Source organism: Pseudorasbora parva, chromosome 18 (genome assembly GCF_024679245.1).
Source record: "Pseudorasbora parva isolate DD20220531a chromosome 18, ASM2467924v1, whole genome shotgun sequence".
Classification (NCBI taxonomy): Eukaryota; Metazoa; Chordata; class Actinopteri; order Cypriniformes; family Gobionidae; genus Pseudorasbora; species Pseudorasbora parva.
This window is the reverse complement of record NC_090189.1, coordinates 4350248-4414489: the sequence shown is the minus strand read 5'-3', so window position 1 is coordinate 4414489 and position 64242 is coordinate 4350248. Positions and strand designations below refer to the sequence as shown.

Genomic DNA, 64242 nt, shown 5'->3' with positions numbered 1-64242 from the left:
GCAATGCTGAAACAACAGCTGTATCTATATGGGCTGGACCCAAATATTCGTTTGGTGAGTTGGTATGCGATATTCAATTTTGGGATTCAAATATTCGTTTTTTTCTCGCACATCTACCGGCATGTCCCTTGAAACGCTTCTCATTCGCACTTGATTGTTTACACTATAAAATCTGGTGAAATACAATACTCTTTTTTTACAATTATCTTATAGCCTAGCCGTTTTTAATAGGATGCACAGTTGAAGGAACCCAACCTTGTAAATACGTAATAAATATATTTGCTTTAGCCTAAGTGTTCCCTGCAAGTAATCTCCCAGAGTAATCTCTGTCTAAAGTGCACAACTGCATGAGCTTAAATGCCTGAGCTTACATTTTGGGTCAAGCTGTGTTTGTTTGACATTGTGGAAAATAGAATAATAGAAACAAAATGTATTATCCTTTTAACCCGTTAGGGATGTGATGGTGAGGAAATTTTCATGCCGCTGTGAATGAATGGCAGAGCGGCCGTGCGCATTTTAGTTTCGGTTTAGAATTGGCGCCAATTCAGGGGCCGGTTTCTTGAACGGTGGGTTCATTAACCCATTATTCTTAATGAAAAACACAACAACACAGTACAATGGCAAACTCTCTTAAAGGGATCCCCTGGTGTTAAGACTTGTGTGGCTTAATATAACATAAATTATGTCTCTTACTAAATATGTAGAAAAACCAAGAAAGATCTACGTTATGTAAAAAATCTATTTTATGTTTAAACCATGGGCATCGCCATTTTGTTTGCGTTTTAGGTTGATGGTTGCATGGTTGCACTCCTCAATCAGCCGTAGCTATTTTTACCACAACGCAACTCGAAAATTGTTTCAGAGTTAAACAAAAACGATGAATTGGTTTGTAAATGTACATTAAACACACTCAAACAGTAAAAACCCACTTATTATTATTCATTTAATTAAATTATTATATTTTTATTTTACTTACATATTAAACTAAATTGTTAGCTTTACTGATTTGAATTTTAAAAAAAATATTACATTTTATTTGTCCTTACAATGGTCCAGTGATAAAAAAGCGTGATATACCCAGCACTAGTGTGCATCTTGAGACTGAACTGTGACAGTGACATATTTCAAGATACAGTGTGTCAGTGCAAGTTTCTTTCAGCTCAAGCTCAAGCTCAAGCGTGTATTTTAGTCTGAGACTAGCTTAAGCCTTGACTGTAAAACCGGGTGTGTGTGTTTTAAGGACTATTTCACAGGTGCATGTGCAATAATTGTTTCTGTAAAGCTCATTTGGATTTTACAAAGTTATCTTTAATGTACAATATCCTGAAAAGGGATGTCTCCTTTTTTTGCTGAGTTTATTAGACTGGATTTGTGCTGAATTGAGATTGAATCATATTTATTTTTGTTTCTCATTTGTTCTTCTTTTATTGAATAATGAATTTAATATGTTGATTTTAGACCCGGTGGAAATAAGTGAAGATTTCACAAATGAAGATGGAAACACAGTCGCTTCAAAGACCGAAAAGAATTTCACAATAAAACAAGCTCGAAAAACTGGAGTCAAAGGATCTTTCAGCTGCTCTCAGTGTAGAAAGATTTTTAAACGTAAAGAACACCTCGAGAGACACATGAGGATTCACACTGGAGAGAAACCTTATATATGCTCTCAGTGTGGAAAGAGATTCAGTCAGAAAAGCTCTGTCAATAATCATCTGCTCCGTCACTCTGGAGTGAGATCATTCAGCTGTGATCAGTGTGAGAAAACATTTGTTGCGGCATCAGACTTAATAAGACACCTTAAAATTCATGCTGGTGTGAAGCCTCATGTTTGTTCTGTTTGTGGAAAGAGTTTTTCACACCTGAGCTCTTTAAAAGTGCATGATCGCATTCATACTGGTGTGAAACCTTATCTGTGCTTTGACTGTGGGAAGACCTTCAGTTCATCCAGCAACTTAAAAACACACCAGAGAGTTCACACTGGAGAGAAACTGCACAAGTGCTCGTCAATGTGGGAAGAGTCTGAAGTTGCCTAAATTAACAAATGTTAATGTTCAGATCCCATCCCTCACAAATAACATACAAGTAACTAGACTGCATCAATGTCCAAAAACGCTGACTAAGACATGCATGCATTATTTTTGACGAAAAAGGACAAGACTAAAATGTTTTGCATAAAATAAAAACGATAAAATCTGTCTTAATTTTCGTCTACAATCGTCTCTACTTTTTCATCACGAGACCAGAGCTGTTATGCCTTCAAAATATTCAGAATGAGTTCGCACTGTTGCTCAAGTTCAGGTCTTCTGTCGCTGCCATCCTGTGGAGAAAACACGAAACTACATAGAGCAGAAAACAGTAGCCAACTGTTGCGCATTTTGCATGAGTCACATGCGCCGTTGCTAGTAGAGATCGACCGATATGGGTTTTTCTATAGCCGATGCCGATATTTAGAGGTCAGGGTCAGCCGATGGCCGATATGTGCTGCCGATTTTTTTGGCCAATATTTTGAAGTTTTCCCCTTCATTTGTATGATAAAATGTCACACTAATAATAAGTGGATGCACAAAATTGCACAAGTGGATGCACAAAACGTAAGTATTGAGCAAGTTTTGTTGCATTTTGCCACATTTAGTGTGGCATAACGGTTAAAACCAGAGCAGTTGAATAACAGAGGCTTTCATCTCGCGGCAGCGAGCGTGGTCACGGCGCTCTCAATAGTTCTTAACAAAAACCAGTGCAAACCACTGCGGTGCCGAGCAGGAATGCCGTGTGAAAGGTGCCGGGACGCATTTGCACTGCGGTTCATCTCACATCTGATGATGCACCTTTAATATGGGTTGTAACTTGACAATAATGCTTTATGTATGTTTCTGTCGATGGAAATACGTGCTGGTTCCTCAGTTAAACACTAAAACAACAGCGGTGATAAAAGAAAAACATGGGCAAAATGGTCTCTCTTTGTAAACTTTGTTCAATGCATGCGAGTGCTGCCTTATGTCCGAATATGAGCAGTTATTTAAAGGGGGGGTGAAACACTCAGTTTCAGTCAATCTCATGTCAATCTTGAGTACCTATAGAGTAGTATTGCATCCTTCATATCTCCGAAAAGTCTTTAGTTTTATTATATTTATAAAAGAAATATAGGCTGTACCGAGTCTTTTCGGAAGGTGGATCTCTTAAAGGGGCCACACTAAATTTCAGCTCTTAAAGGAACCCTGGTAGGAGGAAATTTCCATTCTTTTTAACCTTTTAAAATTTCCAACTATTTAACCTGATTCTGCGTTTGTGATTTTGCAATCACAAATGCGATTCCCTGTCTGTGAGTTGTAAGGGAAGATTCATATATAAATATTTAAAGGTACTGTGAACTTACAAATACACTTCCAGATATATACACACACAGATGAGAGAAGACCCTAAGCAAAGAGGAAGAAAGGGAAGGAAGAATGTCCAAATATGGCAAAGAATAAAGAAATCATCGTCCTCTGTCAGTAGAGTAACACAAGTCAGCTGACAGCCAGGCAGCAGTTTTAGTTCCTCTGGAAAAACCTGAAGGAACTACATTAAGATCAATGTAGACTCTATTATTTTTTCTTGAATTGCTTGGATGAGAACAAGTAATTTTTTACATCTATTGCTTTGAACTGCATACAAGGTAATTAGCCTGTGTATTCGTCTACTCATACTGGACTGCCCTGTTGAGATTGGAAAAGCTGAAGTATTATAATCTGTAACTTTTTGATATTTTGCTAATAAATATTAATAATTCCGTAACCAATATTTTTTTATCTTTTGTTTAAATATTTTTTTTATTTTATAAACACAAAATACTGTTCAGTTTTTACTTCAGCTTATAAAGACAGTTCTATAAGAATAGAAAGAGCATTCTAGTTCATCTTACAAGGCCAACCAATCATCCATAAGAGAATCTGCTGGAGGGTAAGCAGTAGTTCATTCAAATGGTTATTGACTGATTATTGATTTTGTATTGTTCATTAAAGGGTAAAAGGTCATACACCTAGAGTACTGGTATAAATTAAACAAGCCAGTGGAGGTTTAGACCTGATTCTGACCTGACAGCACAAGACTACTTAGTTGCAGTTATTATTATTATTGTATTCTAATGGTTGATCAGGACCTGAGGTAAATACCAGATCTCACCAAAGAGTTTAAGCCATTAAACTCAGGGAAAGTGTTTAGTAATCCAGTAATCTATTCAAACAGTGGTAATGTAATGACACATCAGAGAGAATAGAGACTCACAACATGTTTTTAGTGAATTGTTCATTTCGGTGTGTGCTTTGCTTTAAAACACGAACTCTGTTGTATTCTGCGGTTGTTCCTGAAGAGCGCAATTTTGGTGTCGTACAGCGAGTCTGTTATTGATGCACAGAGAATGTGTGTGTGTGCACACTCGATCACTGATCTCACGCAACATTCATGTACACTTCAGAACATTCACGTTGTTTCCCCACACACACACTCAGGACGGATAATGCTTGTCATGTGCGAACGTTTAGCCCAATTTATACTTATGCGTCGAGTGTACGCCGTAGCTACGCCGTAGGCTGTGTGTGGTGTACGTACCCTGACGCGCACCTCTCTAAAAATGTTACGCGTCAATTCTACGCGGACCACAAGCGCCGTGATTGGTCTCCAATCTGACCCATATATAACTCAATATAAATAAATACATCTGCATAGGAGTGCATGTGTCCAGAAATGATAGTTTCATCCTATATCTGCTATATAACAATATTTTGTAGTGCAGAGATTCATGTTAGTGAATAAATACATAGATATTCTGTGTATAGCCTAGTTTATTTATTTTCTCATTAAAACCCAAAGATGTTAATCAATCAAGAAAAGGGACACATCACAATGGGTTGATTTCAACGGAATGAATCTCCGCAACAGCGATATATACGCTGCATATACTGTCAAATAGATATATTTAATATAATATGTTTTTGTCTGTCTATTAAAAGTCTAGACAATCAAAAGTTTCTACTGAAGAGATCAGATAAAACTTAAACTGTGGTCAGCTTTTTTTTACTCAACACTATATAATATCATTATACAGGGCTTGACATTAAGCATGTTCATGTGCTTGTTAAATCGTTCATTCACTTGTCCAAGTAAAAAATTTGCTTGTTCGGGAAAAAGTTTGACATTTGTGTGTGTGTGGTGTAAATATATTTGTATTTATTCTGAAGCAATATTCTCACCAGTGTTCAATTAGCTTTGACATATTTAAATCTGCATATTTGTGATGTATTTTTATTGAATCATTTGAAATTTGCGATATTTTCACCTTTTATAAAAGGGCATTTTCCCCTATTCTTATTAAATATAGGCTATGCTTTAGGTTTCATTTCATATTGTTAATTTTGATCAATACATTAAATTAAGACACTATAAGGGTGTTACAAACTGTGGTGCCAATGTCAAACTCACGAAGGCGCAGGATAACTTGGAGCAGGAATCTTTAATATCAAAACTCAGGACCATACAAAACACCACTTGACATGAAAGTCGACGGACAAACACAGGGGAAACTGAGAACTAAATACACAGGGTAAACGAGGTGATTAACAGGACACAGGTGATGGCAATACTAATTAGGAAGACTGGGCAGAAACTGGGTCACGGGGGCTGAACTCAAAACACAAACAGACAGGTATACATGTAACATTACGCCCCCTCCGAATAGGCGCGTCCTCGCGCCGTAACCATAACACCAGAGGAGGGTGGGAGGGGGCTCTGGAGGAGGGCGTGGGAACAGGGAGGAATCAGAGAGTCCAAAACAAAGAAAACCAGTCCAACAGAAAAGGGAAGTCCATGGGGGCGTGGAAGGAAGGAGGAGCCAGTAGGGAGCCTGGAGCAGGAGCCAGATGGTCCAGAGACCAGCCAAAATGAGGCCCCAGGGCGGAGTCGGAGGAGGGAGGAACCATGGGGTCGACGACACTGTGGGAGACACCCTGGGGAAGACCGACGAGGAAGCAGCCGCTGATGGAGACCCCAGAGGAGCAGCAGGGTCGACGAGCCCACATGAGACCAGAAAACCCAGGAGACCGAGGTGGAGCCATGAATAGACAAATAAGACATGTTGGAAAGTATGTATAAACATCAAACTAAACCTCCAGTAGGTGGCAGCAGGTGGCTGTCTTAATGAGTGAGTCATTGAGTCGTTTATTCAAACGATTCATTCAAACACTGAATCGCTCAGTAACACACTTGTTGCTGTGAGACACATTACGGTTCTGCTGTGAACGATTTTTTGAAATAGAACAAAACACTAAATATTGCATCTAAAATGTAAGTTACTTCAAGTGAATGTTAATGTCAGTGAATGTTAATTAATTGAACTTTCATATGAAACCAGTGTTATTTTCAGTCGTGATTGTATTCAGGAAAACAGCTTAAACGCTCAAGGGTTTTAATTTCTTCTCGAGAGGCTGCACGAGCGTCAACAGCGCGACCTTATTATCGTGAGTTCATTATATATTATCATACATTATCGATCGCCACTTACACTACATTAATGCACAATCAGATTGCATCTTGGGGCCCGTTCTTCGTACCTCGCTTAATACACCCGAGAGGATTTGACAGATCCCAGATCTTTTAATCCTGATAACTGATCTCTGGCTAATTTGGTTCTTCAAACGAATTTGCGGATTGGATTAAAATATCTGGATAAAGTTATCTGCGATCACTTTGTGTGCCTGTGTTCCCTGAAGAGGGCAGATGCATCGATACTCGAAACTTCGATCAGCAATGCAGCGATTGGCTGGCGTCAAGACAACGTAATGTTTGCACGGTTTCTGTTAGTCGAATGTGCCACGTGCACACACAGTTTGTCTGCTGTCCTCTCCAGCACCTGGAATAAGTTTCCGGTTGCCATAGCGACTCAGTTTAAATAAAGCTATTTATTTGTTGTAAAGTGTAAGAATCATCTCGGAAAAATAAATAATTATCTCAGGCGCAGTTGAAGTAAAACATGTCTGGGACAAACGCTGTTAAGATGAAATAGTGTCGCCAGGCTATGTCTGTGTCATTATTCCAACATTATCTTAATAACGTGTTACGAAATAAAGTTTTACACCTCAAAAAATGATGCATAAGTTCATAAAAAAGGGCCTAGTGACGCCCATGGTTATGACAGTATTAGTCTACTTGATCAATTTACACTAAACAGCTATCTCTGATGTAAAAAAAAATGTTATTCAAATGAACTGCTATAATGTTCTGCACCTGAAATGAGCATGGCGTGTGGTCCGTCCAGTACTAATGTTCAGTGTAATGTTTTGCTCAACCTTATGATAGAGCGACCAGCTTAGTAGAGAACAAGTAACCAATAAGTAGGCTAACATGTATATTTCGCTTTCTTTTTTATATTTCCTCTTTTTTCTTTTTACGATACTGAGCACCTGATGGCTTTGAACTTTTAATGATGATGAAACTAAAGCACGCTGTAACGAGTAGAAATATAGTGTGGCCCCTTTAAGAGTTGCGCGCGCTCCCAGCAAACGAAGTCTGCATTTTGTGTGTGTGCGCACTGAGTCTTGAGCTCCCATCATGTGTGGGGATTATTTTCTGTTTTCTGTTGCTAACAGTCAGTTATTTTGTTTTCTTAAGTAATGCTGTGGACGGAAAGGGAGTTTGTGATGAGGGTTCAGCGGGGAATAAAGTGCGATCTGTTTGATGTTAATCGCCTCCGTGTTTGCATCCACTCCAGTTACATTAAGTGAGCTATCCGCATTTTTCACTCGGACACAAGCGTTACAACGCCACGGATGACGACGTTCCCTGCCGCCCTCTACATGATCTCATTTCATTACAGCAGCGCCACGATCACCATGGCGACTTCACTCCAATAATCGCAACTAATCATAATGCCTTGAAATAGCAAAAGTACGAAATATTAATAATAAAATATATAAGAAATAACTAAAAAATCTTGTTGGGGCGGGGGCTCACTGGCGCCCCCCAGCGGTTTGCCCCCTAGGCGACCGCCTAGTTTGCCTATGCCTAGAAACGGCACTGTCCTAATCCTACCATAACCCGATAGCAAGAGAGTACATGTAGTTAATTACTATTACTCAGTACTTAAATATATATTTATTCTGTAACAATGACACTATAAAATAAAGTGTAACCGAATCTCTTTTACTGTGATCTTACTGTGATCTTACCCCATGTTACCCTACTATTAGAGTAAAACATTTGCACCTGAGTAATATTATATTAATAATGATAACAATATATTCCCATCTTCCCACAGGAGAAGAAGAATCATGAGGGAGGACTTGACGTACTGAAATGCTACCTTGAATATGGAGATTGAGGAAGAATCTTGCAGAACGACTGATGAAAAGACAGAGGAACAAACAGGTTGGTGTATAACAATACATCTAGAACTAAATACTAAGCTCAGCAAAAAAAAGAAAGTCCTCCCACTTTCTTCATTACAGACACTTCTGATTATTGCTCTGTTCACATCTGCAGTCCTCATGCCTCCTGCAGCAGGACTATGACATGTTCACACAGGCGATCAGAGACCCTGGGCATCTTTCTCCTGGTGTTCCTCAGAGTCTGTAGAAAGGTCTCTTTAATGTCCAAAGTTATTGCAACTGTGATATTAATTTTCTTCTGCCTGTAAACTGTTAGGCCTGGTTTCACAGACAGGGCTTAGGTTAAGTCAGGATTAGGCCTGAGTTCAATCATAAATGTGCCTTTAAAACATTACTGGTGTGCATTAGTGCTGGGCGGTAAACCGGTTCATCTGGTATACTGGATTTAATATCACATATTTTTCAAATACCACAATGCTGAAACAACAGCTGTATCTATATGGGCTGGACCCAAATATTCGTTCGGTGAGTTGGTATGCGATATTCAATTTTGGGATTCAAATATTAGTTTTTTTCTCGCACACCCGGTGTCAGACACAGAGGTAAGTGCAATGTTAAACAGTTTATGATTCAAGTATCGGACACAAGCAGAATACAGAAGGATATCTTGACACATAGAACACAGAACGAATGATGACTGTTTACTTTCCTTTGTAGATGGACAGGACGATAAAGACGAGGCAGGAGATGAAAACGATGATGAGGACAGGAACAGGTAAGTAATACACAGGTTCGTAGACGCTGGTAACATATGGGGGTTCAGTGCAAGACCAGACAATGAGTGGTAGTGTGTGGCGTGCTTATATGTGGCTCTGGTGATGATGCACAGGTGATCAGAATTCCGGTGATTGTGAAAGAATGGGCATGGCGTAAGTGTCCATGTCTGATGGTGCAAGCAGTGCGGTTGTGACAGTACCCCCTCCTCCACAGGGGTCTGCCACGCCCTCGAGGAGTGGGTCGGTCAGGCTGGTCCTGGTGGAACTGAGTCAGAAGGTTGAGGTCTAGGATGTCATTCCTGTTGATCCAGCACCACTCCTCGGGACCGTAGTCCTCCCAGTCCACTAGGTATTCCAGCTGTGAATCCCCGCCGCCGTGAGTCAAGGATAGCTCTCACCCGGTAGATGTTGGGGTCCTCATCGATGACAGGAGGAGGAGGTATGGCATCACCACCAGGCTTTGTGGAAGGAGGAGCCAAAGGGTCAGTGAAGGGTTTAAGTAGTGATACTTGGAATGATGGTGCTATGCAGTACTGTGCAGGGAGGTTGAATCGGTATGGCACTTTATTCAGCTGCCTCTCGATGGTGAACGGTCCAATGTAGCGGGGACTCAACTTACGGCAAGGCAGCTGGAGACGGATGTCCCGGGTGGATAACCAAACCTTTTGTCCAGGTTGGTATTGCGGTGTGGGTCTTCTTCTGATGTCAGTTTGTGCCTTATGTCTCCAGACTGCCTGCTGGAGTTGCATGTGAGCTGAGTCCCAGACCCTTTCGCTCTGTCTGAACCAATGATCCACTGCAGGGATCTCCGAGGGCTCAGCCAACCATGGGAAGAGAGGAGGCTGATATCCCAGGAAAGGGGTGAGCCCTGTGGTGGACTGCCGGAGGGAGTTCTGGGTGTACTCGGCCCAGGGTGGATATTGGCTCCAACAATCCTGGTCTGGATGAATATTACTCTCCTGAAGTCTGAATCTTGATCTCAGTCTGGCCATTAGTTTGAGGATGGTACCCAGAAAATATGCTGATGGATACTCCCAGGAGACGAAAGAAGGCTGACCAGACATAGGATATGAACTTGGGTCCACGGTTGGATACGATGTCCTCCGGGAGCCCAAAGTGATAGAAGACGTGTTGGAAGAGTGCCTCTACTGTTTCCAGAGCAGTAGGCAATCCTTTGAGCGGAATGAGCTTGCATGACTTCGAGAAGCGGTCCACGATGACCAAGATACAGGTGAATCCTTGAGAAAGAGGAAGATCCATCATGAAATCCACCCAAATGTGAGTCCAACGGGGTTCAGGGATGGGCAGAGGCACTAGCTTCCCCTCAGGCAATCTCCTAGCAGTACCTGCAATGATACTCCTAGGAGTATCTTAAGCCTTGACTGTGAAACCAGGGCTGTGTGTTTTAAGGACTATTTCACAGGTGCATGTGCAATAATTGTTTCTGTAAAGCTCATTTAGATTTTACAAAGTTATCTTTAAAATACAATATCCTGAAAAGGGATTTTTCCTTTTTTTGCTGAGTTTATTAGACTGGATTTTTGCTGAATTGAGATTGAATCATATTTATTTTTGTTTCTCATTTTTTCTTCTTTTATTGAATAATGAATTTAATATGTTGATTTTAGACCCGGTGGAAATAAGTGAAGATTTCACAAATGAAGATGGAAACACACTCGCTTTAAAGACCGAAAAGAATTTCACACTAAAACAAGCTCGAAAAACTGGAGTCAAAGGATCTTTCAGCTGCTCTCAGTGTGGAAAGAGTTTTAAACATAAAGAATACCTTAAGAAACATATGAGGATTCACACTGGAGAGAAACCTTATATATGCTCTCAGTGTGGAAAGAGATTCACTCAGAAAAGTAATCTCAATAATCATCTGCGCCGTCACTCTGGAGTGAGATCTCTTAGCTGTGATCAGTGTGAGAAAACATTTGTTGTTGAGTCATACTTAAAAGCACACCTTAAAGTTCATGCTGGTGTGAAGCCTCACTTTTGCTCTTTTTGTGGAAGGAGTTTTTCACGGCTGAACTCTTTAAAAGCGCATGAGAGTATTCATACTGGTGTGAAACCTTATCTGTGCTTTGACTGTGAGAAGACCTTGAGTACATTGGGTGCATTAAAACAACACCAGAGAATTCACACTGGAGAGAAACCGTACAAGTGCTCACACTGTGGGAAGAGTTTCTCTCAGGCCGGACACATGAAAGCTCATGAGAGAGTTCATACTGGAGAGAAACCGCACCAGTGCTCTTCATGTGGGAAGAGTTTCTCTCAGTCAGAACACCTGAAATATCATGAGAGAGTTCACACTGGAGAGAAGCCGTACCAGTGCTCTTCATGTGGGAAGAGTTTCACCCAATCATATAATCTACAGAGACATAAGAGTAAGCATTGCCTTAAGATGCCTAAATGAAGTTTTTTACTGTTCAGATCCATCACTCACAAATAACATACAAGTAACAATTTGACATTGAGAGTAAGCAAAAGTTGGAATTTGCTTGATTAATCTAAAGATAATTTCCTAAAATTAGTAGTAAAGTTTGATTATTTGTAAAAGGACATTTGCTGTAAACTAATGTGTAAACTACTGTTAATGTAAAATGCTGTGATTTATGAAGTGATATGTTTTGTTTGTTTGAGGAGTTCAATTATCATTAATTGTGCTTGAGCACAAATAGAAATTATACACTTTTTTAATTTAAATATTTTCTGCTTTTAAAGAAATGCTCTGTATTTTTTGAGACAAAGGGAATAAAAATTAACACGACCTGTGTGATCTAATGAATAAATGTACTCACAATCAAGGGGTTAAACATTGTGCAACATTGACCAAAGCCCCTTTCACACTGCGATTCCAGCAAATACAAAGATAATCTGACCCGGCATTTGTTCCCGGGCCGCTAGATTTGGTCCATTCACACTGCCAGCGAAATACCGTAATATGTGCGCTTTCCCACACAACCCGGAACGGTCCTGGATCGAGTTGACACGTGACATCCGGATGTGACGTATAACGGCGAGCGATCTCAGCTTCAGCGCGGATAGTAAGGAGCTCCGTGGTCTCGACTTGTGTCCAGTTTGCGCACATTTCTGCTTGTTTAATTTTAGTTTCTTTTGTATACGAACACTCTCTGCGTTTAAAACACCGACTAGCTCTTCTGGCACTGCAGGGTTGTATTACTGAAAAAACAAGCTCTAGGAGTCGCACGATAACTACATACACGTTGCGGCATTAGTTTCGGCTTTTGTTCACACAGCGCTCGTCCTGGGTCGAGTCCGCAATGTTACTAGGTCCCCGACCCGGGTTCCATTCGGTAATCAATTCCGGGACGTGGTTGCTTTCACACAGAAGGCGACCCGGCAATGTTCCGGGAATCTTGCGGGTCCGACGTGCAGTGTGAAAGGGGCTCAAGTGTGTAGTAATAAATAATACTTTATATTTGCAGTTATATATTCGGCAGTTGCTTTATTATTTTAGTTATTTAATTTGCTTGATTCTCATCTTCGTTAGTGAGGGTGGTTTAACTTCAGTGGTTCTGGCTGCAGGATTGATGAATAACTAAAGAAACGTTATCAGCATGAAGATGTAAAATTACATTTCTTGTCTAATTTACCACCAACTGCTACTTATACCAACGATTGAGAAAATGCTCAGTTATGATAGCAAAATACACTCACCTAAAGGATAGGAACACCTGTTCAATTTCTCATTAATGCAATCATCTAATCAACCAATCACATGGCAGTTGCTTCAATGCATTTAGGGGTGTGGTCCTGGTCTCCAAACTGAATGTCAGAATGGGGAAGAAAGGTGACTTTCTTTTCAGATTTTGAGCATGACATGGTTATTGGTGCCAGACGGGCCGAGGTCAGATGAGAATGGGCCGAATGATTCAAGCTGATAGAGGAGCAACTTTGACTGAAATAACCACTCATTACAACCAAGGTCGCAACTTTTCAAGGGAGTCGTAATGTAACAATTATGCTCTGTCTGCACCTGTGTTTGCTTAGCCCTGATTAGTTCATTGTCTTCCGCCTGTGCCTGTTTAGTTCCCTCCTTCACTCTGTGTATTTATACTTTATACTTACAACAGGGCCTTGGAGAGAAAGTTAGAACTTCCAAGAGGTGAATCCTGCCTGTTGTTAGTAACCCCAGGACAGGAAGGGGTGGGAGGATTTGAGTCTCCCAATTGTGATTTCTTCCAATTTATATAGTGTGATTTTTCCCATTGATAGAAGTACATTTTTGTCTTTATATTTCTTTATAGAATAAGGTAGATGACATTAGCTATACTTTTCTTTCTGGAGATTTGTTTGTCATGTGGTGTTGATATCTTGTTCTGTTGATAAGCTCACTGCTGCACTAACCTTGGAGGAGAGATGTGCCCTAGAGTCTTGTGTGTGTGTGTGTTACATGTTCTGTGCAGGTCTATGGAATGGATTGGACCGCTTTTCTCACACCCTAGACCTCTTGGCGTCTTTCTAGGACTCCCCCTGAAGTCAACACTACCCCAATCTTGGGATTGTCTGATGTATACATCCTCATTAACAACAACATCTCCTATCTATTCTCGTGTGACACATTGTTTAGACTTTATGCCAATCAGTAATATTCCACGTGTCCATAATGATGTAAATCATGCCCTTGAAATTGGTATAACTGGTGTGGTAATTTTGTGTAAGGTAGAGTAGAGTCTGGCCTGCCACCGCCCTGAGAGACTCTGCAGCTGACTCTACCGATGAAACTGCAAACTATTCTTCAGTAAAATTCTCTCAGATGATTGAACATCCCGACTCCTGGTCTTCATTTCGCATATCTGGTCTATGGGTCAAAACTGTCAACCCCTAACAATGGACTGAACATTAGCTGACTCTATAAAAGCTGCTGATAATGCATAACATTTGCTGATAAAAAAGTTAGAGCAATACCTCATTTTAATAAACAATTTGGTTTTTAATGTACACTGTAAAAAAAAGAAGTAATTTTACAGGTAATGATCTGCTAATGAAATTTCCGTTTTTTAAGAGGAAATTTCTGTATTTTTACATAAGTTTGATTATGTAATTTTGTATTTTTACAGATTTTTTTCTGCGAAAATAGGAAAAAGGAAAGTAATGTAGAAATCAGCAGTCATTTAACATTTTTAATGTGTATTGTCTTGTTTAACACATTAACAAGATAATGTGCTTGTTAAAGCGAGTTTTTAGGCTAAATAATAGTATCTGTAGGTTTTCAACTTATCTTTTAACTTTGTCTTGCAAAAAAAAAAAAAAAAAGCTAATTTTGTTATTTTTTTTGCACTGACTAATTCTCCCCTAAATTTCCTAACCACGTCTATTATTAATGTACATTTTATGGGTTTCCGAATCGAGTTGCAAATGCTGCTATGTGTATATGTATGAACAGGTTCAGATGTAGACTTTTTATTGAAAATGTTTGGTTACCATTTTGGTGATGAGTGTTTCCTTTAGTTGGGCAGTTTGAGTCTGAGCAAATTGTATGAGTTTGTAACAGTGTTAAACAAAACACATAATTTGTTGCAAATAATGTTGTAACCAATGATCAAGTGATCTAGAGAACAGTTGACTACTTTATTCATGATTAAAATGTTTTGTTTTAAATATTGGTATATTTTATTTACCACCAAAGTTTGTTTTTGTAGCAGATCAGTCATTCTGAATTTTGATTTTTAAATACATTGTGGGAATTTTTTTTTAGACACAGACAGACATCTAGAATCAGCATATGAATCTCAACAATGGTGACATGCTTCATGACACAATGCATGCTGGGAGCACTCATTTTAATACTACGTTGGCTCCCAGCATGCATTGCGGCATGAAGCATGTCACCATTGTTGAGATTCACATGCTGATTCTTGATGCCTGTGTGTAGTAAAACACTCCCCCCAATATCAAGTTCAGAAGGTCTGCTCTACTGTAACAAAGTTTTGTTGGTAAAATATTGGTCAGAAATAATAATATTGATTTATTAGAGTTCATGAGGCTGAAAACTTGATCAACTTGGTTTCTTTCTTAGCAGAAAATAACTGTTTTTTACAGTGTATATATATATATATACCCATACACACATACATGTAATTATCTGTACTTAAACTTTTTTTATCATTCTTTAAATATAATTTTTCTGTGTTTTAGAGGTGTATGACTGTATTTTAACAATTGAAGTATGTTAAAAGTAAAAGATTTTATTGTATTATAAGGAGATTTTTGTGTAGAATAACAGTAATAAACTGTAATTATAGGATAAGAAATTACTGTTTTTTTACAGTTTAGCTATGTTTTTTTCCTGACAGTATTTTTCTGTTTTTTTACTAGACTTTTTCTGGCGCCCCTGCTGCCAGAAAATAACCGTTTTTTTACAGTTTTTTTTTTTTTTTTACAGTGTAGGACTTTCATAAATACCACATCCGTAGGGGCTGCCAGGTTGTTTTGCGGGATATGTGACGTCAGAACTCCTAACTGGGAGTACATCTCTCTAATACGAGTTTGGGTGGGAAGTCACAAGTTTAACGCCTGTTCCAGTGAACTTTCATGGGTAGAAGTTCGGAAAAACATGGGTTACCTGGAATTCGGCATATCTCTGGACTGCGGCATCAATTGTCGTTTGAACCTGAATTCTGTCTTTATCCTCCTTCACCCTGTGACGCTATGATATATCTGATTCAGGGCCGTGCACAGACATTTTGAGGGGCAGTGGCCCAAACCAAAAAAGGGGCACTATAAGGGGGTTGAGTATCATCTTAATATAGAGAATGAATACAATTGTTAGGCTTTAGTACTAATCACATTTATGTTGTTCTAATTATTCTTCCAAAAAGTTGATTCTGGGCTAATTTGATCTCTTTTCTATTTTTATTTTTTATTGGAGATTTAAGTAGCAAATAAGAATCATTTATTGAATATATTTTGAGACAAAGATCTTGTTTATAATTTATGTAAATCATACGCAACAGTTTTTTAATAACAGAATGTTATTTTATTCATCAAAATAAACAGAAAATAATGCAAACGTTGCTAGATATTTTTTGCACAAGTATGAACTTTTTTGAAAAATTACCACATTTTTCTTAGGGTGTGCTTTAGCCCTATTGTAGGCTGCCCTGATACAACTCATATCTATAATAGCCTTTATTAGCCTACCTTTTTTTTTATTATTGTGTATACAATTAATATGGTCTAAATAAAATATCATAAATATGACATGTTATAGATACAAGTGTTAACTCACAAAAATGTATTATAATCGGATATCTATTATACAGGAGTTAAATAGCCTAGTGACAAACTGTCAGCTATTCAGTATACAGTATATGACGATTTACCCGCTGGCATGCTGGAGCTTTTAATCTATGTTTGAACTGTTGAAAGAAACAAACTAATAATTCCGCGGATCAACCACTGTCTGTAATGTAGACTGTAGTTTGTGATTTACCCGTTAATGGGACGACATTCTGGAACTGTCGTCTCCACAGAGAGCGGACCCCGCTGCAGACTGTGAGCGATGCTGCGGAGGGAGCGGGAAAACACGGAACGGATTAGCGGAATTAGTGGATTTTTAGCGGAACAGAACGCTTTTATTACGCTTTTATGGGAATCCTCTGAGGGTGAGGGAGGGAAGGGGGCAAGAGGGGCACCTTAGCCGATGAGGGCAAAGTGGCAGTGGCTCTAGCCACCGGGCCACCCCCCTGTGCACGGCCCTGATCTGATTTCTTCAAGTAGTCCTATTTAACATGTTACTATGATAATGGTTAGCGCAAATAGTCTTTTGCATGGCATATAACTATTTCTGCTTTATACAGGGATGAGAATCCACATCAGAACGCAAACAGAAGTTATTCAAACGTGCTGCTGTCTGAAAGTGAATTCTGAGCTGAAATGATTTTAAAACTATACTACGCTGGTATACTCATCATCCGCAGTGCTGCCGTCTCCAGACTCAGGTAAACTCCATTTTCAGTTAACCAAAGACAAAACTGAAATCACTACATTTGGAAACAAAGATGAGATTCTCAAAGTGAACGCGAATCTTGAGGCTAAAAAATCAAGTCAGGAATCTTGGTGTGATTTTGGAGTTAGACCTGAGTTTCAGTAGTCATGTCAAAGCAATAACTAAATCAGCATACTATCATCTGAGATGCTTTGTTTCCAGGCAAGACTTAGAGAAACTTGTTCATGCTTTCATCTTTAGCAGGGTGGACTATTGTAATGGTCTTCTCACCGGCCTTCCCAAAAAGACCATTAGACAGCCGCAGCTCATACAGAAAATATGACCATATCACACCAGTCCTCAGGTCTTTACACTGGCTTCCAGTTACATCTCAATTTTAAAGGACTTTTACTTCTTTATAAATCACTCAATGATCTAGGACCTCAATATATTGCAGATATGCTGATTAAATCCAAATCCAAAAGATCACTCAGCTCATCAGGATCAAGTCAGTTAGAAATACCAAGAGTTCACTCAAAGCAAGGAGAGTCTGCTTTTAGGTGCCAGCCGCAGCTGAACCATCTTCCTGAACAGATCAGATGTGCTCCATCTTATCTATGCATCATCGTTTTATTCTTTTTATAACTGTTTTAGTTTATCTTTGTTCTTATCTTTGGTTATTGTTATTTTATATGTTCATTTGAGTTTCCAGTTCAAATATCTAAATATTCTTAATTCAAGATACATTTACTAGACGAAAGTGAAAGGACATAAGAAATTGACTTGTTTTTTCAAGAAAAAAAACTAAAAATCTTTTCTTCATTTCAATGTTTGGATATTTATGAATACTAATTCTTAAAAAAAGAGATTCTGATACTGTCCTGTTATTTACTGTTCTAATAAATCTTCACTGTGAAGCAAAACTTAAGCTACTGTTTTTGCAAAGAAATGAAAATGATATATTTCAAAAATACAAAGAATTATAAGGCTCTAGAGAATAGTGTACTTTATGCAGACTTATACTCTGAGGTTGGAATCACATTATTTTAATATAGTCTGTCGTGAACTAAAGTGGGCCGGTCTGAGGCATGAAACTCCAGGGCTGAAAATGAGTCTCAATCCGGCCCTGAGCTCATATAAAACAAAATTAGGTGTAGGATTATAGCTAAATAAAGACTCCACGATAGTGTTTTCACAACTTTCAAAAGGAGTAAAAAACTGAGAGAGATTGATAACAGCAGTCAGAAGAGAGAAATATGTCACCGTCACTCCCACACCTGCTGGATTAGGAACACCCTCACAGCAGCCTTAACTAGTTTTTAGTCATTTTGTTTTTTAATATAATACAAAGAATAGTGTTATAAATGTGCATACATTTAAAAAAAAATGAAAATATAAAAAACTTTATGATACTGGTAACCATTAAAACACGTCATCACAGTCTGAATAAGCTCCGCCCCTCACTTCAGCGGCGGGAGTTTGGCAGTTTGGCAGCGTCACATATCTTCCTCCAGATGCCGCCATTTGCTTTAATTTCAACCTCGAGAAGTTTTATTGTGGCTCCATCGTAGTTCATGACTGTAAATCTGCTGTTTATCCGACTGTGAGTACATGTATTAATGTTTTTAAAGGGAGATATCTAAATCTGACAATTTATTTCCTACAGTGTATTAATTTCCTACAGTGTATAATACAGAGTATTTCGTTAAATCTTCATCTCGGATTAGCGATCGTTGTCTGTAATTTGCACATATTCACACGTTTAATGATGTCTGATTACAGCGATCAACCCTCATCAATATTCTTTCAGCTTTTCTCTGCACTGCTGTGAGACTGAGAACTGATAGTTGAATAACTATAGTATATAGAAATATAGCGCTAATTTCTGATAATAACACTACTGTTGAGAAAATAAGCACTACATACCATGAAGAAATAACAGCTATAGTAGACAAACACAACACTCGTTGGATGTTTGGCATTATTTAATCATTCCCGCAACATTAAGGTTAATAAAATCATAGAATTGGTGCTAAACTTCTAAACATGGGGTAAGATGAACCCCGTCCTGGCCATAGAAAAATCTCAGCACTTTTGTTTAATGGCTACACTATTTTCAATTTAGTAATTGAATTACTAAAAATTACTAATTTTCATCATTTGTGAGATTTAGTTGAGAAGTTTTGAAGTCACATTATCTAATGTTGTGTCTCTGGAAAATAGTGATTTATGATGTTGAATTTAAAAATGTAATAAGGGATTTGTAGACACATTAATGTCTTTGTATTCATGGAGTAAAAGGTATAGTTTTTATATGGAAGAAAAAGATCAAATTAGACACTTGGGGTAAGATGAGCCACCAAGAATTGGCACAGTATGCGCTAAGAGGCCTGGTGTTATTATTTTTAAATGTAATAATTATTTTAATGAATAGGGTTATTATTCATTTATTATTATTAATGATTAAGATAAAATATGGGCAATTAAATATGTAAATATTCATAAGCCGGTACATAATTTTACCTGTCAGATGAATATCTGGTTACACATTATTTTACAGTGTCCTTGTGAAATATTAACATTATTGTAATAACAGTAAGTTATGCATAATTTAATGCAGCTAACCCTCAATCAAATCTTAATCCTACCATAACCCTATAGTAAGAGTACATGTAGTTAATAATTACTATTACTCAGTACTTAAATATATATTTATTCTGTAACAATGACACCACAAAATAAAGTGTAACCGAATCTCTTTTACTGGGATTCTGCTTTGTCTGTCATCAGTTATTCAAATTTTCAACTAAATTGACAAAATAAAATGTTAAATAAAACAGTTGATTTAGTATTTTGCATTAATGGTGCTTGACAAGATATATACATATTTAAAATAATAATTATATTAAAAGGAATGTATAAATTCTGTAAAAGTCAATCTTACCCCAGTAGGGGCCAATTTACCCCTCTTTTAATATTTTACATTTCATGGTATGACAGCAGAATTAGCAAATGTTTCTATTTACTTCCTATAATAACACATTGGCTGATTCATAATCATCCTGCACGATACACTTATATCTAAATTGCTAGTTTAAAAGTAAATCCTTATTGGTTTTAGGCCGGCAACACACTGCAAGCATCCGTTCTTATTGGGGCGGCAGTGGCTCAGTGGTTCATGTTGTCTACAAACCGGAAGGTTGGTGGTTCAATCCTGACCAAGTGTCGAGATGTCCGTGAGCAAGACACCTAACCCCAAATTGCTCTCATAACACACCGTATGAATGTGAGGAAATATGTAAAGCGCTTTGGATGGCAATAGGTCTGTTGAAAGTACTATATAATTGCAGTCCATTTATTTCGCCTCCCATGTGAACAGGGTAGAAAATAGCCTGACAAGTCAGACCCACATCAAGATGTTTGGTCTGGAAACTCACCATTGACAGCTCAATCCGAGGGGCGGATAAACGGTTGTCTTTCAAACTCCCTCTGCACGAGATAGGATAGCGCTACAAACAACCAGAGGTGAACGAAGGTGAAGCGAAGCTAGTTGAAAGATTAAACTTTCGCCGTATACGGTCGGCCAAACTCCGAACACATCTTCCCTTTTAAGAATGACTTCAGTGCCGTTCTTTGTTCTTTTCTCAGAGAAAAGCTTAACTCCAAGTCTTCCAGAGTCGCGGTCAGAGCTGATTCGAAAGACCGCCGCCGTTCGCCAGTTTCTGTGTTTACTAGAAGCACGCAAACGCAACTCGGCCGTCATTATGTTAAGCCCCACCCACGACTCTATACACGATGTGATTGGCCCGACCAGCGTTTGGCGTTTACAGCTCAGAAGGGTATTGAGAGTTGCTAGACGACACTCGCGGCAGATTAGATTTGCTGCCGCTAGGGTGTGTCTAGATTTCTAGGCTAGGTAGAAAACGCTTGCATGCCTATTTTTCACGTGACACGCTTGCGTTTGAAGCATTTCCAGGCAAAATAGAATAGTAAAAGATGTTTATATTTCATTTTGACATGCATGCATATTAATAGTTTACATATTTAGATGTTTAAAAAGTCTATAGGTTAACATAAATGCCGATACGCATGCAGCGTGTTGACGGCCTTAAGGGGGGCATCTTCCCCCATGTTACACTACTATTAGAGTAAAACACCTGAGTAATATTATATTAATAATAATATCAAAATATTTCCATCTTCCCACAGGAGAAGAAGAATCAATCAGGACTACTTGACATACTGAAATACTACTGAAAAAGATGGAGATTGAGGAAGAATCTTGCAGAACGACTGATGAAGAGACAGAGGAACAAACAGGTTGGTGTATAACAATACATCTAGAACTAGATACTAAGCTCAGCAAAAAAATAAACTTTTATTTCTTCATTACAGACACTTCTGTTTATTGCTCTGTTCACATCTGCAGTCCTCATGCCTCCTGCAGCAGGACTATGACATGTTCACACAGGCGATCAGAGACCCTGGGCATCTTTCTCCTGGTGTTTCTCAGAGGCAGTAGAAAGATTTCTTTAATGTCCGAAGTTATTGCAACTGTGATATTAATTTTCTTCCACCTATAAACTGTTACGCCCTGAGGCCTGGGGGGGGGGGGGGGGGGGGGGGTAATGCTGTTTCATGCATACTGAGCTTTTTACACTGTTAAAGACTTGGATTCCCATCCTAAACATAGACAAAGTTTCAAAAACTAATGTTGAACGTTTGATGGAGTATTTCTGTGTTAAAAATACTCCTTCCGGTTTCTCACAAGTTTCTGAGAGTTTTTTTCGAGTATGGCTCGACTTGACGTTAATAAGAGCGGAAGGTCCTTGTATGGGCTGTACGGGCTCTTCTCCCGGTAGGGTGCGCGCGCGTGACTAGAGCGAGAGAGGAAATGCACGCCCATAAACACTCTCAGCTGCAGATCCAGTCGCCCGTGAACACTTATGTCGTGCCGCGCTCCACTTTATTCCTATGAGTGACGTCGAGCGACTTCAACGCTTCAGCACAGCATTCCGGGAAGGCAGCGCTGCATTTGAACCGATTTGAACGCAGAAATGACGGGAAGCTTCACAACATCGCTTCAGTCACGTCTCAAAGTGGATTTCCACGCCACTGCTGTCAGGACTTCACCAAATCATACCAAAGAAGTGTGTTTCTGACGGAGCGGTCCCAGCGATAAAGGTTCGGTCCTGCTTTGGAAGCAGCCGGTGAGTTAAACTGCTTCAGATGTCTGTGCTGTCGGCTATCGTCTCGTGAGTAAACATCAGTAAACGACACGATCGCGTGCTTCGTCATTCAAATGCGCTAACGGTTACTCCATTGCTGTTCTCTGTATAACGTTACACTAGTCTGACGTGAAAAACCGTTTTGCTTGCTACTGCTAAGGTTTAGTCTCATACAATAGTCCATAAACCGAATCATGTCCTCATAAACTGCGAGTAAACACACACAAATGTTGACAGGCCACTAAATACAGTCCATACCACAGAGACCGACGTCCTGCTGTTGCTGTTTCTCCTGTTCAATTTATTTCAGCCTCCGAATGATTCTGGATCATATATCTATTAGCTGAGATAGCCATGGGTTCCTCCACGCTTGAGGACGTCACCGCTTTGTTCGCGATCGTCATTCTTTAGCTCCGCCCACTCGATACGCCTCCAGGGGCTCGTTTTTTTCAGAAAAAAAGACTCGGTACAGCCTATATTTCTTTTATAAATATAATAAAACTAAAGACTTTTCGGAGATATGAAGGATGCAATACTACTCTATAGGTACTCAAGATTGACATGAGATTGACTGAAACTGAGTGTTTTACCCCCGATTGACAGTGTCATGTCAATCTTGAGTATCTATAGAGTAGCATTGCATCCTGCATATCTCCGAAAAGTCTTTATTTTTTTTATAATTATATAAGAAAGATGCGCTGTTCCGAGTCTTTCCGAAAAAAGCAGAGCGGGTGGGGGCGTATCGTGTGAGCGGAGCTAAATAATGACGTGTGCGCGCCGCTGCTATTGTGTTGAGTCGAGTGCGTCGTAAAGCTGTGTCATCCCTAACAGCGGGAAAAAAACTTTATTCAAAATAAAAATATGGCTTTTAATCAGATACAGCCATACATCTATGATCCGGAATCAGACCCAGAGGCTGCAGTTGAACAGGAGCAGCAGCAAAAACGACTAGAGCAGGACGTCTGTATGTGGTACAAGTTATACACTAACTATATAATATGCTTAGCGGCTTGTGTTATTTACATATTTATACTTGAATTATATCGTCGTATTTTTGTCTTTGAAGGTGTACATGTGGGAAGTGCAGTTGTGCACGTGTGTTTGTGTGTTTACGCGTGGTTTGTGTAGACAGTAAGCGGACTGGTTTTGCACGGCAGGCTAAGTTAGTGTTTACATAGAAAGACACGGAATAGTAGCGCATTTGAATGAAGAAGCGCGCTTATTTAGTTCAACATATTTCCCCACTCTGTGTGTATTGTTGTTTGGAGTGCTTTTACAATACACAAACATAAAGTTACACATATAGTGGCCAGCTAAACAAATGTACACGCACTACACATCGCATGCTCCATTGATCAATTAACTATACGTGATCATGTTTGGGCTACTTGATGGGCATAGGCACAGACATTTGAAGCAGTCTCACTCACCGCCCGCGGTTCTAACGTTGGGACCTTTATCGTTGGGACTGCTCCATCCTTCAGCATTAGGCGATTGGAAAAGCCGGCGTCAAGCTGGGCCTTGTTTATGAAACAGTCGGCACCGAAATGCAGCGAACAGATATAAACATTCGCGCAACTCAGTTGCTGATCCGGAAAAGCAAATTACATCCACTGTTGCCTTACCGCGGGGTTTTTGGGGAATCTGTGCAGGACTGTCTTGGTCTGGCAACCAAAAACGCACTTTTTTGGTGACATTGTAATTGTGCACATCACCTGTGCAGCGCATCCTACAAGCCAGCGCTTTGATGGGCGTAGCCTGTTGCTTTCGCTCTCTCCCTCTCTCTCTCTCTCACGCGCTTCCGGTAGAATTGTCCGTAAGGCTCATACAAGGAAATTTCGCCCCCATTAACGTCAAAGGGGACGCATGATCGCAAAAAACTTGCCGAAACTTATGACTAACCGGAAGTAGTATTTTTGACAAAGAAATACTCCCATCAAACGTCCAACTTTAGTTTTTGAAACTTTGTCTATGTTTAGTATGGGATTCCAAGTCTTTAACAGTGTAAAAAGATCAGTATGCATGAAACAGCATTTCACCCCCCCTTTAAGAACATTACTGGTGTGCATTAGTGCTGGGACAGTAAACCGGTTCATCTGGTATACCAGTTTCAATTTCAATAGAAACAAAATGTATTATCCTTTTTTACCTGTTAGAGATGGGATGGTGAGGAAATTTTCATGCTGCTGTGAATGAATGGCAGAGCGGCCGTGCGCATTTTCCTTTCGGTTTAGAATTGGCGTCAATGCAGGGGTGGGTTTCTTGAACGGTGGGTTCATTAGCCCATTATTCTTAATGAAAAACACAACAAGAAACACTACAATGACAAACTCCCTTAAATAGGCACTTTTACATTACACTCCTCGCTCTCGTGATGAATGAGATCTGACTCGTTCGGCTCACGCTGCACGTTCAGTTTTAATTGTAGTTAATCTGTTCTCTAACTGAACTAAATTATTTTATTAGTATTTAAAAAAATCTAAACGACAATGTGCAATGAATCAGATATGGATACGTACTAGTATCTGTGAATCTTAAAGCTCAAAAAGACTGCTATTGAAATCTGAAGTCTGCCGTGTCTGTGTGAATGAGCGCCACAGTTTCGTCTACTATAACACACAGTAGGTGTGTTTCCATGCACGTTCTTAAGCCGATTATGCCTAATAAGGCAACAATGAACATGGTCATGTAAACACAGTAACCTGTTTTCTTTTATCGGAGTACGGTCATAAATGACGTAAGCATAAACTGATCGGGACAGGTAGTTTTTTGCCTCTTACCCGATTTCGCGCTGCATGTAAACGTATTAACCTGCTTTCTGTCGGCTTATTGAAGTGCGCATGTGTGATAGGTGACAAAAACGCAAACTTAGAGCAGATTTAAATGCATCCAGACAGAGCGTGCTAGCGTTTTGAAATAAGTAAATATTATCACAAACGCAGACTCTTAAGAGACTCATCCGAAGGACAGTGCTCTTTCACAGTACAGTGTCCCCATCACTATACTGGGGCGTTAGGAACCACACAGACCACAGGTTGAGCGCCCCCTGCTGGCCTCACCAGGCTCAGCCCTGCTTAGCTTCAGCGGGAAACTAGTCTTGGGCTACAGGGTGATATGGCTGCTGGCAAATTATTATTAATTTTAAATCAATGATTATATTTTCATTTTACTGACATGTTAAACTAAATTGTTAGCTTTATTAACTGACTTGAATAATAATAAATATATATATATATATATATATATATATATATATATATATATATATATATATATATATATATATATATATATATTTGTCCTTGCAATGTTTATTCCTGACTGTAAATTAAGCCATAATAAAGGTCCAGTGATAAAAAAGCGTGATATACCCAGCACTAGTGTGCATCTTGAGACTGAACTGTGACAGTGACATATTTCAAGATACAGTGTGTCAGTGCAAGTTTCTTTCAGCTCAAGCTCAAGCTCAAGCGTGTATTTTAGTCTGAGACTAGCTTTAGCCTTGACTGTACAACCGGGGGTGTGTGTTTTAAGGACTATTTCACAGGTGCATGTGCAATAATTGTTTCTGTAAAGCTCATTTGGATTTTACAAAGTTATCTTTAATGTACAATATCCTGAAAAGGGATGTCTCCTTTTTTTGCTGAGTTTATTAGACTGGATTTGTGCTGAATTGAGATTGAATCATATTTATTTTTGTTTCTCATTTGTTCTTCTTTTATTGAATAATGAATTTAATATGTTGATTTTAGACCCGGTGGAAATAATTGAAGATTTCACAAATGAAGATGGAAACACACTCGCTTCAAAGACCGAAAAGAATTTCACACTAAAACAAGCTCGAAAAACTGGAGTCAAAGGATCTTTCAGCTGCTCTCAGTGTGGAAAGAGTTTTAAACATAAAGAATACCTAAAGAAACACATGAGGATTCACACTGGAGAGAAACCTTATATATGCTCTCAGTGTGGAAAGAGATTCAGTCAGAAAAGTCATCTCAATGATCATCTGCGCCGTCACTCTGGAGTGAGATCTCTTAGTTGTGATCAGTGTGAGAAAACATTTGTTGCGGCATCAGACTTAATAAGACACCTTATAATTCATGCTGGTGTGAAGCCTCATGTTTGTTCTTTATGTGGAAAGAGTTTTTCACGCCTGAACTCTTTAAAAGACCATGAGAGTATTCATACTGGTGTGAGACCTTATCTGTGCTTTGACTGTGGGAAGACCTTCAGTACATCCAGCCACTTAAAAACACACCAGAGAATTCACACTGGAGAGAAACTGCACAAGTGCTCACACTGTGGAAAGAGTTTCGCTCAGTCAGGAACACTGAAAGTTCATGAGAGAATTCACACTGGAGAGAAACCGTACAAGTGCTCACACTGTGGGGAGAGTTTCTCTCGGGCAGGAAACCTGAAATATCATGAGAGAGTTCACACTGGAGAGAAGCTGTACGAGTGCTCTTCATGTGGGAAGAGTTTCTCTCGGGCAGGAAACCTGAAAGATCATGAGAGAGTTCACACTGGAGAGAAGCCGTACCAGTGCTCTTCATGTGGGAAGAGTTTCACCAAATCATATAATCTACAGAGACATAAGAGTAAGCATTGCCTTAAGATGCCTAAATGAAAAAAAAATTGTATGTTCAGATCCATCACTCACAAATAATATACAAGTAACAATTTGACATTGAGAGTAAGCAAAAGTTGGAGTTTGCTTGATTAATCTAAAAATAATTTCCTAAAATTAGTAGTAAAGTTTGATTATTTGTAAAAGGACATTTCTGTAAACTAATGTGTAAACTACTGTTAATGTAAAATGCTGTGATTTATGAAGTGATATGTTTTGTTTCTTTGAAGAGTTCAATTATCATTAATTGTGCTTGAGCACAAACACTTTTTTAATTTAAATATTTTCTGCTTTTAAAGAAATGCTCTGTATTTTTTGATACAAAGGGAATAAAAATGCACACGACCTGTGTGATCTAATGAATAAATGTACTCACAATCAAGGGGTTAAACATTGTGCAACATTGACCAAGTGTGTAGTAATAAATAATACTTTATACTTGCAGTTATATATTTGGCAGTAGCTTTAGTATTTGAGTTATTTAATTTGCTTGATTCTCATTTTCGTTAGTGAGGGTGGTTTAACTTCAGTGGTTCTGGCTGCAGGATTGATGAATAACTAAAGAAACGTTATCAGCATGAAGATGTAAAATTACATTTCTTGTCTAATTTATCACCAACTGCTACTTATACCAACGATCGAGAAAATGCTCAGTTATAATAGCAAAATATGTGGGACAGCATTGCTGTAGTGTTACTATATTGTATTCCTGGCTTGACATTAACTGTTGTTGTTTTTTTTACCAGCCATTGTGGCTAGTGGTTTTTATTAAGTTATTAGCCACTCACATTTTCACTATCTACAATTTTAACATCGATACCATGGACAAGACATTTTTAATATTATCTCATGATTTCAATATAATTTGGCAGCTGTTATATTAGGCTGCCGTCCCTTTAAGACCAGACAGACTTGTAGCCCACTTTAAGCCTAGTTCACACTGCCCGATTTTGAGTCGCCGACAGGTTTTGTGAAATCGCCGACAAATGCCCGAGATCATGGGCAAATCGGTGCTCGTGGACGCGAGTGACAATCACGCAGCGTGAATAATCAAAGACGCGATCAGAGAGAATCGCCGACGAGTCAATGAGAGAGTGAGATACAGGGCAGCAGGAGGTTCTGGGAGGAGTTATAGAGCAGAATTTCAGTATTTTAATAGATATATTTACAATTCTATCACACAGAAACAAAGGCCAAACATTTGCACATCCAGCCACAGCAGCAGCACATTACAAAATGATTTATTTACCTCAAACTGTCTTTGCAGAACACAATCCTGGCTCCCTCCATGTCAAACCATGTCTCTCCAACAATTTCTTCCGCCATAATCTTTTTTCTTTTTCTCCACAAATCAGCGCACATACAACTTGAAGCAAACTTTGTGCAGTTTATCATTTTTAATAACAATTCCAAGTCTTGCGCGAGAACTCCGGTCTGATGCACGTGTGATCTCGCGTTGTTTACTTGTCACATCGCACGTGTGTTTGGGAAACGTAGTTTGCACACCGGAGAGCGAGAGAGTTGTCGGCGATTCTTCCTCTTGTTCAGTCATGCAGTGTGAACTCCTCTGTCGTCAAACCATTGGTCAGTGTGAACACAGCAGTGACTGAATGATACCGCAGATAGTCATGCAGTGTGAATACAGCAGTGACCCGACGAGTTTGAAAATCGTGCAGTCTGAACTAGGCTTTACACGCACTTTGGGTTCAGCTGAATCCCAGACTTCATCTCGGGCCTCCAGACACAGAGCTCCATCTCGGCCTGTCAGCCCGTCACTCGCTCCTCGACCCACCACTCCACCGCTTCCGGAATCCGTCTGCCCAGAGGCTCCGCTGGGCTTGATCGACACCTGGTTACAACCACGGACTTCCGGGATTCGGGCTACACCCCGCACCCCTTCATCATGGTGGCGCACCCCTTTGTCTGCGCCAACATGGCCCCTTATGCCAACACCCCCAGGGTTAGGGTTACCAAACGTCCTGTTTTCCCAGGACATAACCTGTTTTCAAGTCCTGTCCTGGCCCTAATACAACAATTTTTTTATCCATACAGAGGGGGCATACTTTAAATGTATATAATTTATAAGGACTCTTTGAGTAAATTTCGAGTATCATTTGAGTATCTCATTGCCGGGCCGAGTGTCCTGGTTTTCAGTAATCAAACTTTGGTCACCCTATAGTCCGTCCCCAGCGCCATGCTCTCCACCAAAGCCTCCGCATCTGCAACCTTCAGAACTCAGTTGTCACCCTGGCGTGAGGTCGCACCTTTTCAAGGGGGTCGTAATGTAACAATTATGCTCTGTCTGCACCTGTGTTTGTTTAGCCCTATTAGTTCATTGTCTTCCACCTGTGCCTGTTTAGTTCCCTCCATCACTCTGTGTATTTAGGCCCTGTCCACATGAAGCCAGAGCTTTCCCAAATCCGATCTTTTTTTCCCCTCGTTTCAAGAAATATCTGCGCACACGAGATCACTGAAACGACTCAAAACGATGTAGTATACATGCCAGGCCAGTGTGTGGCGCTGTAATTCTGCCAGAAATACACTAAAAACGGAGAAGAAGAGTTGTGGCTAGAAGGGGTATAGAGCAAGGGGGTAGTAATCTAGCACTCGGAAAGCGTTCCACCCATAGGGGCGGCCATTGCTAACCAAGCCATCACCTGCTGTTAGCATCCCATTGACTCCCATTCATTTTTGAGTCACTTTGACAGTGAATAACTTTACATCTGAGGCGTTTAAAGACTCCATTTGTCCATTGTTTATTTATAAAGAAACACGACAATGCATAAAAGGCTCCATTACCTTGTATCTTACACTATCGCCTTGTAGAAGCTGTTTTTGTAAAAAAAAAAAAAAAAAAAATAGGCTAACGATTGTGTCATAACCAACCTCATAACATAACCTCTGTCGCACAGTAGTGAAATTACCGTATAGACAGGAGGAGACGCTCAGAAACAATCTTTTACTGTCTATGAGGCAGTCGGGGGGACGTGGAGACATAAAGTCTGATAAAGTCAAGGGAGAAGAATGGGGAGAAGCCCATAGTGAGCCAAAGGCAACGGGAGAAAATATTTAAACAATGTGATTCAGATTTCACTTTCCACAACTACTAGAAGACCTACAACTGTCAGACAGGAGGCTTACGTCACATCTACATCGTCGATTGACCTCATTTTTCCGCCATTGTCTATGGCGAACGCTCTGTCCATTTCTTTTACTGTCTATGGTATAGAGGGAATGCATCAACGTCACTTTCCCGCCGGAACACGCCCAGTCAGCCGGGGCTGAGTGGCAGAAGAGCTGCTGCGTGACCACAGCTTTTAGAGGAATACGCGAGTATAGCAAACAATTATCAGTGTAAACTATAGTTTGAGCTTGATACAGTGGTCCTTACAACTTACCATAGATTCAGTGATCCATGGATAATGACGATCCAGGGATTGTCTTTTCCTGACATTTTTATGAGCCTGATTTCGACATGATTATTTAAAAATGATCTGTCATCACATTTTTCGAGTGAATCCCGCTTGTATATTAGCCTGGCTCTGCCCTCCTACGTACTTCCACTCAATTTGCATTTTCCTTCAGTATGTACAAATTAAATGTTCCAGAGTCTGGTAAAACCAGGCTACTTGTATATGTGGATGGGTCAGTTTATTGAAGCGTGTATGTGGCCGCTTGTCACGAATGGAAAACAAAAGTTTTATTCAAATTCTGAATATATTATAGACCTATTAATACAAAATAAATAATAATTATATTGCTCAGACAGTGTGCAAAGAGTGCTTCCTTTATAATCACTAAAGTTGTCACTCATTCAATAAACGCAATCTCACAGATTTCCGCAGTGAAGCTGGTATACAATGAAGCTCTTGTTTTCACAATGTCTGCACTTAGACGGTGTGTGTTAACTGAACTCAGCAGAATTTAATTCATCAAAAAAAAGTACACGCAATTAATACAATTTAAACTAAATTGTCAACCATGTGAATCCTTGTCAACTGTTACAGTTGACGGGTAACACAGTTGACATTTCTGCCATTTTTGGGTCTTGGGCAAACTGTTTGCTTTGGATTCGTTGGTAGTTGACCTAGATTATGTTTTTATATTCTTTCTCTACACATTTAAATATATAATATGTGACACAAGTTTACCAGAACATGTTGATAACACAGCTGATGGTCAATTAATCTACTCTATGTGCACACAATAACATAGATCATACATCGAAGAGGAGAAGTTATAATTTACCACACTGTCTTCAAATTTACCTCCAAAAAAGGAATGACATCAATTGATGACTGATATGTGACTTTGGAACTAACCATTGCTGATTTATAAGGGGGGTTTATAGGGAGTAACACGGTTGACACTGATTTCTCAGACACACACAAAATGGATGATATTGTAATGTCATTTAAAATGCTGGAAGACATTAGTTAAAGTGTTGATGGTTAACAGTGTTCATTTAGTAAGAAGTGGTTCTAACTGTTAGTGCTCGTTCACTTTAAGGGGTGGAGTTCCAGCCGGGGGGGGGGGCTAGAGTGGGAGTTGAGAGAGGAAGCGGGTAGTTCAGAGAGAGAGCACGGGTGATAACGCATGTTGTGTACGGCGTGGGTTGCGGCCAGAACAGTAACCCAGCAGTTCATTAATAAAGTATTCGAACGATATCGAACAAGCCTGGTTATTATAGTAGCGGGACGCTACATTTGGTGTCAGAAGTGACGGACTTCAACGCAAGATCTGTGAATTCGCCGAGATGGACTACGGGGCGCGGCCGAAAGTGAAACAGGAGATGGCGGAGGACATTGAAAAGGGAAAAGGCGAGTGCTTGTGGACACACGGCCCGACGGCAGACCCACGCTGGGTTTCGAGCGATGCAGCCAGGATGAGAGAGGCTATGATGCTAAAGGCTGCTGAAGCTGGATTCGCGCCTCCCTTCGCCCCGCGCGGTGAGTTTGTACACCAGCAAAGTGGCGCCGACATTACAGCGCATGTGCGGGCCGGCACGACGCATTCTCGCAAAGATGTGAAGACGCGGGATGTAAACAAACATGGCGGCGCCCAGGCTCGCGGCCAATACATGAGTGACTCAGACACGCTCGCAATCAAAACACCACGGTTCTCGGGTAAGACTGATTGGGATGCATTCAAAGCCCAGTTTGAACTGTTAGCAGATGCTGCAGGCTGGTCTGAAAATCACAAAGCCTTGCAGTTAGCGCTGTGCCTCACTGATGATGCGGCTGCCTGCCTGTTGTTGTTGAGTCCTGCAGAAAGGAATGATTATAATGCATTGGTAGGGGCTCTTCATAGACGGTTTGGACAATGTAGCCAGCCTGTCCTTTTAAGGACAGAATTTCATAACAGACGCAGACGACAAGGTGAGCCCCTCCGCATTTTGGCCAATGACATTGAATGCTTATGTAAACGCGCCTATGCTGAAATGCCACCATCAGTCCAGAATGAGCTTGCTAGAGACAGATTTATCCAGGCGCTCAGCCCAAGAGAGCTCCGTATACAAACGCAGCTGGCTCACCCAATCACACTGAGTGAAGCGCTGGAACTGGCTATTGAAAGGGAGATTTTAGGGGCTGAAATTGATGCAAATGAGGTTACTCCAATAGTGAGAGCGGCAGAAATGACTGAATTGAGCCAGAGGCCACCTGTGTGGATGGATAATTATACAAATGCTGCCACGCTGCACCCGGGCCGCTCCGCCTCAGAACCCCGCCCACGCCGCCGACCTGCAGTTTGCTGGGGCTGTGGCCAAACAGGCCATCTGATCAGACAGTGCCCTAGGATTGGTCAAGTGCAGGGAAACGCCCTGGGGCCCGTGTAGATGGGGGGGCACGGGCCCGTGATGATATTTCCCATACCTCGCCCCTGGCTGAGGACGAGGGGCAGCGAGTGGAGGAAGGGATTAAACTGCGACCTACAGAAACTCTTATGGTAGTTGGCTGGTCTTATGTAGGAAATTTCTGCCACATACCCATTACAGTGGCAGGAGCCGCTTGCACAGCCCTTGTTGACACTGGATCAAATGCAACACTGGTTCGACCTGATCTTGTTCCTGTGGGGACAGCTTTGGAACCAACGTCTGCTCGCCTGAAAACTGTGACTGGTGACTTTGCGCCAATAAAAGGGAAAGGTCTCTTCCTGTTTGACATAGGAGGTCTGTGTGTGTCATTCCAGGCATGGGTGGCTGAAGTGCAGGACCCCTGCATTCTAGGACTGGATTTCTTGAGGGCCGTTGGCTGTGTGCTGGACCTATGTAGGGACTTACTTACCCTCCCTGATGGCCGTTCAGTACAACTGACCCATCCTGCTACAAGTCTGACCCCAGTGCCCCTAGCTGTGTATTCAGCAGACACATCCAGGCATGCCCTCGGAGCAGAAAACCCAGCCGGTGCGCCAACACCCCTCTGTGTGGAATCACCGCCCATTAGTTTGAATTGTTACGCACACCACACCCCCGATTATAAAGCTGCATCCCCTCCCTCCTTCCTTTCGCCAACACATGATGACTATTGTTTGGACAGTGGATTGAGCAGAGACGAGAGAGAGACTCGGATCTCGGCTGTGAGAGACATTTGGTCCAAAAACTGTGATGGCTTAAGTGAGGAACAAAAAGTGCGCTTGTGGGAAGTCATGGAGGATTTCAAGGACATTTTTGCCCTTAATGAGAAGGAAGTAGGCCTAACCCATTTAGTGCAGCATGTTATTGACACAGGAGATGCCCGCCCGACAAGAGTAAGGCCACGTCGTCTCCCCCTTGCTCGACAGGAAGCTGCGGATAAGGAGCTGGAGGAAATGCTGCAGGCAGGTATAGTGGAGCCCTCAGAGAGCCCGTGGGCTTCAGCAGTTGTCATGGTGCCGCGGAAAAATAGTCCCAGATGGCGGTTCTGCATAGACTATAGGCAGCTCAACAAAGTTACGAAAAAGGATTCATATCCTCTGCCTAGAGTGGATGAGTCCCTCGACTTGGTGGCCGGTTCTTCCTGGTTCTCTACCCTTGACTTGAGGAGCGGCTACTGGCAAGTGCCATTGTCTCCTGAATCTGCTCCCAAAACTGCATTCCGCACAAATAGGGGTCTCTGGCAGTTCAAGGTCCTCCCATTCGGGCTCTGCAATGCTCCTGCCTCGTTTGAACGGCTCATGGACAAAGTGCTGGCAGGAGTTCCTCGCCGTGAATGTCTTGTATATCTAGATGATCTACTTGTCCATGGTGAGTCGTTTGATGAGGCCCTTGACTCCCTCCGTCGGGTGCTAGAAAGAGTGGCAGCGGCAGGCCTGAAACTGCATCCAGATAAATGCCACTTCATGAGGCGGGAAGTTGAGTTCCTTGGACACAAGTTGGGGAGGGAGGGCATAGGCACCCTGGAGGACAAAATTCACACCATTAGAGACTGGCCAACCCCTACAGACCTGAGACAACTGAAAAGTTTCCTGGGACTAGCCTCTTACTACAGGAGGTTTGTAAGGGGATTCTCAGGCATAGGGGCGCCCCTCTTTCACCTACAACGGAAAGACCATGCCTTTGTCTGGACGGATGAGTGCCAGAAGGCGTTTGATACCCTTCGGCTAGCTTTGATTGAAGCTCCAGTTCTCGTTCCACCTGACACAAAACTGCCTTTCATTTTAGACACAGACACAAGCAATGTCGGCATGGGCGCGGTTTTATCGCAGGAGAGACCAGACGGAGAGAAGGTGGTGGCATACTTTAGCAGAGTCTTTAATAAGTGTGAGAGGCGCTATTGTGTCACCAGACGTGAGCTCCTTGCAGTGGTAATGGCAGTGAGGCACTTCAAATACTACCTCTGTGGTGCTCCATTCACAATAAGGACAGACCATGCTGCGCTCCAATGGTTGATGTCCTTCAAGGAGCCTGAAGGTCAAGTAGCCCGGTGGCTGGAAGAACTCCAGTCATTCGACTTCACAGTAGTTCATAGACCCGGGGCTAGCCACACCAACGCCGATGCTTTGTCACGTCGCCCCTGTGCTGCCGAGGGCTGCCGTCACTGTGAGAAAAGAGAGACACAGGAGAGGGAACTGTGTCTGGAGAACGAGCCGGCACAGCCTTCATGTGGGGCACTGAGGGTGGTTGATGCACCAGAGTGGAAATATCAGCAGGAGCAGGATGATGATTTGAAACCAGTGCTGCGCTGGCTGGAGGCACAGCGGAGACCCAATTGGGGGGATGTTACGGGGTGCTCGTTGGTCACAAAGGGACTGTGGTCAAAATTCAACACACTGCGGCTGAGCGAGGGAGTACTCCAGCGGGCATGGAAGGAGCCTGCAACTGGGGAGGACAGATGGCAAGTGGTAGTGCCCAAGACACTGAAGGAAGCAGTGTTAACTGCTTGTCATGGGAGTACGGGGTCAGGCCATTTCGGGGTGTCCAAATCACTCCGCCGTCTTCGCCAAGGGTTCTACTGGGGTCAGCACAGAAGGGACATGGAGGATTTCTGCCGCAGATGTGATGTCTGTGCAGCTTACAAGGGTCCGCTTGATCAGTCTCATGCCAAACTTCAACAGCAGGCTGTAGGAGCACCAATGGAAAGAGTAGCTGTGGACATCATGGGCCCCTTCCCTGTTACGGAGAGAGGTAACCGGTTCATTCTCACCGCAATGGACTATTTTACAAAGTGGCCAGAGGCCTATGCGATACCAAACCAGGAAGCAGAGACAGTGTCTGATGCACTGGTGGAGGGGATGTTCAGCAGGTTCGGTATGCCAGAGATCATTCATAGTGATCAAGGGAGGAATTTTGAATCCAAGCTGTTTACGGCCATGTGCGAAAGGCTTGGCATAGAGAAAACACGCACAACACCCCTGCACCCCCAAAGCGACGGCCTTGTGGAAAGATTTAACAGGACCTTGGCCAAGCAGCTAGCCATCCTTACAGCTGACCACCAGCGAGATTGGGACACTCACCTCCCTTTCGTTCTCATGGCCTACAGATCTGCAGTACAGGACTCCACACTATGCACCCCTGCATTGCTCATGTTGGGGCGTGAGCTACGGACCCCCCCAGAGTTGTTGTTCGGGAAGCCCCCAGATACGCCGAGTGTACCAGCTGGACCAGAGTATGCAAGGCAGTTGCAGGATCGGATGGAAACAGCCCATGTGTTCGCTAGGGAGCAAATGGGAAAGGCTGGCATGAGACAAAAGAGGAACTATGATGTTAGAAGCAAGGGCAGGGACTTCCAGGCTGGTGAGTCAGTTTGGGTGTATAACCCGAAAAAAAAAAGAGGACACTCCCCGAAGCTTGACTGCCACTGGGTGGGCCCCTGCTTGGTTCTAGAGAGGGTGGGAGAGGTAGTGTATAGGGTGCAGATGCCGCCTAGAGGCAGGAAGGTAGCCCTGCACAGAGACAGACTGGCCCCATACAGAGGCAACCTGACCGCCTCTTTCGAAAAGCGGAAAGCCAGCCCCCTTGCCTCAAAAAACAGTGTTGACCCCATGCCCACGCCCCTCACCTCAGTTGTTCTTGAGTCCCTTGCCCTAAACACCCCACATTCAGCCACTTACCTAGAACTTTCCCCTGCTTCCCATGTCCCAACCCCCCATACTCTTGCAAGCCCAGACGCTCAGCTTGATAGGCGGCCAAGGAGGCAGAGGCGCCTGCCTGGACACCTTAAAGACTTTGTCTGCCCCCTCGCGGAGGAGGGTTCTTCTTATTAAGGGGGGGGCAGTGTAATGTCATTTAAAATGCTGGAAGACATTAGTTAAAGTGTTGATGGTTAACAGTGTTCATTTAGTAAGAAGTGGTTCTAACTGTTAGTGCTCGTTCACTTTAAGGGGTGGAGTTCCAGCCGGGGGGGGGGCTAGAGTGGGAGTTGAGAGAGGAAGCGGGTAGTTCAGAGAGAGAGCACGGGTGATAACGCATGTTGTGTACGGCGTGGGTTGCGGCCAGAACAGTAACCCAGCAGTTCATTAATAAAGTATTCGAACGATATCGAACAAGCCTGGTTATTATAGTAGCGGGACGCTACAATATAATGTAGATGCATGAGCAAAATATTTTTAAAAACACCTCCTTCATAAGTTAATGATTATTTTGGACAAATATTTATAAGAGATATATTCAGAAAAATGCATTTTTAGCACTAATCTGAAGATCAAAACCTCACATTTACCAAATCGGACAGCACAAAAACAGCAAATTCCAGTATATAATATGACATTTTTTATAGATTTTTGTATTTAATTAATAAGAAATGTCTCCTGATATAAAAGCAATCATTGCTTGAAGTGAAAACGTAATGACATTTTTTTTAACATTGGTAATTGAGTCCACATACATGAAATGTACCCCTACTTGTAGAATGACTCAGCTGTGAGCACAGCACAAGATCAAACAAAGCTGATATATAAATATAAAGAGTTCCGCCAGTGGAGGCGCTCAAACGAGCGAAGCAACGACACACATCCGAGTCAGTCTAGAGAAGAAGAGAACTGAGTGTGGGAAGGAATAAACATGAGAAGTGGAACACGGTCGTTCATTTTGCTCTAAATCTGATGCTTTCGCACTGTGAGTACATTATTTTATCATTTATTAGGATAAATATAAATCTAAACGAGTCGGTTCATTTAGTGAATAACTTAGAAATTGAAATGAACGACCAAAACACTTAAAGCTGAATAATTGCGAGTGATTGTAAGTGTGATGATCATCTGCTAAATGAGCAACAGCGACCACAATTCACACCTTCAGTCAGTGAAGCCGCTCCCACAGCCGTTCATGAGAGTTTAAATGCTGGAATATTCCCATCTTCCCACAGGAGAAGAAGAAGCAAGCAGGAGGAATTACTCCAGGAGAAACTACAGACATACTATTGTAAAGATGGAGATTAAGGAAGAACCCTGCAGGATAGAAGATGAAGAGACAAATGAACAAATAGGTTGGTGTTTTCCTTCATCCTCTTTAATGAGGAACATTAAGATGAAAACTGACAGGCATAGACCCAAGGCAAGGAAAGTTTATTCATATAGCACATTCCATACACAATGGCAATTCCAAGGGCTTTACATAGAAATTAATTAAAATAGTGATAACATATGCATAAAGAAATTAAAATATCGTGTAAAAATTAAAAATAGAAACAAGGATAATTAAAACCTTGTAAAGAGAATAATAATAAATAAAAAAAGGGTGACAAATATCTCTATCTGCCTGATTTTTAAAGCTACACTGTGTAACTTTTTTAGTTTATTCTTAGCTAAAATCACTTAGTTCTTTCAAAAATATATGTGCTCATTAATGTATATTTACTTCTTTCAAGTAATAATGCATTCTCGTAATTTTATAATATACCATTGAAAATACATACGTGTTGAGGGTTCGGATGGCGGTCGCCATGTTGCTCCTCCATCTTGAAAGTACATTAGCCAAAGAGGGACATACCCGTAAATTCAAGCTTCGCTTTTCGCGTTTTTACACTCGATGGCACCGTGTCGAATGTGAAGAGGAGGATTGCTTGAGGCTGCTATATGATGATGGAGGATCACTCTTAAGCCCCTTTCACACTGCACGTCGGACCCGCAATATTCCCGGAGCATTGCCGGGTCGCCTTCTGTGTGAAAGCAACCACGTCCCGGCATTGATTACCGAATTCGACCCGGGTCGGGGACCTAGTAACATTGCGGGATATGTATCAGAGTCGCCAAGGAAGCGGAAAAGAGAATTAAGACGGCAACGCAACGAGCAAATCAACAAGACAAAAGTAAATATTGGAGTGGCCTTTCCAAGATGGAAAGAGCTCATGAGGAGCAACGATTTTAAAAAGAACGCCGACATTGCCTGCTTTCTTCTCGACAGGTAATATTAATTCAGCCTATTTGTGTATATTGGAAGTTTTATTGTTGCTTGGCTAATTATATCATGGTGTGCTGTGCATAACACTAGAACGACGTCTAGGATAGTTTTCCTCGTGTCAATGATGAAAAAGTATTGTTTACCTTATAACATAAATCCGTGTTCTATGACGGATAACATAAGATGAATATTTTAATTGCATTATAATTTGTTTGCCTTACGCTAGTGATGTCGTACAATATACAGAATAACGATAGCACTGATAAAAGTTACTTTACTAAGATTAGCTTGCATTCGTCTGGGAACCTGATAGCTGATGTTAGCAATTAAATGGTAAAAAATAACGAAAACGTAAAACTATTATTCATTTTACATAGATTAATTTGATCATAGATCATTTGGCAAATTAAATAACTGCAAATTATAATAGTTTTCAAAAGTAACCTCATTACTTGAAGCAACACTCACCGAAGAGGTCGAACTGGAAGCCATGACTAAACCGGCCACCGTATTGAGAGGAGCAGAAACTATTATACACTGGATGGACATATACCTTTTCACCACTAGAGGGGGGGAAATATCACACAGTGTAGCTTTAAATTCGGGTACCCCTTTCTGAGATGGAAGAGATGGAGCAGGTTTGCAATGTCTCCTGGACCTTACAAGTCGGTGCTATACGGGCTCCTTTAGGAGACGCTACCTTTGCCCCGGAGGGCCTCCCCTTTTTTGAGTCTGCTTCTTTACACTGCTAACACAAGCAGAATGAAGTAAAGCACACTGCTCTACAGTTGTAAAGAAAATTAAAAATAATAAAATTATGATGTATAGATAAAATAACCAAAGATATGAACAAATGTGAACTAAAACAGTTATAAAAACAATAAAAAGATGATGCATAGATAAGATAGGTGCAATCAGTGGGACGTACAGTGGCTCAGAGCTCATTCAGTAAATGCACAGCTGAACAGATGTGTTTTGAGTCTGGATTTGAATGTGGCTACTGTTGGAGCACATCTGATCTGTTCAGGAAGCTGGTTCCATCTGCGGCTGGCATAATAGCTAAAGGCAGACTCTCCTTGCTTTGAGTGACCTCTTGGTATTTCTAACTGACATGATCCTGATGATCTGAGTGATCTGTTGGGTTTGTATTTAACCCCATGCGATTCAAAGATCACATACGGCCTCAGATTACTATTGTTCAACATTCACTACTCGTTAAACATCACACGATTACTTCATCTGGACAAACTCAGTATTATCAGAAAGATTACAGACTCCAGCTTCGATAATTGAACACTGTTTATGATAAAACTGGGTTGCAGTGACATTCATTTCTTAATTTATGTCAGGAGTGCATTATTATCGATCGGTTATGAACAATATGTTGAATAGATTATCAGACTAACGTTCTTTCTCTCTCGTCTGCACTGGCTCATTTGTGTTCACAGAGATCGCAAAGAACAGCTTTCAGTTTAGCTCTTAGTTAAAAAGTGCTCATATTTGGAGAAATATTGACATATCACATTTGCAAAATATTTCGTCATACAAAATACCATTTCTATTAATTTCTCACTGAATTATTCGATATTAAAGAGTTAAAACATGCGCAGACCTCTTTCTGGGTCTCTTCTTAATGATATGCATCGGATATGACTCATCAGGCGTTCATTCGCTGACTGAGCCGTCAGTCTTATGATATCCTCAACACAGCCCTCGCATGACGCGCTCCCCTGTGTGGACACTTCCTCATTCTGTCTCTATGAAGAACGAGTCTATTCTACATTTCTACGAGTGAACTAAAAAGCTAATAAACACACGATAACTATGGAATAAGGTTTTTGTGTGATTGTTCATGTGATTTCGGCTATTTTATATCAATAATGGATGTTTACATTATGACTGCTAACAGGTGTAGCGATTTCCATATAAAATGATAAATATAACATGTTTTAACATCACCATTCGAATAAAATCCCCATTATATCGCGACAGGAAACTAATAAAAACACTCAATGGTGGTCTAAAGTGAGATAACGAATGAAGGTGTAATTTTAATGTTTTAAATTGTGTTATGTAGCTTGATGCTAACTGAAGCTATAATGCACCTGCTGCACCAAAGAGCATTGTCTATTTTGTCTATTTTACAATAATTCACAGAATGTGTTTTTAGTTTTTTTAGATTGCTGTGGCTTACTAAAGGAAATACTGCACTGTTAATGGGCCATTTAGGCAGGCATACATGCTATAATGGATTTGAATAATAGCTGTTACAAAACAAAAGATTAGTAACAAAAGAATAATGAGGATTACATCTCAGACATTCAAAAGTGTTAAACGATCGTCGAGTGAGCACATTGTAGCATTAATTGAGCTGTTCTCCTCGCCAGACATTAGACAAAAAGACTGCAAACGTGTCTTCAGGCCAAAAAACGTACTTGATAAAAAACATGTAAAAAACAATCCAGACATGGTCTTAGAAAATGTTTAATAAAAGTCATAGTTTTGGACATAACAGCCTCAGATTTTAAATAAAGCATGACCACACATGTGCCTTTAATTTAGTTGTAGTTAAAAGTCATTATACTACATTCATATATTTTTATACATGAAGAAATATATTTAAAATATTAAAAAAATATTTTTTATGTTTCAGCCTATATATATCTATATTAATAGCTGTCTGAGTAATTCTAAGTATTCAGCTGTAAACTCTCAAGTGTTGGCTTTCTAAATATATATTGGTAATAATGTGTATGTTCAGAATACCGTACGAGCAGCTGTCTTTATACTATGAGTATGTCTAAATGCTCCATTTGCCAGATCTGGAGATGACAGGTAAGGGGTTAACTAGCATATCTGCAATGTATTGAGGTCCTAGGTCATTGAGTGATTTATAAACAAGTAATAGTACTTTAAAATCGATCCTAAATGTAAATGGAAGCCAGTGTAAAGACCTGAGGACTGGTGTAATAAGCAGGGGCGTAGCACCAAATTTTGGGCCCTGGGTACAAACCATCTTGCTGGGCCCCCGTACCATGTATGTGTATGTATAGAAAATTGACTTCTAAGGCCCCCCCCTGCCTCGGGCCCTGGTTACTCAGTACCCTTTATCCCCCCAGTCCCACACCCCTGGTAATAAGGCCATATTTTCTGGTTCGTCTCAGAATCCTGGCAGCAGCCTAATTTGTGGAGCAGCTTTTAACACTTTCCTGTAGCTCAAACTGTAGAGCGTGGCGCTAGCAACGCCAAGGTCATGGGTTCGATTCCCAGGGAAAGCAAGAACTGACGAAAATGTAAAAATGTGTACCTTAAAATGCAATGTAAGTCACTTTGGATAAAAGCGTCTGCCAAATGCATAAATGTAAATGTAACACAATACCGAAATTGATATTGGAAAGGGGGGAGTGGGTTGGTGGTCACTGCTTTTTGGTTGATATCTGAGGACTCGCAGTGATAGTCTGGTTCCAGTGTACATCAGTTCATCCATTTTCTTTGAGAAACTCATAAGCAGGGATGCTGGAGAGTGGAATAACACGTCTGTTGCTCTGGTGTTACTGTAGGCTGTAATATGTTGCCCTGGCTTCCCTGGCTGTTTTCCAGAAAGTCATCATTGGGTGCTAAATCTTGAAGCAGTTCTACTCCATCACAGACTATCTATAGTGAGCTCTGTGGGCAGGGCTCAGCTAGGAGTGTGTCCATGAGCAGTGGTTGTTGTGGCTGCGTGGTGTTGTTATTGTGTCAACTGCATGTACATTCAGATGCTGAAATGAAGTCCTGTAGTTATTCATACACTGCAAAGATGTGTGTGCCATTCAGGATGAGTGGATTGTCACACTGCTGAAGGATGATGGAGGACTCTTGCACCAAGTTTGTTTGGGTAGAGGCCATCCTGTTTAAACAGCTGTCTCTGACTACAGAAAAGATTGAAGTTGTTGATGAAGTTCAGTCCTTCATGTTGCAGCTTTTTTGCAGACCTGTATTAAAGGGAGAGTTTACGCTGAAATTAAAATAAAGCCATCTTGTACTCACCCTGCTTTTGTTCAAATGCCTTATGTCCTATCTTTTTCAGACCTCAAAAGTAGAAATTTTAAAAATAGGAGGCATACTTTAATGTTTTTGCAAGAAAGAAACCGCATTATACAGTCAAAACTGATGTAACTGAGCTCGGCATCTGTGTTCATTAAATAACTGTCTATGGAGAGAACAGAAATCTCTTGGATTTCATTTTTTAAATTAACTTGGTTTTAGAAGATGAACGAATGTCTTATGGTTTTGGAATGACATGAGGGTGAGGAATTAATGAACTTTCATTTCTGGATGAATTATTCCTAAAGGGGGGCATCTTCCCCCATGTCACCCTACTATTAGAGTAGATTGTTTTCACCTGAACAATATTATATTAATAACAATATATTCCCATCTTCTCACAGGAGAAGCTGCAAGCAGGAGGAATTATACCAGGGGAAACTACTGACATACTATTGTAAAGATGGAGTTTGAGGAAGAACCCTGCAGAATAAAAGATGAAGAGACAGAGGAACAAACAGGTTGGTGTATAACAATACATCTAGAAATAGATCCTAAACTCAGCAAAAAAATAAATGTTTTTTTTTCAGCAAATTTCAAATGATGTGTTAATATCTGTGTGGACATAAAACGATTCGACAACTGAGACATAAACAAATTTCACAGACATTCGAAGAACAGAAATATCATGAGTCCCTGAACAGAGCAGGGCTCATTATCAGTAAGTCCCAGTAAGTCAGTAAGTAGCAGTAATTATGTGCTGTTTCTACAGCCTGTGGCATATTAAACTGCAGATTAACATTTATAGGCTCTATAATATAACAAATACACTATAGCCCCTTTCACACTGCACGTCGGACCCGCAATATTCCCGGAGCATTGCCGGGTCGCCTTCTGTGTGAAAGCAACCACGTCCCAGAATTGATTACCGAATTGAACCCGGGTCGGGGACCTAGTTACATTGCGGGATTCGACTCGGGACGAGCGCTGTGTGAACAAAAGCCAAAACTAATGCCGCAACGTGTACGTAGTTATCATGCGACTCCTAGAGCTTGTTTTTTTTAATAATACAACCCTGCAGTGCCAGAAGAGCTCGTCGGTGTTTTAAACGCAGAGAGTGTTCGTATACAAAAGAAACTAAAATTAAACAAGCAGAAATGTGCGCAAACTGGACACAAGTCGAGACCACGGAGCTCCTTACTATCCGCGCTGAAGCTGAGATCGCTCGCCGTTATACGTCACATCAGGATGTCACGTGTCAACTCGATCCGGGACCGTTACGGGTTGTGTGTGAAAGCGCGCATATTACGGTATTTCGCTGGCAGTGTGAATGGACCAAATCTAGTATTATCCGTGTATTTGCCGGAATCGCAGTGTGAAAGGGGCTTATGTAAAATGTCATAGACGTAAGACAGTTTAGACAAGATTTCTTTGGCCTGTTGTGGACAGATTATGAAGTGTTTACTGTTAAATAGCCTAGTGTCACATCAGTAAAGCTTTTATTCACAAATATATGTTGATTATGATCGTGAACAGCAGATTAAGAAAGGACACATATGATGAGCAATATGTCAGACATGATTTTGAACACTTCATTAACGTTTTGTTTTGTGGAAAGCCTTTCTTTTAAAGTGAATTTCGTTTTTTTTAAATTGGATCTTAATAGGTCTGTCGCGGTAACCGCAATATTGCAATATTTACGTCACCAGTTAAATTAAACAATAAACTGTCACAAACTTGTCTTTTGCTGGATAATTTTTTTGTTTAAAATAAATATTTTGAAACTAAAATTATTTCAAAATGTAAGATATATTGAAGAAAAAACATATTTAGGCTAATTTCGGCTCAATTTAACGTCCATATCTGACTGTGTTCATATTATATTGTTTGGGTCTGAACTGGGGTTCATTTGGGTCATAAAAGCAGCAGCTGTTTACCCGGTTGCTTACTAACGACAACGAGTGTGAAGCAGTGTTAATTTTGACAGCAAATTCAGAATTAGTCTTAGTCTTTTGAATAACACACCATTTAGTTTTAGTCCCATTTTAGTCATCTGAAATCTTTTAGTCTTAGTCTAGTTTTAGTCGACTAAATATCATAAGAGTTTTAGTCTTAGTCTCACGGGTCGGTTTGTATAAAGTTTTAGGTTCACGGTTTCAGTACGGTTCGGTATTTGCTATATTCACAGAATAAAGGACTATTAAAAATAAAGAACATAAGAACAAATAACTTAAATAAAAGCAGCAGCACAAATAAATACTATCGAGCAAAGATACTGATAAAATGAACAATGCATTTCCTGTTTTTCAGGTAGGTCTAACGTTAGTTTTAGGTAGAGAAATATAATAAATAATCAAATGTAAAATAACTACATATTTAACTGTTTAAATGAAATATTAATCCTTATGAAACTTACACAAGCTATTCAATCAAGAGCAGTGAGTCCTCATATTTTCTTTGACATTAAAGGTTGCTGCCCCTTTAAGACCTACAGGGGTATGCGTCGTCTTTCTCGACTGTATAAAGTTCACTTAAGGCATATTCAGACTATGTCTGATGGATACTCATCAAGATGGACATGTTGACATACTTTTTGTGTGAGTTTGTCCGTTCAAGCGAAAGACTTGAAAGAGAACTCAATATTTGCGCGCTGTGGGACGTGTGCGCGCTCTCGGATGATAGATCTTCACACAGCACGTGCGCGCTCTCATTCGCGTCTTCTGGCAAATATACACGGGTGAGGACGGCGAAATGACTGGACAAACGGCAGCACTCGCATGCATTGAACACAGTTTACAAAGAGAAACCGTTTTGCCAGTTTTTCTTTTATTATCGCTGTTGTAGTGTAGCCTATCACTGAGGAGCCAGCACGTGTATCCATCGACGGAAACATAAAGCATTATTTTCAAGTTACAACCCATATATTAAAGATGCGTCATCATCAGATGAGAGATGAACCGCGGTGCAAGTGCGTTTTACACGGCAAACGCTGGTCAAATCAATAACGTTACAGGTCAGACGTGGTTTTCTTTAGCTTCTATTTTATTCCAAGTTTAGCAGCTAGCGGAAACACGTTGGTTTATCTGATAAAATAAACTTGGCGTGCATGCTTTGGCATGTATTTCTGGATGAGTCGTCTGGTCGCTTCAAATTGGTGGTGTTTTTCCCAGCGATTTTTTTTTTTTTTTTTTTTTTTTTTTTTTTTTTTTTTTTTTTTTTTTTTTTTTTTGGTCCACACGGTTTACAGGCGACCTTGTTGTCCTTGTTGTCATATGTGAAATGTGACCAGATGTCAATTCTTCGTTTTCGTCCTGCCTCTGACATTTCTGTTCTGTCTTTTCTGTGTAACTGCTGCTGCGTTTGTTTAGCTGTTGCTTGCATTTGCCGCGGCTTTTTAAAATGGCTCGGCTGCTTCTGCATAGATCAACCTACCCTCAAAGATTCGCTCTGATTGGATTTCTTCGCAACACGGCCCACAAAAAGAGTACTTTTGATTGGATCTCTTCTCCATTCGTCCCTCCCATATATTTTCGTCTCATTTTTATTCGTTGACTAAAGTGTCAGTTATATTTCGTCACGTTCTTCGTCATCATATCTGACTTTTTATTTAGTTTTTATTTAGTTTTCGTCCGTGAAAAAGGTTAGTTGACGAATATTTTTCGTCATAGTCTTCGTCAACGAAATTAACACTGGTGTGAAGAGGGCGAAATGAATAGTGTTGCTGCCATCACTTTTGTATTTTTGATTTTAAACCGTTGGTTTTGTTACCAGAGCTTCAGTACGTTATGGCACTTGCGTCTATCTGCCGCGAATGAACAGCAAATGCTCTAAAGAACGCTGAAGACGAGCAGAAATTAGATCTACAGCTCCCTGCTTGCAGTATGTCAGTGACGCTCGTCAGGTAAATGAGTGAAACGCACAAAACACACATTTTTATAAAATCATATGTCATTATACCATGGTCTGTTTTAATACTCGATTCTGATTGGCTGGAAGGTGTGCAGTAAAACCGTTTAATGCACAGGTAGTTCCAGTCAGTCTGATTACAGTTCGAAATTAATCCGCCGCTATAAACACTGGTAACCATAGTAGCACAGTTACGCTTGCAAACAGAGTGACAGTGGCAGCTGGCAGTATCAACCACAGATACTTATACATATCTATGGCAACATTAAGTGACATGAGACGTGACGTGACACACAGAAGCCAATGGCACATATGTCACTATGCGCAGATATGTATATCTATAACTATGCGCGTATTGGCACATCCGTGGCACATGCGGTCTTCATTGTCATGTGACTGACATTATCGCGACACACACTGACACCTGCATGACACCGAGTTGCGGAACATGTCGCAGTGTGTTGTGCGTTTTTTACATTTTATGATGGTCGTGACATCCACTCTGACAGACTCGAGCACCTATATTATTATTTAATTTAATGCAGTAAATGTAATGTGTCTTTATGACGTGGGGTTTATTTCACACTAGGCTATAATGATGATTATTTCAAATAAAGATTGTCTCGTTATTGCAGTGTTGCCTGTCATTCATAAATAATTTGAATAAATCCATTAAATAATCATTATGTTCGATATGCTAAAGCAACGAGGGGATCTTCAGACTGACATAAAGAAGAAATCGCGAACGCATCTCTCTCTCTCTCTCTCTCTCTCTCTCTCTCTCTCTCTCTCTCTCTCTCTCTCTCTCTCACTATCTCTCTCCCTCTCTCCCTCTCTCTCTCTCTCTCTCTCTCTCTGATCTTTCTCTTACAGTTCTCTGTCTCTTTCTTTTAATAATGAATTTAAATAAATGTGGTAATTTGTTCATATAAAAACATTTCGATGGCTCTACTTTATTTAAAGTGACGGTGTGCTAGAACTAACGAGACGTAAGAAAACAACCGTCATTTTAACCCGTCTCTTAAAAAACATCAGTTACAGCTTTAACTTGTTTTTAACTTGGCAAATAACCATGGTATAAGCGGGATAATCCACATTTAATGCATGGCTAGCTGTGTATTATCCCTTACATAATAGCGGTTCACTTCCACGATTTAGTATGATTGCTTGCACATCAGTAGCGAACCGTACTGGAGTTCACATGAACTGAAACCCCAGACCGCCTTTTTAAGCGGACTTAAGTACGGTTTGCGGGTGCGCACCCGAGTTCGGAAAATCGCATTCACACCATCCAAACGAACCTAATGAAAGCACCCTTGGAGACCTAGCCTACTGAAGTCACGGACAACCTCTGTGTCAGCGCCCATACCCAAAAGAGCGCGAGCAGACAACAAGCTCATGCGCTATCTGCATGAGGAGTGCAATCGTTGCCAAGAAAAGAGTTCTGTCCATTTTATTCCTCTCGTTATTCCAAGCATGCTTAATTAACTCATTTCACCTTTAAAAGTCCACTTTATGTGACGGTAACCGATGACAAATGCGTCTGCTGATTTGCATTTTTACTAGGGCTGTAACGATATGCGATATGAAATCGAATTCGCAATACGCAGGTCCACGAACCTGTATCGCGATGTGAGAAGGCAGAATCGCGACACACCCCTTCCAACTCCCAGAATTATCCTTCCTGTCCAGGTCCAACTTTTAAGTCAGCAGTATGGGAACATTTCAGCTACCCGGTGGAGAACAAGGATGGCAATCGTGTAGTTGACCCACACAATTTGCCGTAAGTGTTTCAAGAAGCTTCCCCAACCGGCTGGCAACGTGGTGTGAGCGTGGCGCTTCTGTTGCGTGTCATCCGCGGGGCGGCTGCGTGGCATTTTCTCTTTCTTTGCACACCAGAAACGTGTCTGACGCGGCGCTTCTGTTGGTATTGATGTACAGGAGGCCCTATACTTCATGTTAAATATATATTGCCTATTGGTACCGCAAAGAAAACGTCGGCAGTAGCCTATTGACCGTACAGATATATGGTATTGACGGCAAAATAGGCTACAGAATACTGTACAGAATAAAACTGTTTTGTCCCCCCCATATCAAGGTTTGTATCGTACCGTGGGTCAAAAATCGTGATGCGAACCGAATCGTGGGTTTGGTGTATCGTTACAGCCCTAATTTTTACTTGAGGTAACTCGCATAATAACTTTGACGGTTTGCCCTTTTGAACTATAATACAGCTGACATCAGCATTATTTATTAGTTAGTCTTTTTTAGTTAGTCAAGTTTTAGTCGACTAAAAGTCTCGTCGTTTTAGTCAAAAGAAAATTCAATATATCTTTAGTCAAGTTTTAGTTAAAACATTTTAGTCTTTTTTTTACATCAATTATTTCTGAGATCATTTCTAATACTATTTCAGTCAAATAGTTTCACACATCTCAAATATTGGTTAAAAGTCATAATTACCAGACAAAATACACTTGATGAATGAATTTTGTTGAATGCAAAATGCAACTTTGTTAAATTTATAGATTTCGATCAGAATCAATTCATCAATATAGCCTACTGTACATTATAAGGGAAAATAAGTTTGCCTTTTTAAGCACTATTTTAAACTTTTTAAATAAACTGCGCATGTGACTGTGGCAACTGTTTTCTTGCTCCATGTAGCTTCGTGCTTTCTCCACAGGATGGCAGCGACAGAAAACTGAGACGAGACCTGAACTTGAGCAACAGCGCAAACTCATTCGGAAGATTTTGAAGGCAACACAGCTCTGGTCTCGTGATGAAAAAGTAGAGACGATTGTAGACGAAAATGAAGAGAGATTTTATCTTAGTTTTTATTTTATGCAAAACATTTTAGTCTCGTCAACAATAATGCAAGTTAATTTAGTCTTAGTCAGCGTTTTTGGACATTGGTGCAGTCTCGTCATCGTCTCGTCTTAGTCATGGAAAAAAAGGTTGTTAAGGACATATTTCGTCTCGTCTCGTCTGACGAAATGAACACTACTGTGAGCCGAGTCTGACTTCCAAAACTTTAACTCTTTCCACGACAGCGTAAAAAAAAAAAGTTACCAGCCACCGCCAGGGTTTTTAACCATTTTCACCGAAATTGAATAGCCCATAGAATATTTTGTTTTATGAATATCTGAGCATGAAATATATCAAAATAAAGCGAGGGTTTAAAAAAACCTATTTTTTTAAACAAAAAAAGCTTTCTTGCATTTATTTTTTGTCAACTTGAATATGGGTAAGTTTAATAAAAACAAAAACAAAAAAAAACATTTTGAACAAAAAGCTGAGAAAATCACGTCTTTGTGAAAGACTGACTCCAGATCAGATTCAGAGAGATGATCAAACACAGGTGGAGGAGATCCATCAACGCCCCTAATACTTCACAGTCCTGTAGCTCATCCTGGGTCCACATTTCATTCACTAACATTAGATAGTTTTGATTCATATGATGTTTAAAGGGGGGGTGAAACACTCAGTTTCAGTCAATCTCATGTCAATCTTGAGTACCTATAGAGTAGTATTGCATCCTTCATATCTCCGAAAAGTCTTTAGTTTTATTATATTTATAAAAGAAATATAGGCTGTACCGAGTCTTTCCGGAAAAAACAGAGCGCCTGGAGGTGTATCGTGTGGGCGGAGCTAAAGAATGACGAGTGGTGACGTCTTCAAGCGTAGAGACAACCATGTATGCTATCGATTTTATCTAATAGATATATGATCCAGAATCAGTTCCGGAGGCTGAAATAAATTGAACAGGAGAAACGGCAACAGCAGGACGTCCGTCTTTGTGGTATGGACTGTATTTAGTGGCCTGTCAACATTTGTGTGTGTTTACTCGCAGTTTATGAGGACATGATTCGGTTTATGGACTATTGTATGCGACTAAACCTTTGCAGTAGCAAGCAAAACGGTTTTGCACGTCAGACTAGTGTAACGTTATACAGAGAACAGCAATGGAGTCCGTTAGCGCATTTGAATGACGAAGCACGCGATCGTGTCGTTTACTGATGTTTACTCACGCGACGATAGCCGACAGCACAGACATTTGAAGCAGTTTAACTCACCGGCTGCTTCCAAAGCAGGACCGAACCTTTATCGCTGGGACCGCTCCGTCAGAAACACACTTCTTTGGTATGATTTGGTGAAGTCCTGTGACAGCAGTGACCGTGGAGATCCACTTTGTGACGTGACTGAAGCGATGTTGTGAAGCTTCCCGTCATTTCTGCGTTCAAATCGGTTCAAATGCAGCGCTGCCTTCCCAGAATGCTGTGCTGAAGCGTTGAAGTCGCTCGACGTCACCCATAGGAATAAAGTGGAGCGCGGCGCGGACTATAACGACGACTGGATCTACAGCTGAGCGAGTGTTTATGGGCGTACATTTCCTCTCTCGCTCTAGTCATCCGCGCGTGCAGGACATATTTATCATATTTATATTCATATTTATCATATGAATATGATTACATGTGATTGCTTGTTTTACTGCGTCTTCCTCGTGTGTTTTAATCAGGAGATTCAGTACTCATTCAGGAAGTGCGTAATAGCGTAAAAAATAAACAATCAATTTGTTTTACCGCTCGTTTAAAAATTTCGTTTAAACCATTTCCCGGCTCACCTTTTCTTATCTTAATTTTACAAGTTACAAGCAGTGCTGACTGACTCTGATCACAGGTGTACACTCCGTTCAAGGCTGACCTCACATCATTTGGATATGCTGGTGTTTCTTGGCAATAATTTACACAATCTTTATTTTTTATTTATTTATTTTACAATTTTTTTAAGTCAAGAAATTGGGCACATAAACTGTAAAGGCACCAGAATTAATTTACTCAGAAACAGTAGAATGTTCTCTAATGAACTTTTCAGATGAAAATATTAATTATTCTTATTTCTTCAATTTCATTCTTCACTGAAATCAAGTTTTGTGACATATTTATTAGTTTCATCATTACTGTTCTTGAGTTTTTCAAAGAGCCAGTTATTCATTCTCATTAAAAACATTATTCTGATAAGCATTATCTAGTTTGGAACAATTTGGACGGCATTGGGTGGAGAGTGACGTAACAACTTCTGAATTATATTTGTTTGTCTAAGGAAGGCGAATAAACAGAATGTTAATTCTAAAGACACAAATCGAGCACAAACCAACGACGCCGGTTTCGTGTGATTTAGACCAAGTGGGGTGGAGAGTGACGTCACACAACCAAAAAAATAATGTTTATTATATCAAACACCAAACCAGCACAGATGTTCGTTTTTCCGGCACACGAATGGCATCGTTTTTGAATGGCGAAGGCATAGGATTATTTCGTTTTATTAGGTGGCAACTTTAGGTGGTAGGGATGTTTCTTTTTTTGCTGAGTTTATTAGACTGGATTTTTGCTAAATTGAGATTTAACCATATTTTTATTTCTCATTTGTTCTTTTATTGAATTATGGGAATTGAATATGTTGATTTTAGACCTGGTGGAAGTGAATGAAGACAAACAGGAAAAACCTAATTTCAAAAAGGAAGATGGAAACACAGTTGCTTCAAAGACTGAAAAGAATTCCACAGAAAAAACAGCTCTAAAGAGAGTTAAAAGATCTTTCACCTGCTCTCAGTGTGGGAATAGTTTTACACGTGAAGCACACCTTCACAGACACATGATGATTCACACTGGAGAAAAACCGTTCACATGCTCTCAGTGTGGGAAGAGTTTCAGATGTAAAGATACCCTAAATGATCACATGATGATTCACACTGGAGAAAAACCGTTCAAGTGCTCTCAGTGTGGGAAGAGTTTCAGACGCAAAAGTTATTTTTACAGTCATCTGCGCTTCCACGCTGGAGTGAGATCATTCAGCTGTGATCAGTGTGAGAAAACATTTGTTTTTGCAGCAAGTTTAAGAGCACACCTTGAAGTTCATGCTGGTGTGAAGCCTCACTTTTGTTCTGTTTGTGGAAAGAGTTTTTCACACGTGAACTCTTTAAAACTGCATGAGCGTATTCATACTGGTGTGAAACCTTATCTGTGCTTTGACTGTGGGAAGACCTTCATTACATCATGTAACTTAAATAAACACCAGAGAGTTCACACCGGAGAGAAGCCGTACAAGTGCTCACACTGTGGGAAGAGTTTCTCTTGGTCAGGAAACCTGCAAGAGCATGAGAAAGTTCATACTAAAGAGAAGCCGTTCCAGTGCTCTTCATGTGGGAAGAGTTTTGCTCGATTAGCTCATCTACAGTTACATAAGAATAAGAAAAAGCAGTGCTTGAAGTTGCCTAAATGAGGAAATGTTCTGATCCATCCCTTACAGATTACATACTTACAAGTATTTAAAGCTGCTGTCCGTAACTTTTTTTGTGTTCAAGATTTTAAAAGAATTATATAATGAGATTGTACAACATGAATCAATTTTCCAAACCGTGTTTTTGTCTTACCCTGAATCATTATGGTACACTTATAATTAGTATTCATACTGGGACTATTTCAGGCCAGACTGGTAGGAACCGCTGCGGAGGAGCACAGCCCCTGTGTGACTCGCCATAGACATAAACAGAGAGAAGGAGCTCCGGCTGTAATGTTCTTCCGCAATACACATGCAGTTCTGTTTAATAACCTCTAGAGCGCAAAAAGTTACGGACTGCAGCTTTAATCAAAGGGCAATTTTCTAAAATTAGTAGTGAAGTTTGATCATTTGTCAAGGACATTTTGGCAGGGTCAGTAATAGTTCATGAAACTAGTAAATGGACTGCATTTATATAGCGCTTTCAACAGACCTTATGGCCATCCAAAGCGCTTTACATATTGCCTCAAATTCGCCCATTCATACACGTCGGCCATGCAAGGCGCCATCCAGCTCGTCGGGAGCAGTTGGGGTTTCGGTGTCGTGCTCATGGACACTTCGACACTTGGTCAGGTGGGACCGGGGATCGAACCACCAACCTTCCGGTTTGTAGACAACCTATTACATGAACCACTGAGCCACTGTAGCTATAAAATGCTGTGATTTATCAAGAGTTTCTTTGAGGAGTTCAATTGTTTTCATTAATTGTGCTTCAGCCAATTTAAATATAAATATGGTTGCATGTAAAGAAATAATCTGTACATTTTGAGAAAAATGGAAATATAAAGGAACATGATTTGTTATCTAATGAATAAATGTACTCAACAATTAATGGGTTAAACATCATGCAACACTGACCAACTGTAGTAATAAATCATACTTTATATGTATATGTTTTTTTAAATGTATTTTATCCAAAGAGTATTAAAGATGCATTAAAGGAGTGGTTGGTGAGCTTTTTTTGAAGGCTTGATTGTGTTTATGTGGTGCAGTCTAACGTGTTCTTGCTTCATTAAAAAATACAAAACAAAAAAAACATTAATTTAGCTTTATTGTACACCACTGTGCTCTTCTCGTAATAAAAACAGCCAGCTTCCTGGTTCTCTGAAGCCCCTCCTTCAGAAAAACACAATAGGCTCAGATTGGTTAGCTGGCCCAGTGAGTTGTGATTCGCCAACCGCCTATAGCACGTTGTCCAGATACGTCATGCCCCTTACGGGTTGTTGCATGACCTCAGATGTATTTGAATCAGTCATCAGTATTGCCTTGTCAATTTGAGCTTGAATCTCAGATCCAGAGAATTTTTGTTAAGAAGATTGATCCAAACCTGTGCAAGAACAGCTGTTCCAAGACGTTTCAGAATGGTATGTTTTTTTTTTGTAGTTATCTCAAACTCCCAGACACGCTGTAATTTGTAAATGCTTGAAGAAATGATTTGAACTACAGACTACAGATCTAACGGGATCGCTACTGACTGTAGAGCACCGTTAGTTTTGTCTTTTATAGAATGACCACAGCCAAATATCTGTTGCCAGAACTATGAAATCAATACCAAGACTAATCCATGGCTTTACCACAGTAAAGAACCATGTTTACACAGAACCATGTTTTATTGTGCCTGTAGCCAAATGAGCATGTGGGTAAACGCTATAAAAGCTCTAATCAAAGAATAAACATGCACTGATCACATAAACGGCAAAAAACACCAACATTTAAAGTTTGCTAGTGGGATTAAACAGAAGTTTGTTTTCATGCGTCGGAACAGCTAAAGGCTGTCTACACTATGCAAAGCATTTGTCCTTCATGTCAGGATGTCATAAATAGATCAAGGTATTTGTTTACTGTCGAAGATTTGCATCTTGCATCATGCCTCATCTAGGGTAGACAACATCACTGATTATAATGGGTTCTCTTGTGCCAATCGCGCCACTCACATCCGGTGTAAATATTGTTTCAGTCCAGCATTTCTAGGAAGGTGGAACAATGAGAACCTGCAATCGGGATGAATTCTGTCAGGATCACTATCATCAAAGATAATTGCTTGACTATTAGCATATTGTTTGGATTGGCAGTATGGTTCTGTTCTGGATAAGAATTCCCTGCGCATCCATGTAGCCTAGCATGGATAAGAGCAGCGAGAGCAGCAATAAAACCCCTCTTAGGGTAAAGAGAACGGAACCAACATTATGTATTGCAGATATCATTAATGTTGATGTTAAATGTACAAAATAATTGAGTCTGATAGAATACTAAATCCTGACTGACAAGCAGGGGCGTTTCTAGGATTTTTATTTTAGGGGGGCTCAGCCCCAGTGAGGGTAGGTCTGTAGAAAAAATGGTAACACTATTTAGTTTAGGGTCCAAATTGCTCTATTAACTAATAGCTTACAAACATGCATACCCAGAAGATATTGGCTGTTTATCATTAGTTATAAAGCAAATATTAATACCTTAATGCATGGCCATATTGTACATGCAATTATCATACGCAATAATGTAGGCAGGTTTATAATAACCAAGATCCCAAATGTTAGGGGGTTCTAACATGGTCCCCCGAGAAAATTTTGATTTCTATGATCTACATATGAGCATTTTATGATGTTCTGAAGGCCAAAAAATTTGATAACAATAGCTTGAAAACCATCTCTCTTTCTCTGTTTTTATCTTGCCCTGTCTTTTCATAACGCTGGGCTATGACTGTTTTTTTCCGTTTTTGTCAGTTAATAAAGTGAACATATGGTTTACATATTAACATACTGATATTTATGTTTCAATAATTTTTTTTAGACACCTTAATTTACTGTTTATCAAACTTTTAAGTTTATTAAAATCACAGTATGAACATTCATTAGGCTACTAATCTTATGCCCAATACAGGCTGAAAAAGCTGATGGTTTTTTATTTATTTATTTACTGAATGTTACAAATAGAATTATATTAATTTACAATATATACACATTCATTATTAAACTTACGCCTAATCTGATGAAAATGGCTTTGTTAATATTTTCTGTTCGTTAAGGCCTACATTATGAATCACATTGGCATATTTCCAGTTAAAAATGTCTAAAAATTAGACACAAGTTTATTAATTTGCCTAAATATTTTTTTCTTTTGATTAACATTTCTGACTTAAAGCAGAAGCTGTCAAACATGAATGTTTAATTTAGCTGCATTTATCTTACTTGACGTCGAGTTGCTCTGCTAAAATTTGTGCTCAGCCTCAGCAGTTTCTGTGTGACCATAAAGCCCGCCTACTCTGATTTGATTGGTTTTATCAAATATTTTGACATTGACGAGCGGTGACAGACCAATGACGCTCAGATTTACACACACACACACACACACACACACACACACCTCTGCTTCTGACGTGCGCTGCGCTCTGCGCAGAGCCGCTGCGGATTGGAGAGACAGACTAAAAAACGGGACGAAGCCTGCCGCCAGTTTCATATGTTTTAAAGGTTAATCACATATTTTTTAGGGGGGCTGAGGCATAAGTTTAGGGGGGCTGAAGCCCCCCTAAAAAGGGCCTAGCAACGCCTATGCTGACAAGAGGAGCTGGGGATGGAGGAGGGTAAATGAGCTCTGGAGAACGTGATAGCTGCTGATAGTACTAAGGAGCTTAGTATTTTGAGAACCCAAAATGTTGTTTTACAAAAGAGTTTCAAATGTTTTCATGAAAGTTTAATTATTAAATATGCATATATCATGCAGATATGGTCACTTTACACATGTATGTTGTCTGTGGGAAAGAATTGTTTTAGTGAAATTTACTGACTTTTTGATAAGTTTATATTGTGAATATTCTATTCATTCTGGCATTCTGGCATTAAGTAGATGTGTTTCATTTTGAAGAATGCATTGCAATTGAATTGTTGACCTTGTTAGCAAATGTTTCCTTAACTAAAATATTAAAGTTATACTAATGCATAATAACTCATAAAAATGTAATATTTGTTATCATATAGTTACAATATGAACTAAGTTTTAAGGTAATTTAAACTACTTAATGGATTTGTTATAATTTCGACAAGCTATTTGGAGAAACATGACAAATGATTTATTACATTAATCATATTTTTGAGTTGATTTTGCATCCTCAGAATAACTTTAATGTGTTTAAATATGTTATGACAATAGTTGTGGACTCAAGACGGTTATTACAGTAAATGCTATGGTCTTTGAATGAGCAACTTTCACTTTCTCTTTACCGCGACGCATTGCCTGTTTTCCGCCAGAGGAGGCGCTCGAGCGACCGAAACAGCGACACATCCGAGTCTAGAGAAGAAGAGAAGTGAGCGAGGGAATGAACATAAACATGAGAAGTGGACCACAGCCGTTCATTCTGATCTAAATATGATACTTCCACACTGTGAGTACATTCATTTATCATTTATTAGGATAAATATAAATCCAAACGAGTCGTTTCAATTATTTAATCACTCAGAAATGAACCGACTGATGTGTTTCATTGCGCTCGTGAAACGTAAACTCGTTACTGTATTTTTACATTACAATTTGTGAAGATTACGAGTTGTGTTTTGGAGGAGTTGAGTTGTTTTCTAAACAGTAGTTTGATCAAAACACTTAAAGCTGGTTAATTGCGAGTGATTGTAAGTGTGATGATCATCTGCTAAATGAGCAACAGCGACCACAATTCACACCTTCAGTCAGTGAAGCCGCTCCCACAGCCGTTCATGAGAGTTTAAATGCTGGGAATATTCCCATCTTCCCACAGGAGAAGAAGAAGCAAGCAGGAGGAATTACTCCAGGAGAAACTACAGATATACTATTGTAAAGATGGAGTTTAAGGAAGAACCCTGCAGAATAAAAGATGAAGAGAAAGAGGAACAAATAGGTTGGTGTTTTCCTTTATTCTCTTTAATGGCTGAAGAGGAAATTTAAGATAAAAACTGACATACCGATATAAGAACAGTCTGCTTAAAAATGTAATGTAGAATTTACCTCAGTGTGTTGAACTGATAATCACTCTTTTGTGTTTAACGCAATCTACCTGTCATTGCACAAATGTATTATTATCCGATTGTCTTTAGTACAGAGCGGCACAAAGCGCGTTTGCACATCTCATGTGCAGGAGGATGTGTTAAAAGTCACAGCGCTCCGTCCGAAAAGTTCAAAACACAAAGGGAAGATATATATTGATGTGTAGTGTGTTAATCTATGCAATATTTTATCAAGACTTTTCTTTTAACAGTTACATTTTTTATTTACCATGCATTAGGGCTGCACGATTTATCGAAATCGAACCGCAATTGCGATTTGGCTTGTGTGCGATTATGAAAGCTCAAAGGCTGCGATTTTAATTAAATAAATAAATGCCCAGTGTGTTAGCGAAGAGCTGCTCTGTGATCAGGAGTAAACGCTGCTCCGTCTGAAAGACTGTGAGTCGCTTATAACGTGCGTTTGAAAAAGCAACACAAGTCAAACATCTTCACAAACTAGTGAAGCGTTCATAAACCTGTTCAACAAAAGGCAACGTTTAATAACATGTTTTACCTCACTTCATATCGTCAGTCGAGTGTGTGTGAGCTGATGTGGCTTCTCATCAGGGAGAAGAGGCGTTATTTTATAGCATTCTATGTCAATCAGCACTGCATTATTATAAACTTTAATATTATGAAAATACCCTTGACGACTTGAACTCAAATACACCATATTTTGCTGCAGTCGTCATGTTAAATCAAAGCGTCTCTATCTTCTGTTTACAGCGTTAGCTTCACATCAGGGATTTCCTGAAAACTAACTACTTCTCTGAGGCAAATGTGGCGGTTTCTGCTCGAGGGCGCCCTCTGGCTTTCAGTATGAATTGAAAACTTGGGTCATCAATAATAAGAAAATAATGCTTAATACATTTTAAAACTTAATAAACTTAAAAAATTATACATTTGTTGGACAATCCATGTTTTTCTTCAATGTACAGGAGTTTTTTCCCCCCACAGTGGATGCACAAGAGGTTCATATTTCATATTAAAGACAGACTTTAAGAATAACTCCTTAGGCTTAGAGCTTTCTAATGTTTTTTAGTTATAGGCTGTCTGCATATTAATAGGTAACCCAGCAGTTTTGGTTTTTTTTGTAAAATAAGTTTTCTGTAAAATATTACACAATAATAATAATAATTAGTATTAGTATTATATTGTTGTATTTATTCTGACATACTCTTTTTTTATTTGTAATTATGAAAATGTTATTGTAATGGTAATATTTCTTATTTTTAAAAATATTTTTAGCAGTAATAATCATAATTATTATTATTAGTCACATTAATATATAAACAATTTTTTTTATATAAACACACTTTTCATTTGTAAAAAATTATAATAACAATAATCGCATTTTAAATCGCAATCGCAATTTTACCCAGAATAATCGCAATTATATATTTTCCCCAAATCGTGCAGCCCTACCATGCATGTGAAGAACAATACAAAAGACTCCTGGGGTGTATTCCAGAAAGCAAAGTTAACCTACTACCATACATTGGGATTGGGCCTAAGATAAAGTGCTCCATTCTTCCTCTTCCAATTTTGTTTAGTGGCGATTTACATAACCTACTTAATACACATCACCACCTATTTGGTGGCTGTGCAAATATTTTGTCAACCTCTTTATTTAATAAGTATTCTTTATTCACTGAGAATAAGGCTTATATTGTTTGTTTGATGCTAAATAATTTTATGCAGATCCATGTGTGAGATGAAAATAAATAAATATATTTGAATTGAACTAACATTTAAAGATTACCTTGTTATAAAGGTGCTTTATAATTAATATATAATATTGTATATTATAACTAACTGTATAGGACATTTAGTTATATTAAAGGTCCTGTTCTTGTTAGTGTGAAATGTTGCTGTTAGAGCATATAATAATACCTGTAAAATTATAACGCTCAAAGTTCAATGCCAAGCGAGATATTTTATTTAACAGAAGTTCCCTTTCAAAGCCGACAGCAAACGGCCGGTTTGGATTACAGCAGGAAGTGCAGGGATGTAATGACGTCAACAAACTGTTCTAGTGACTTACCCTCCGCCCACAAGAACACGCAAAAAAGGGAGAGGGGTCTTGGTGGGACCTTTCCGGGCAAAGTGCGCTATGCTGCTGTCCAATCACATAACAGGAAGCGCTGGCCCAATTAAGAATTCGTTATGTATTTCTGAAGGAGGGACTTCATAGAACAAGGAAATCATCAGGCCGTTTTTAGGACAGAGATTTTGGAACTGAAAGTTGAGGTTATACGCTAACTTGCTCTTAAACATACCCGGGTATGTCACACTACCTGCTTTCTGGAATACCCTTTTGGTAAAAGGTAACACGATTTAGAAACTGAAATAAACTCCAGCCAGATAAAATAATTTTATACGAAACAAGAAATTCATGATTCTCAAATTACAGAATCGTGCAGCTCTCGATTTCTATGCTTCAAACAGTGTAATGATATCAACTAAACAACAACACACACAAAAAATCTAATTTCTGGTTCTCAGGGGGATATAATAATACATCTAAAACTACATACTAGTAGACTCAGTAATAAACAAGATTTGTGCTGTAAGAATTAACATTATTTCTTTGTTTCTCATTTTCCACCTTAAATTAATTTTGGGAATTTAATGTTGATTTTAGACCTGAAGGAAGTGAATGAAGACAAACATCATTTCACACACGAAGAAACAAAACTGACATATAAAAGTGAAGACAAACATCTGTTTCAAAAACCTAATTTCAAAAATGAAGATGGAAACACAGTCGTTTCAAAGACTGAAGAGAATTTCACACAACAAACTGGAATCTCTGGAGTCAAAGGATCTTTCACCTGCTCTGAGTGTGGAAAGAGTATCGCAGATAAATCAAGCCTAAAGACACACATGAGGATTCACACTGGAGAGAAACCGTTCACATGTACTCACTGTGGAAAGAGTTTCATTTGCAAACAATACCTAAATGATCACATTAGGGTTCACACTGGAGAAAAACCATTCACATGCTCTCAGTGTGGAAAGAGTTTCACATTGAAAGTAACCCTAAAGAGACACATGAGGATTCACACTGGAGAGAAACCGTTCACCTGCTCTCAGTGTGAAAAGAGTTTCACTCACAAAAACCATTTCAACAATCATCTGCACTTTCACTCTGGAGAGAGATCATTCAGCTGTGATCAGTGTGAGAAAACATTTGTTGTGCAATCACACTTAAAAAGACACCTTAAAGTTCACGCTGCTGTGAAGCCTCACGTTTGTTCTTTTTGTGGAAAGAGTTTTTCAGCACTGCAGTCTTTACAAGTGCATGGGAGTACTCATACTGGTGTGAAACCTTATATGTGCTTTGACTGTGGGAAGACCTTCAGTACATCCAGCAACTTAAAAACACACCAGAGAGTTCACACTGGAGAGAAACCGTACAAGTGCTCTTCATGTGGGAAGAGTTTCTCTTATTCAGGACAGCTGAAAACACATGAGAAAATTCATACTGGAGAGAAGCCACACCAGTGCTCTTCATGTGGGAAGAGTTTCAGCAGCTCCTCTAATCTACTGAGTCACAAAAAAAAGCATTGCCTGAAGAAGTCATCAAAATGAGAAATGTTTCAGATTCACAGTTTACAAGTAAAAATATAATATTCAGACACCGCAAAAGCTGTATCTAGTTCTAACGGTAGTTTGATTGTTTGGGAAGTTCAAAGTGATGGTTTCGAAAACTAGCCTGTTGCTGTGAAATGCAGCATCAATTAGTGAAGAAATGTGTTTAGTTTATTCTGAGAAGTTTATCACATTCATTGTGTCAATGAGCATTTGTGCAATGATGGAAACATTCATCCGTTAAATCATCATCACATCACTACAACTGGTGTTTTTAGTCCAGCTCTTTAGAGTTGATGCATTGAAAATATTCTGAAAAGACTTGATTGCACTGAAATCTCCAGAAAGTTTTGCTGATAAATCGGCGCAGATAGCTGATTGGTGGTAGCCTGGATGCCAGCCGAACTTAGCCCCGCCCACAAAATGTTTAGGTTGAGCAGTTCGGTCTGGCCTTGCTCCATAGAGGAGTAATTATGACCCGAACAGAAACTGTTCGGACCAATGAATCATCATGAAACTGCATGTGCGCTGTTTATTTTAGCGCACATGCAGACAGGGTTGCCAAGTTTTTACAACAAAACCCGCCAACTACTAACCCTAAACAATAGCTTCTTGGGGGGTTCTCCGGAAAAAAATGGTGTTTGGGGGGTAAAATGTTTGTTATTTTGGCCTGCTAAAATTCACATTCATGACATGGGTCTATATCACATAATAGGACTTCGCTTCAACCCGTGGACATAGAAAACAACCCGCAGGGAGAAAAAAAACGCGGACAACTTGGCAACAGTGCATTTGAGCTCTGTTAACATCGCTCCGTTGCTCTGTTTGGTTGCAAAAATCCACGCCGATAGTTTTTCCATGATGTTTCCGTTGCTGGAGCAGCTGAGAATGGTCTCATAGCGGCCTCTAGAGGCGATTAAAAAAAAAACTCACTGACACCTTTACATTCACACGTGAGGCTGCTCGCGACACGGAAACGCTGCACAGAGAGCACATCAGATTAATATTTACGACAGCGAAATTTATACCAAAACGGTATAAATAATGAGCACTACAGTACTTGTTGCCAAATCATTATGAAGTAATCCATTTCTTGACTAGATGCTAAATTAACAGGTAGAGAACAGCAGTGTGTATGTTTGTCGACGAGGCTGAGAGGACGCTAAAAAATGAGCAGTACCTCAGGCAGATAAAACAATGATAAAAACACACGCAAGTCCTACCCAAATGTTGCATATATAAAATTAGTGATGTGAGAATGTAAACTGTATTGTCATCCGACAGAAACATTAACAAAGTCGAAACGACTACTTTGTATGAAATGGTAACATTTCAATACATTTCTAAAATTAAAGGGGTGGTGTCATGCGATTTGACTTTTTTAACTTTAGTTAGTGTGTAATGTTGCTGCTTGAGCATAATCAGTATCTGCAAAGTTACAGCGCTGAAAGTACAATGCAAACGGAGATATTGTCTTTTAAAGTTTCGGCAGTAACTCAGATTTAGACTACAGCGAGCTCCTTCCTGGGTTGGTGACATCATAAACCCTCGCTAGTCACAGCAGATGTGACTTCTGCCCGTAATGGGAAGGGGCGTGGCTTCCGGCAACCTCTGCTTGGCACTTCAGCCAATAAAAATACAGGAAACTACATTTGGCCATCTGACCAATCTAAGACCATTGCGTTTTTCAGAGGGATGGGCTTCATATAAGCAGGAAGCAAACGAGCCGTTCAAAGGACAGTGGAGACAGCGGTGTGGAATAAAGGTCAAATATAAGAAAAATATGGCATTTAAAAAATAAGTATTAAGATGTTATACTGTGCCCCATAAACACAACCAAGCCTAGAAAAAAAACACGGAAACACTCCTTTAACTAAGGTTAATACATGCTATGGAAGTAATGTTAATTGTTAGTATGTTAATCTCAACCTTATATTGAGTTTGAATTTTTATTTTATCTGGTAACCTTGGTTAATGCACTATGAACTAACATGAATGATCAAGGTACAATATTGCTCATATTAAATGCTGTATAAATTTATGCATAATGCCTATAGTTCATGTAAGCTAACACATCCTCATAGGGACTTGCATATTGTTACCTATGAGATGTACATGCATGTTTCTAGGTTATAGGTAAAGTAACAAATTTGATCTGTAATATTTTAATGTTTAAATTATTTTCTGAAGAATTTGTTCTGTTAGTACTTCTTATTTTAATTTAGCACATTTTCTTGAATAAGTACTGTTTTTTCATTTTTTGTAATGAGGTTCAGCACTGTTTTACTTATGTTTAGTTATCTATTTTAAAACCTATCGGTCGATTAATCGTTTATCGGCAAGTGCGGTCCAACTTTCGGTCGACCTCTGGTGTAATGTACTGATTGCACATTCTGCTGAATAAAGATGTTTTAGTTATAATAATTGTTGTGGCTTTGTATTCAGCATTGCTCACACACTATCAGTGTTTTCCAACATAGCAAATATTGAACCGTATGGGACCTTAAAACTGAAGATTACAACGTTTATTAGGAAGGAGAATATAGAAGTATATTGATATCTTTATCCTACTTTTAGTTAGGCTGTTAAGGAACATATGCAATTGTATTATTTT

General features: G+C 39.9%; 1 protein-coding gene across 4 annotated transcripts; it reads left to right on the top strand.

Annotated features, from left to right (window-relative positions):
• The first annotated feature begins 16099 nt into the window (after positions 1-16099).
• LOC137046497 (zinc finger protein 501-like) lies at positions 16100-63939 on the top strand. Of its 4 annotated transcripts, none has more exons than XM_067423753.1 (4): positions 16100-17103; positions 21300-21410; positions 26071-26916; positions 52265-53952. In XM_067423753.1, exons 2-4 carry the CDS (start codon positions 21353-21355, stop codon positions 52969-52971), a joined length of 1611 nt encoding a protein of 536 aa, XP_067279854.1. In that variant the 5' UTR covers positions 16100-17103; positions 21300-21352; the 3' UTR covers positions 52972-53952. The 4 variants fall into 4 exon arrangements, with proteins under 4 accessions (XP_067279854.1, XP_067279852.1, XP_067279853.1 ...); XM_067423752.1 differs by lacking the exons at positions 16100-17103; positions 21300-21410; positions 26071-26916 and adding exons at positions 37417-37476; positions 37727-37846; positions 43191-43307 and having other exon boundaries at positions 52160-53952; XM_067423750.1 differs by lacking the exons at positions 16100-17103; positions 21300-21410; positions 26071-26916; positions 52265-53952 and adding exons at positions 43221-43307; positions 57270-57403; positions 57770-57889; positions 60679-63939.
• The last annotated feature ends 303 nt before the right edge of the window (positions 63940-64242 follow it).

Excerpts from the sequence above, each read along its gene's own strand:
- LOC137046497 (XM_067423753.1), top strand. The coding sequence starts at position 21,353 with ATGGAGATTGAGGAAGAATCTTGCAGAACGACTGATGAAGAGACAGAG. Across the intron at positions 21,411-26,070 it reads AGAGACAGAGGAACAAACAG|ACCCGGTGGAAATAATTGAA; the intron begins GTTGGTGTATAA and ends TGTTGATTTTAG. Across the intron at positions 26,917-52,264 it reads TAATCTACAGAGACATAAGA|CTCTAAAGAGAGTTAAAAGA; the intron begins GTAAGCATTGCC and ends CAGAAAAAACAG.